The sequence below is a fragment of the Drosophila miranda genome (assembly GCF_003369915.1).
Source record: "Drosophila miranda strain MSH22 chromosome Y unlocalized genomic scaffold, D.miranda_PacBio2.1 Contig_Y1_pilon, whole genome shotgun sequence".
Classification (NCBI taxonomy): Eukaryota; Metazoa; Arthropoda; class Insecta; order Diptera; family Drosophilidae; genus Drosophila; species Drosophila miranda.
Window position 1 is genome coordinate 6,101,486 of NW_022881603.1, and position 71,481 is coordinate 6,172,966.

Here is a 71,481-nt window from a genome sequence, read left to right on the forward strand (position 1 = left end):
ATCATGTATTGACGTATACTCGAAGTTTGCCACTCTTGTAGAAGTAAAAAGTCGTGACTGGTTAGAAGCAAAAAGAGCCATCATGAAAGTTTTTAACGAGATGGGCAAACCAATTGAAATCAAAGCCGATAAAGATTCAGCTTTTATGTGCACAGCATTGCAAGCATGGCTGAATGCGGAAAACGTCAAAATAGAGATCACTTCCAGCAAAAATGGAATATCTGACGTAGAAAGATTTCATAAAACAGTAAATGAAAAATTAAGAATAATATCTAGCGAGGATAGCCCAGAAGATAGATTCACGAAGTTTGAATTAATTCTTTATACTTATAATCATAAAACCAAACATAATACCACAAATAGGACACCAGCTGATATATTCATTTATGCAGGCTCACCTGATTATGACACCCAACTAAATAAAGTGAATAAAATCACTCAATTAAATAAAAACCGCATAGAGTATGAAGTAGATACCCGCTATAAACTATCACCTCTAGTTAAGTCTAAGGTAACAAATCCTTGCAAAAGGACGGGCGAAATTAGACAGGTAGACGAAAAACATTATGAAGAAAAGAATAGGGGTAGGAAAATAACTCATTATAAATCAAAATTCAAGAAAAAGAAGAAATCTAATAGAAGCAAATATAATAATTCCAGAGAAACCGAGGAAGTTAATGGAATCGGCGAACTTCAACACAATTAAAATCCTCATCTTCCTCATAATTACCATCGTAATGGCACAGGGCCAAAACATAGAAATAAATCCTATAAAATCCCAAAACGGATATATGATATTCAAAACTGGATCGATTAACATTCCTATCAATTACGAATACCATTATCTAACTGTTAATGTAACTAAAACCGAAGAACTATACCAAAATTTATTAATGCAAGCCACTAAATTCCAGGACATAATCCAAATAAAATATCTAGTAGACAAATTGCAAAGAGAAATGAACGGGCTAAAAATAACCAAAAGAAATAAAAGAGGCCTAATCAATATAGTAGGAACAGCCTACAAATATCTCTTTGGAATACTAGATCAGGAAGATAAAGTCGATTTGGAACTAAAAATAGAAAATTTAGCCAGCCATAGCATTCAAATGAATGAACTAAATTTGGTAATAGATGCAGTTAATAGCGGAATAAACGTTATAAACAAACTAAATGAAGAAATCAACAAATAGAAATTTTGATATTCAATCTACAACATTTCACAGAATATATCGAAGATATAGAACTAGGTATGCAATTAACTAGGCTCGGTATATTTAATCCAAAATTATTAAAACAAGACTACCTGGAGCAAATAAATTCTGAGAAAATACTAAATATAAAAACCTCCACATGGCTAAAAACCGATACCAACGAAATTCTAATAATTTCCAACATTCCCAAAGACATTACAAAAGTACCAATCTATAAAATCGTTCCGTATCCAGACGAATTAAATAACATGTTAACAGATATGACATACGACAAGAACTACATAAAAAATGAAGAAGTATTTGTTAAAGAAACTAGATTGAAAACCAATGACAATTGTATAAAAGGAATTTTAATGCAAATTCCCACTAAATGTTCATATTCCAAAACTTTTCAAAACTTTCAAATAAACTTTAGTGAACCCAATATACTAATCACATGGAATCTTCCAAAAACAACGCTAAACCAGAATTGTGTAAACCAAGAAATCATAGCGGAAGGAAATACCATTATAAAAATCTACAACTGTTCAATCCAATTAAATAAATTTACAATATCAAACCCAATGTTAGATTTTGCCCAGAATGTTTATGTCAACAACAACATAACTAAAATAAAACCACTGTCGTATGTCCAAACTAATGAAATAATTATGCAATACACCAAATATAGTAACCTATTACAAATAAGTCTACTAATTTCATTTGTCATAATTATATTAGTACTACTAAGTTATGTAGCTGTTAAATTTAAGAAAACTTCTAAAAGAGTCACGGTTAAATGTATTAACCCTATAATAGAAGCAGAAGAGGAACCAACCTCAGCCACCGCACTTGACACCCCGTCACTATACCCGAGGGTAATCGCCTAGGGACAGGCTAATAACAAACGTTGGGGGAGTGACAAATCCATAATTCCCCACATCCCATACACATTATGTTTATGTACAATTCATCCACCCCATCCACACAAGTAACAGGACCCCACTCAAGAATCAATAACTGTTTCTTCCCATACTCTAAGCTAGGGCCCCCCATAATATAAACAATGGACCACATTGTTTCATCAACATTAGAATCACGCTACTCTCGAGAAATCGATTCATTGGAATCACGCCACTCATGAGGACCAATCAAAGCTCGACATAAAACCAAGGAGTATCACATTCCTAGCTCCGTCATGTAATGCAACACCGATCGCCAGCAGTGGATGCCTTTCATCAAAGCCGACGCATCCCCAAATATCGATCCAGGCACGTACGCCACCGACACGAAGATGCAGCCGAGGAAAGCAACGCCCGAAGCCAGAGTCGGGAGTTCCAAGAGAAGGGCTCATGGAAACTAGCCAGCAGCAGAGAGATCAGTTCCGTTTGAGACAAGCAGACCCAAAGTCAAGTCGGGGAATTCATTTAAATCTTGTGACATAAAGATATTTAAGTTGTAAAATAAGTCTTTTTTAAAAAACTTAAAATCGAGTTGCGGATATTTAACTATATGTATGTATGTACATATATACAGTACGGTATGCGAGGGAAGGGTGGTGTTGCAATATACATGCATATGCACATATGTATATTAATACATAGTAGCGTGTGACAGCTATAAACTTTTAGAACGTGTGTTTGTATTTAAGTAGATGAGAATCTAAGCACATACATATGTAGCTATGCATGCGAGGTGCATGTGCATTATTTTTAAATTCTGAAACGATTTTTTCGAGGAGAGCTTTTGTTGTGATCAGCAAATATCGATCAGTCGTATAGTTGTCGGGATGCAGTTAAAATCATTGGTATCTGCACGCGGCGGCTGGCTTTTCTTTCGCGACTACAGTCTATAGGGAAATCTAATATAATACGCTGCATGCCCATGCCCGCATCCGAACCGATCGAATATTGCGAACATATTATGACAAACGAATTCCGGTGCACACAGCCGAATATAAACAACCAACCGATCATCGATTTACGGGGCTAGAGCATGTCCAAAAACTCTCTGCAAATAAATAGAAACGAATTTTTGAGCTGCCTGCAGTAATAAGTTATGCAATACACATCCACATCCCCATCCACAGAAGTGCATACATTTATGTATGTAGAGTATGAAGTGAATCGAGTGATAACCAGTCAATCAGATCCAAAACCATGGATAACGTAAGTCATGCGTGCCCGTAAACATACAACATAAGTTCGTGCGAGATATGAACATGTGCCAAAAATTACTTATTAATACATTTGTGCAACGCAACCTACATACACACATATACATATACTGAGAGTATATACACATACATATGTGTATAGAGCACTATTACTGTGAGACTTTCGAATTATCATAGACAATCGATATGATTTGAATTCGAACGCGTTCTTTTGATTCAACTTGAGTTCTTTTCGAAAAGATCATATGAAAATAAATCCCTATCAGTGCTAAAATCCCTTTACCTGATCGCTGAGAAAAGTTTCTTTTTCCAATGGTCAATATTTCAGTGATACATACACATTTAATCAATAAACTGTTCCAAAAGGTGCATCCAGACTAGCAAAATTCACAAGTGTAATATTCGACTCCGGGAAACTCCGAGTTTATGTGCGAAAGGGTATCGAATCGATCGGAAACCCTACTAACGAGATGACACTGTGCTGCCGTGCAATCAGCTGATGTCGATCGTATCAAGCTTTGCACTCAGTAAAATTGAAAAGCGGAATAAATAGACGTGCCATGCTCGCCTGTCTATGTCAACGCAAAATAGACTTTCAGCTAACGAGCTAATTTTTGCACAGAGGCACTTCTTTTCCCGTACACGCAGTAGTACATGTTATGAGGCCAGATTCGATAAATCTGAACGAACGGAAAGCTTTCCCGCTCTTCAATACAAAGATATACGCTGCGCGCAGTACTTATCGTAATCGTACATCGAAGCATTGTTTAACTTTCCGTTGTGGTTCTTCTTCTTGTACTTGAAGAATACTACACATAGTGTTTTTTGCATATTTATTGTACAAAATGTAATGAACTCAACAGGTTCCAGACATTGTATTCGTGAGTCGGGATTATCAGGCTCAAACGTTGGCCGCTGACGAGATCAGTGTTTCCCGTGGAGACCTCGTCGAACTATTGAGTACAAAAGCCGCTGAAAAATCAAGGTACGTTGCACTAACCAAAGATTGATTAAAGATTGAAATGACAATCTCATTCAGAAGATTTAAAAGCGAAGGCGATTTGTTGTTGAGGCTTTTGTTTCCCCTTTCAGATGCTTTGTGAGAATGTTCGATAGTGGCGATGCCCCCAAGGAAGGTTGGGTACCAATTGAAATACTAGAATTTAATCCCAACATGAAAAACTCGAATGGTAAAGAAAACGGCGATGCGGATTTTAAAAAGCAGTAAGCGTCAAGAGCTAAAGATCTACTGCTCTCTGGATCATTATTCTGGCTATTTGCAGGACTATCCTAAGGAAGATGGTAGAGACCGAGGAAGAATTTTCCAGAGATCTGCTCCACGTAGTGGAAAAATACATTAAAGGCATTGATAAACCGGTAGTCCCCAGAATAGTGAGAGACAACAAGGATGTCATATTCTGCAACTTTCTGCACATTGCGGAATTTCATAATAAGTAAGTTTATCCAGGGTCGATTCGATCAAAGTATCGTACATTTACCATTTCAGTGTACTCAAGGAAGGACTTAAGTGCTACAGTAATCAGCCGAATATGGTGGCCAAAACCTTTCCACGCCTGGAGAGGGACTTTGACAAGCATGTGGAGTACTGCCAGAACGAGCCATTGGCCCAGGAGTACCTGAGCTCCGACCCTGAAGCAAGCAAATACTTTCAAGTAAGAATCCTTAACACAAGCGATTCGAAATCGGCATCTACAGAGGCCCGGGTCTGATTTGGGGGTGTGCGCGGGTATAGGTTCCGTGCCCCATAGATCATTTTCGGTGTCGATAATGCTTTCGTTTCATCTGTTCTGTTCCTGGCAAGCTTCTGGCCAAAACGAATATCTTTGACTTTTATTTGTGTAATTATTGGTTGAATTCAAGCTGCGCTGCCCCAAACGTGGGATCGTCTACACATATTATTCGTGTGGGTATGGTGTATGGTATGTGCGAGAATATCAGTTCAGTTTATTTTTAAAGGCAGACGCTTTCTATTTCAAGGAAAAATATTTAAAATCTACTCTTAATGTGAACAACTACCGCGTATGCTGTTTCAAATAAAAATGTTAAAAGAATACAACCCGAGCATTGATCTGATTGAGGTTTGATTGGTGGGTGGTCAGGGCGTTAGGGCACTTTGCCCAAGCCAAAGGAACTTTCTGGGGCTTCAGCTACCGCCTCTCCATCATGAGCCAACCATCCCTCTAGTGGCTCCTCGTCCAATCGGTTGGTCCAAGGGATGTGCTCCTCGCTGAACTGTGGCAGCCACTGGCTGTCCTGCTGCTGTCCATAGCCATGATGCCGCTGCTGTGTCGAAAATGTGCCGTCCCGTCCGTTGCAACAGAGAGCAGGATATAATTTCGGCCGCCCCTGAATTCATACTCCGCCGAATCAAACGCTGGGCTTCAGCTTCGAGACTCGTAAGTGAATCAGTATATAATTGTGGACATATTTTAAAATACATCTACCTTCGCATCCGATTTCCTCCGCCAGACGGAGTCCTATTCAAGCATTATTTATTTATTAAATTAACAAATTATCTGTTAATAATGGTACTTAGTTACTAAAGGCGGAAAAAGATAAGTTAAAAGTTAGCTAAATTTAAATGATTATAAATATTGCATGCAATTAGTTTAAGAGACAGTTCAGGGGATAGGGTTTGACAGAGGGAGTTATAATTATGGCATAAAACCCTAGAAGGTTCATGATCAGCATAATTAGACCTACATATGGGTAGACGGATAGGCCTAAAAGTACGGGTAGGTCTGGATGGAACGGCCAAGTCAATCTGAGCCAAGAGAGTTTGGGAGTCAACAGTCCCAAGAAGGAGCTTGTGCACGAACATTACGCCATTGCATATTCTGCGATGGTGCAACGACGGCAGGTCAATAAGATTTAGCCTAGACCGGTAGGGTGGCAAGATTCTACCCGAGTCCCAGTTAAAGTTCCGAAGGGCAAAAATTAAAAATTGCTTTTGCACGGATTCAATAACAGCCTGCTGCTCTTTATACTGCGGGCTCCACACACAAGAACAATACTCCAATATAGGACGTACTAACGAGATGTACAGTTGTTTCGTAACGTACGGGTCGTCAAACTCCTTGGACCAACGCTTGATGAACGCTAAAACACCCTTAGCTTTATTTACAGTTGCAGCTATATGGGTGTTGAAACACATCTTATGATCAAAAAGGACTTCGAGGTCATTTGAACTCGAAATTCGCTCAAGGACATGATTTCCTAGAACATATGAGACAAAATGAGGAGCGCGACGGTAAAATGTCATAAGTTTGCATTTGGAAAGGTTCAGAAAAAGAAGATTAGTTGAACACCACAATAGTAGTTCACTTAGATCAAGTTGAAGGCGTGTGTGCAAATACCAATCAGAGTAAGAAAGACAGATTTTGACATCATCAGCATACATTAGTGTAGTAGAGTATGCTATAACTTGAGGAAGGTCGTTCACAAATAAAATAAACAGAAGCGGGCCCAGATGACTTCCCTGTGGCACACCTGAAGTAACATTAACAGTATTTGACAACACGTTAGAAAACAAAACACGTTGAGTACGGTTAGAGAGATAGGACAAAATCCAATCTAGAAGATTCGTTGGGAACCCTAATAAAGAGAGCTTTTGAATAAGCAGAGCATGGTTCACAGAATCGAATGCCTTGCTGAAGTCCGTAAAAACTACATCCGTCTGCAAACCAATTTGAAAACCACGGTGGATTAGGTTAGAAAACTCAAGAAGGTTAGTCGATGTTGAACGATGTCTGAAAAAACCGTGTTGCGACGGAGATATCAAGCTGCAACAAAGATGTTGCAGTTGCCGGGTGACCAGGAACTCAAGAAGCTTCGGGATGGCGGAAAGCTTTGCGATACCACGATAGTTTTCAATGTTTGATCTTGAACCTTTTTTGTGAAGCGGAATGATGTAGGACTCATTCCAAATTACTGGGAGACAAGACTGTTCCAAGGAGAGGTTGAAGAGAAAGGTCAAGGGTTTGCAAAGGGACTGGGCACAGTGTTTTAAGATGCAACTTGGTACTTTATCTGGACCCGCAGAAAACGATATGTCCATAGATGACAAACCTTCCAGAACAACGCTTTCCTCGAAAAAGGGCAGAAAAATGCTGTTAGCTTGAGGTAGCTGGTACGGATACGGAGTGGATGCGTTGTAAATATGAGACGAGTACGTTGTTTGGAAAAAGTTAGCGAATAAATTTGCAATACCAACAGCAGAAGCTTCTGTTTTGTTCTGGTAATGAAGGGACGGAGGAAAACGTTTGACTTGCGCTTAGAATTAACGAACGAATAGAATTTTTTAGGATCACTACGAAAGTTACTACTACATTGTGAAAGGTAATGATTATAACACTGACTATTGACGGCAAGGAACAGAGAGCGAGCGGAGGAGTATAGAGCTAAGGCCAACGTGGAGCCCGACTTCTGGTACTTTTTATAGAGCCGGGATTTATTATTTTTTAAGTATGACAAATACTTGGAGAACCAGGGAGGCTTGGACGATACAGGTACAGTGATATCTGGAACAAACGTATTAAGGGCGGAGTAAATAGAACTATAAAACGAGTTAACAGTTGCATCTATGTTCGGTAATGAATAAAGAAACGACCAATCAACACGCGAGAGATGTAGATCTAAATCAATAAAGTTTGTTTTGCGAAAACACTTTATGTGACAAGGAGCCATGGAACTGTCAGCACCTCCAGATTGTGTACACTCCAGTGATATCAACAAAGTTGGATGGTAAGGATCTTCAGGGAGAGATATTGGGCTTGCTCTAGATACAGTAGCAAGAGAACCATCGTTAACAAAAACGAGGTCAAGAAGTCTGTCCCTAATGTTTTTAACGGCATTAATTTGGACAAGGGAAATATCCGTTAACCCATTGATAAAGTCATTATGGCAATCGGGAAACAACAGGTTAGCGTCATTACAAGGCAGCCAAGAAAGAAATGGGAGGTTAAAGTCCCCCATGACAATAATTCGATCATTGCACCCTAATGTAGAAACAACATTATTAATTGCTGAAAGGTGGTGTAAGTAAAGCTCAGCATCAGACCTGGGAGGAATGTAAGAGCAGGTTAAATAGAAAAATGCGGAGCCAACACGAACTTTGACTGCAACAAATTCAATTCCATGAATGTAATTGAATGGGAATAACTCAGATGAGAAAACAGATTTAACTGCAATCAGAACCCCACCTGCAAAAGATGGGCGGTCCATTCTATAAATAGTGTAACTATCAATGAAAATTTCGTGATCATTGACAGAGGAGTTAAGCCAGGTTTCGGTAAACGCGATGGCATCGAAATCAAAGGACGCGCTATTAGTATGAATTTGACGCAACTTTCCCAGCAAACTGCGAACGTTCTGATAGTGCATGGAAAAATAGTACATCAGTTTTTTGGAGCATGTTCGGTAATTCTGGGATTCGAGTTCGAATCTTTGAGAAGGAACTCATGCACAATTGTATGCTCAGGCCATATTGACGGTTCTAGAGAACAGGATAGTAAAGAATCAGGGAGAAGAATTTTAAAGGATGATATGTTGCGCTTATGTTTAAATGTAAATTTAGTCACAACTATATCAACAGGCGAAGTGTTAAGTTTAGCGGCAAGATGTTGTTTAACATCCTCCGTTGTAGCCTCAGGAATAAGACGAGAAACAAATATTGCTTTCCGAGGGACCACTGCTTTAAGTTGAAGTCCCGAGCGAGATCGAGATGGTGGAGCCACTCCTAAAAGAGATCTCGGTACAAGGGCAGAGGAATTGGCAGCAATGGCTGTAGCAGGAATTGGAGTAGGAATTGCAGCAGGAATTGGAGCAGGAATTGGAGCAGGAATTGGCAAGACGTCGTCAGCAACCAGCACACCCGCACTAGGAGCACTCACCGCGTCAGAAGTGACGGCCACAGAAACTGCAGGGATGGGATCGATGCTGTTGGGGAGTTGGGTGCTCGAAGGAAGCACATTGCTCGGTGTAAAGAACTCCGGAGCCACCGTTGGCGGATTTACAGACAACGGGGTGGCATGCCTACACGGAAATGCTTCCGATGGATGAAGGTGGGAGGCAGGCGTACCAATCGGATTAGGTTGCAAGAGATTGGTATCATTATGCGGAATTTTCCGTCTAGGCGATTCGCTCAAGAGTTTGAGCCCAAGAAACTGTGATTCAAGGGCAAGAAATTTCTCGTTGAGAGCCACAAATTGTTTCCGGACATCCAGAAACCCAGTTCGAGTCTGTCTCATAAATGTGCGCATTTCGGCCTCAATCTCCCGACAAGCCAGACATGACCAAGACAGGCCCATGCGTTTCGAGATCAGATCATTCAGCCGGCCAAAATTTCCACCACCAGCACATTTTATGTGGGCAAAATTGTCGCACAGCCAGCAGCTAAGAAATGAAACACCAATGATAACACCACCGAATTCACATTTCTTTGCACTACAAACGATTGCCATTATTGACAGCAGTAGAATCACTGTGCACGAATAATAAGAGAACGGAGTGAGATCGCAGGTAAAGTAGGAGAGCAGACAGCAGAGCGAGCCAGACAATCAGCTGCAGCGGCAATAATTCAAAGCAGATGATCCAACGAAGTGCAGAAAACGAGCAGTAAACTCACCAAAGCAGAGACACAAAAGAAAAGTCCACAGAGAGGGAGAGTATAGGCAATCCAGAGAGAGTGAGAGCAACAATGCGAGAAGCCCGCGTATACTCACGAGAGAGTGTGGGCGATGCAAACGCTGATGCGCGAGAACAGTGCACACCGAAGAAGCGATAACGAAAAGCAGACTGGGCAAAAAACAATAACAAATTGCCTGCACGAGTCCGATGTGTTACGTTGCAATATTGAATTTATATTTAACACTTGTTTACAAACAAAACACTGTTGGTTAACACAAAGTAGAATCAAATTAAAGAGATGCGATAATAAATCAAAACAAAGACACAACAATGTTGTATGATATTTAGGCAAAGGGCGGAGAATGCGGGAGCAAGAAAAAAAACACAACCGGCTTAAGCAAGAGCTAGAAGCTATCCTAGCTAGAAACTAGAAGAGCTATCCTAAAGCTTTCGCAGTTTTCAGTTTATTCCGAGTGCTGTTGGCGGTCGTGTCGTGCTAATTATTCCTATACGTAATCGTTTCGCTTTAGGTACTTGAAGTTATACTATTGTCATAAATGAGATCCACAAAGTTATTGCTATCGGCCTATATATCTTCAATTGAAACTCTTTAAATACATGTTGAAAAAATTTTGACCAACAAAAATCGATTTGAAATCGGCCTGCTTTCGATACAAGTGTGAAAAGTGGAATGAATGAAGGAAAAAAAATATTTGAAATCAATTTGTTAATATTTGTGACGTTTTCCCGTTATGCTACATTATTTCCCCAACATTTTACTGTGCACGATAATACTTCTGTACATATATTTAAAGATACATTAATAAGTAATACGTCCCAGCACACATATTTGACCTCACATCTAAAAGTATTCAAATATATACGGGACGAGCAAATATATTGTAACATTGACTTTAAAGAGATCGTGTCTACTCGTAATTGGTTCAGCAGTGAATATTCGAGGTCTTGTGAATATGAAGAGTGAATAAAAAACACCCAAGTCTTTCTAAACATCATTCACATCTTTCGCGACTAGTATTCAGATATTGAGTATACATTCATATTCATATTCGTATGGTACATACATCTGACTATATGTTTCCAAACCGAAAATCATTCACGCACTCATATTCATTTTTGCAAAAAGTGATAAATTTTTAAACATCGTTCCAAAAATAACCCATGGCGAGAGAGATAGAGACCATTTTGTTTTAAATGTATAAGAGAATATTCAATGCTCACGGGGACGGAGACGGGGTGGAAGACGGGGACTGGGACTGGCGCAATTCCAAACGGATGCAGAAAACTATCAAATCCGCAAATATCAACAAATATTATTATTCCATTTTTCCATTTTTCAATACACTCGATTTTTCATAGAGTACATATTGTACGAGTATCTAGGGATCTTTTAAGATTTGAAGATTATCGCTAGAGAGTTTCATTTCATTTATGTATAACCTTTTCATGTCTTGCAGGAACTTTCAAAACAACTTGGGGACGATAAATCTCTTTCGGAACATCTTAAGCTCCCCATCCAACGGATAAACGACTATCAACTTCTGTTCAAGGTTTGGACATGCCCTTACATATAGTACCTATAACTATACCCGATACTCAAAATGAGTATTGGGGTATATTAGATTTGTGGTAAAAGTGGATGTGTGTAACGTCCAGAAGGAATCGTTTCCTATCAACTTCTGTTCAAGGTTTGGACATGCCCTTACATATAGTACCTATAATTATACCCGATACTCAAAATGAGTATTGGGGTATATTAGATTTGTGGTAAAAGTGGATGTGTGTAACGTCCAGAAGGAATCGTTTCCGACCCCATAAAGTATATATATTCTTGATCAGCATCAATAGCCGAGTCGATTGAGCCATGTCTGTCTGTCCGTCCATCCGTCTGTCCGTCTGTCCGTCCGTCCGTCCGTCCGTCTGTCCGTCCCCTTCAGCGCCTAGTGCTCAAAGACTATAAAAGCTAGAGCAACGATGTCTTGGATCCAGACTTCTGTGATATGTCACTGCTACAAAAATATTTCAAAACTTCGCCCCGCCCACTTCCGCCCCCACAAAGGACGAAAATCTGTGGCATCCACATTTTTAAAGATACGATAAAACCAAAAACGCAGAATCGTAGAGGATGACTATATGTTCTAGGGTGTAAAATCTCAACCAGATCGTATAATTATTATAGCCAGAATCAAGAAAACAATTTCATTCTTTCTCGCTCTGTCTCTCTCTAACACACAGGTTTCATGGTCTGTTTTGCCAATTGCAAAATATGAGTTCAAGGATCTCAGAACCTATAAGAGCCATAGCAACCAAATTTGGTATCCACACTCCTGTGATATCGGACCTTGACCGCTTCGTGTCCAAATTTCGCCACACCCCCTTCCGCCCCCGCAAAGGACGAAAATCTGGGCCATCCACAAATCTCAGAGACTATTAAGGCTAGAGTAACCAAATTTGGTATCCGCACTTCTGTTAGATCTCACTATAAAACGTATATCTCAGAATTTCGCCCCACCCCCTTCCGCCCCCACAAAGAACGAAAATCTGTTGCATCCACAATATTGCACATTCGAGAAAACTAAAAACGCGGATCATAGATAACGACCATATCTATCAGATTGCTGAATCTGGATCAGATCAGATCATTTTTATAGCCAAAAGGAACAAATCAATTTGCAGTGGCTACGCAGCGCCCGACTTCACGCTCAGACTTATTTCTGTCTCTCCCGCACGCATTCTTTGTCGTGTCGTTCAATATTAGCGGCGGATACTGACTAAGTATCGGGTATAAATGTAGAGTTGCGGTCTCCGCAGCAACTCACAACGTTCCCCCTCGTTTTTTTGTGGTACTCTGCAATCTTTTACTTTACTTTACTTTAAAATAATATGCAAGCAAATCTTAACTATTACCATTAATCATCATGCTTCATGCTAAGACTACTATAAATGTTTGTTTTCGCAGGACTTCATTAAATACTCACAAAGCTTAAAAGAGAATGTTAAAGATTTGGAGCGGGCCCTAGAGTTAATGCTTAGTGTGCCGGGTAGAGCATATGACAACAGATTTCTTTCTAGCATCGAGGGCTGTCGCGGCAACATCTACAAATTGGGGCGCCTGTTGCTGCATGAGTGGTGTACTTTGATTGATAAGGACGGCAAGGCGCACGAGCGCTACTGCTTTCTGTTCAAGTCCAGAATATTAGTAACCAAGGTGCGCAAAATATCAGAGAGCAGATCCGTATTTATTTTGCAAAACATCGTCAGGCTTCCTCTCTGTAATATCGAGCACAAAGCCGACGAGAAACAGATTCTTATAAGCCTGAAAGCCCCGGATGCAAACTCAATCTTTCCGATTAACATTAGGCCCCACGGCGAAGAGGCTCCCCTGACTTGGTTCAAAGAGATTTCCTCGTACGTCAACCAAGACGTTACACTGCAAGAGCACAACGCAGATGATCTGAAAGTAGACTCCTCCCAAGTAGTTGCCGAAAGTGAGCTGCTCCTGCACCTGCCTCAACGCGCAGAGGCGCATGATCCGAGTTCCAGTATTCGTCCCTCCGATGTTGCTGAGAACTACTTCCTGAGCAAGGAGACCAAAGAGCGGCTGCAGCTCGAGCAACAGGAACTGCTGAAGCTTGAGCAGGAGTCCATCGAGCTGTACAAGAAACAGCACGACCGGCAATATTCTTCAAAGACAACTGCCGAAAAGCAAACCAAGGTCGAGTCCAAGGCAGTTCAAATTTCTAGCTCGCAGTCGTACTCTACTTCGGAAGTTCATACCAAGACTGGAGCCATCAGAGAACAGTCCATTTCTAGGGCCGCAGAGACTACTCCACCGGCTCCGCCAGTCAAAAAGGTTGCACCGTCACCGCAGCCCAAACCGGAGGCAGTCTTAGCTCCAGAATCGGCTTCACATTCCAAGGAAGACGAAGCATCGCCACAAGTCGAACCAGTTATCGACCCTGTGGCTGTCACCAGCTCAATTGCAAGGCAAGAAATACACGAGATCGTATCTGTATCTGAGAAAACTGAGTCAACTGCAATCGAATCAGTTGTTCTGAAAGACGAATCTACCACCGAAACCAGTCAGATTGATATATTAGCTGGTAAGAGCCCCGAAGAGGCAAAGCCTAATACTTCACAATATTCGATTCCAAAAATCCAAGTATACAATCCAGTAGAAAACGATAACACTGTTGTAACTAAGCACAGACCCATAGAGCTCAAAGATATCGTTGGCTACAGCGAATCCCTTCAGGATAGCGACACTGCGCCGAGGGGTTCGCAGGGCCGACAGGGATACACTGCTAATATAACCGATAATGCTTCATTAACCATTTGGAATAACAGACTTACCAATATCGCCAACGACAGGAGCGGCGCTAATCAATTCCTGCAGCAGACAGGGCCGCCTCCGCCTCCTATTCCGCCTCATTTCACGCGAATGCCCGGCTTCTTCCAACCGCTTCCGCTCATTTCGTACGAAATTACCATTGAGATACTAATTGTCAAAGCCCGCCCACCTTCACCGCCTCCGCCGCCGCCGCCAACCATTAAGCAGTTCTAGTCCATACTGAGTCTAGAGCAGAAGACACAGAACTTCTTTGAAGGCATCTACGACGTATCCTCGTCGGACACCTCGCTTCGCAATGCCAAGCAGAAAATGCGGAGCATTAAGAATACGGTTCTCAAATCGAAGGACTCCACTAATTACGCTCAGGATACTGTACAAAAGGCCAAAGCACGCGACTTCTTGCATATATTTACCCCACCCGTTAAAAAAAGACCCATTTATGAGATTGTCGAGGAGCCCGTTAACATTTATGAGCTTGAACGCGATTATACTGAGTCTATTGCTGACGATTTCAGAGAGCCAAGTGCAGATTTTGAAGCCAGAGGCCAAAGCGTCGGTGGCATGGATGATTATTATTCTGGCTACTCAGTGGCTTCCAAACGGCGCTATGAAAGTAAGTTCCAGAAAGTTCCGTTCCAGCTAAAATATATTTATTTACGAATACTCGTGCCTAAAAGTAATTTGTGTGACTATCGATCGTTGGGATGCCTTTGTTAAATGTTAATAAAAGTAATAAAATATAAACTATAGGTTGCGTTTGAAACGTTTTACGTTCTATCTTCCAGCAATACAATTTAGAAAGTTTCATGTATCTTTACGTGAGTTTCCTGCGTTGTTTTAATCAAAGTCTTAATTTTATAGGGACATCATTTGTGGCACGTCTTTCATTCAAATCTCTGTAGAGTTACAAACGTTCCGTTCCACGTAAATAACTGTGTTTAAAAACAACCATTTCAATGTTCAGATCAAATACACAGACTCTGCTTGTTTAATTAACAATTTATTCGTGTCTACCTTCATAATCCTCCATTGAATCCCACATACTCGTATATCCAATCCTTGTCAGTTTTCCAATTGGTTGCATGTCAATTCAGATTTTAAAGAAAAACGATGCAAAAATATATGTATTAATTTTTTACGAGTGTGCATATATTTTTCATTGTCTAAAATTGATAATTGAAATCGTATTAAAATATACTTTGCCATACTTTCCATTCTTCGATCGCGAAAGCAGCATCCTCCAGAACTCGGGACTACGATAGAGGCACTTCGTATGACAGCAATGCAGAGAAGCACTATGGAGTAAGTTCCAGACGCGATCGTAGCTCCGTTGACAAGGTTGAGGCACGCTCATCCCTCCTGGCCACAGGCCGCACAGAGAGCCGCGCCGAGAGCCGAGCTGAGAGCCGGGCTTCCTATTCAGTGGCTGAATCTCCATCTGGCATCCGGTCTGCTTCCCGTCAATTGGAGGATCGACCACTACGCTCTGTCGACAAGCCTGTTGTCGTAAAGATGCTAAAGAGCGTCCAGGTGGACAGTAAGTACTCTCACACATAAGTTCCTCCGGCTGCAATGCAATGTATGATTTTCAGTTGGAGAGACCGCGCATTTTGAAATCCAGTTCAAGGACCAGCCTGGACTGGTGACCTGGCTAAAGGATAACAAGCCCCTAGAAGATCGTTTGGCTGATCGAGTTATTCAGACTAGTGCTCCAATGAATTCATACCGGTTGGACATCAAGAACTGCAGTAAGGGCGATGCGGGAACCTACACCATTTGCGCTCAATCCGCGTCCGAAACGACCACTTTATCGGCGCAACTGGCTGTGGGCCAAGGTACGCGTTTGGCACATTCAAATGAAGGTTTCTTCATTAACCTTACACTTGTTTTCCGCCCACAGCACCTGGCCATGATGAGACTAAAACCAATGTGGCACCAGCATTTTTGGTTAGCTTGAAGGATGCTGAAATGATTGAGAACACTCTATTCCGCTTCATGATCAAAATCAAAGGCGATCCCAAGCCCAGGGTTAAGTTGTAAGTAGGAAAAGAAAGCCTTAGAACAAAAAGGGCATTTATTTTATATTTGATTTCAATTCCCTTCAGCTACAAGGATCAGGTGGAAATCCTGAAAGTCAACGATCGCATTCAAATAATCAGAGACAAGGAATATTTGGGATTCTATGAGCTGGTCATTGCCGACGTCCAGAAAACTGATAGTGGAACCTACACTTGCAAGGCCTCGAATAAGTATGGCGATGCTAGCTGTGAAGCTGTAGCAACCACAGTGGGTAAGTACTACTATTCGATGAGAAATTCTAATGTGCCTAACTTTATAAAAATATTTGACATATAGAGGACAGGAATCCGTTCGGTGCGCTCAGTGGACAAATTCTGCCAGCCGGGGAGAGGCCCGTGTTCGCTTGGAAGCGAAACGGAGAGGAGTTCGATCCCGAGGAACGGTTCAAAGTACTCTTCGGCGAGGACGAGGACTCGCTGGCTCTGGTCTTCCAGCACGTAAAGCCTGAGGATGCCGGAATCTACACTTGTGTGGCTCAAACATCAACTGGAAGTATCTCCTGCAGCGAAGAGCTGTCGGTTCAGGGCGCTATTCAGACCCTGAACAGGGAGCCTGATAAGCCCACACTAGTGATCGAGCACCGCGAGGCCAACACGAGCATCGGTGGAACGGCCATCCTGGAACTGCAGTGCAAGGGCTTCCCCAAGCCAGCCGTGCTGTTCAAGCACGAGGGCGAGGTCGTCGAGGTGGATGACCGCCATAAGTTCATGTACGAGGACGAGGAGAGCATGTCGCTCATTATAAAGAACGTCAACAACGCTGATGCCGGAGAGTACACTATTGAGGCTGTGAATGAACTGGGCCATGATGAGTCGACGATTAATCTAGTCGTAAAAGGTAATACTGCAACACTATTATTTATGATCTGAATCAGGATATAACCTCTTACTTTGCGCTCGTAGCTCCACCGAAGATAAAGAAGATTAAGGACATTACTTGCTCGGCTGGAGAGACAATCAAAATGGAAATCGAAGTGGAAGGCTTCCCTCAGCCCGCCGTGATTGTGACAAACAATGCGAAGGATGTGAGCAGTGAGAAAAACGTGAAGATCACATCGAGCTCCGTTGGAAAGAGCGTGGAGAAGGTTGTTGTCGAAATTTCGGACATAAAGCTAGCCCAAGCGGGCAACTACTCGATTAGTGCCACCAACGATATCAGCCAGACGTCCGAGTACTGGAGTTGCACCGTCAAATCCAAGCCAGAGATAGTCAAGCCCTTCGAGAGCGAGTACATCCACGGGGAAAAGGAGACCGTGCAGATGACAGTCCGGATAGATGCCTACCCCGAAGCCAAGCTTATCTGGTACCACGTTGAAACCGAGATCAAGCTAACAGACTCGAAGTATAGCGTGAGCACCGATGGCAACGCCTACACTCTGAAGATTATTGGCGCCACCCGCGTGGATGCTGGCAAATATACGGTGAAGGCCACAAATGAGCACGGGTCGGCGACCAGCTCCACGCAGCTGTTGATCAAGTGCTCCCCGGAATTCACCAAGAAGATGAAAAACATTACCGTAGCGGAAGGCGACTCTAATGTGGAGCTTGTTGTGGGTGTCGATGCCTATCCCCGTCCACACGTCAAGTGGTACATTGACGGCATCGAGATCGACGAGAAGAGGAACGAGTTCCGCCATATGGAGGAGGGCAACGATTTCAAATTGGTTTTGAATAAGGCGGCAACCAATATGCAAGGAACATACTGCTGCAAAATAATGAACGACTACGGAAAGCTGGAAGACAATTGCGTTGTGACCGTCAACTGTAAGTGTCAATCAAAACTGCTTGATTTCCCTGCCTAATCTTTATCTTTTCCAACTTAAGGCAAGCCGAAGGTGAAGCTGGGTCTTAAGAACATTGAAGTACAGGAAGGAAAATCCTTTACATTAGAGGTCGAAGTGTTCAGCGAGCCAGAGGCGAATATTAAATGGTATGCATTTGGTATATTTTGTGGGTGCGAATACTCAACACTTGTCTTGTGTTTAGGTTCAAAGACGGCCATGAAATCTATGAAGATGCACGCATTAAGATTTCCCACGATTCGCAGCGCATTGAAAACTATTACCTTACTCTGAATCTGGCTAAAACTGAAGACTCGGGTACTTACGAGGTCAAGGCAGCCAACTTTATTGGCGAGACGACATCCACCTGCAAGGTCGTTGTTTTAAGTAAGTTTACCAAGACACAATAGATGCAAGGCCTATTATTTCTCTCTATATTATTCCATTGGGGAAACGACTCGTAAGTTTAGGGCGTAGAGCTGGTGAAAATTGTCTCATAGCGGTTTCTTTTTTGAAATTACATTTAAAATATCCTAATCTTCAATATGCAATTTCGATACAGCAAGCGACACTATGTCTCTGGAACAAACAGTGACTAAAACTATGATTGCGACGACTGAACAGCCTGAAGAAGGGGGTAAATCACAAACATTTTCAATACATCAACTAAAGACCATAATCTAATTCTACTTGCACTTTTACATATTTCGAAAATGCATATGGATGTGAATGAATAATTGGTCTAGTCGTAATCTCAGTGCCAACAAATTAACATCTTCTAAGCATACAACATTAACATAATTTCATCATTACAACTGTACAAAGAGAAATACTAATTCAGAAGACTATTAACTCTAATCTGTATAAAACGCAAATTTCTGTGTGCATCGTGCTAAGGAAATGATTGGAGTACTTACAAAAATGCACGAACATCAAATGAGAACGCACGACTGAATCGAAATCGAATCATATACTGAACTTTTTATTCAGTGTTCGAGTAATAGAACGAGTAAAACCTAAAAATAGATTGTAAGAACTAGTCTATAAGGCTGATGAATTTTTTGAATGTCTCTTTATATGTACATATGCACTGCTTTAGGGGTGATATCATTTTGATCACTTGTATATGTATCTCTTCAAAATCTTCAAATGTGGATCTTCTGGATTTTTTTGCAAACAATTCAGAGCTCCAGCACAGGAAAATCTCTATCATCATCGTTCTGAACCTGAAACAAACACTTTTTAATATATTTATTTCTCTATTTTATTGGATATGTGGGGTCTTTCATTACTTTCAGTGATATAATGCTGAAAGATTACAATCCAACTTTATAAATAAACGCTGCACTGCAAACACTAACCATACAATTCGATATTCTCGAATCTCTGTACAGATATCAAATAGTAGCATTTAAGTTCAGCATCCAGCAAATCCACGTGTACTGATGGCTCCTTACTTTGTAGCTGTTCCTGAGATCCTCCACGTGGACGTCTTCCAGACGCACAGTTTCGAGAGTGTTCCACTCAAATATGAGGTCATCGCCACGGGCATACCCAAGCCGGAAGCGATATGGTATCACGATGGGAAACCGATTACATCGGATAAGCATACGGCGATTACGGTGGATGGGGTTTGTTTCAAATGAATGCCAATCTGTGTTGATATATGGGTGTAAAACGGTTTATATATTCCAGGATCATTATAAGCTGGAGGTGCAGTCCCTAGATCTTGTCGATGCTGGAGAGTACAAGGTGGTTGTGCAAAACAAATGTGGCGAGAAGTCGCATCAAGGAGATCTCAGGTAGGATAATCTATTCGAAAATCTGTCGTTTTCATAATAATTATTCTTTTATTCGTGCGTTTAAAGGTGTGGCTGAATATCGCAAGCCGATACTTACCCAGGGATCGGGCCTGAAAGACATAAAGGTGAACAAGGGAGATAAGGTTTCTGAGCCGGTCATATTCACAGCCGATCCCGCACCCGAAATCGTGTGGCTCAAGGACGGCCAGCCAGTGAAGGAGAGCAATAACCTCAAGCTAAAGGTGGAAAAGAAAGAACTTGAGAATGGTCTGCAGCAATATACTTGCACGCTGAATATTTTGGAAGGTATTGCGGTACAAATTATTATTTGAAGTTAGAAAACTATATATCTATTTGTTTGAGTACAGCTGATATAAAAGACTCGGGACGATATGAGTTGAAGGTAAAGAACAAGTACGTAGAGCTGGCCACAAGCGGATGGATCGATGTTCTGGCCAAGCCAGAGATTTCCGGATTGGAAGACCGCAAGTGCATGCCCGGTGACACAATCTGCTTCGAGGCCGTGGTGCTCGCCAACCCGAAGCCGAAGGTATCCTGGACCAGGGGGAATGAGAACCTTTGCAACAACGAGAACTTTGAGGTGATCGCCGACGTGGATGCCGATAAGTACCGACTCGTCTTCCAGGCGGTGACCCCAAGTGAATCATCGAAATACACCATTACGGCGGTCAACAGCGAGGGAAGGTCCAGTGTTGAATTCAACTTGTCTGTGCTTGGTAGGTATCTTGTCCTTGATGCGACTCCTTACTGCTACAACTAATTATTCAAACATTTTTCAGTGGAGAAGCCCACATTCGTTGTCCAGCCTGAGAGCCAGAGCATTCACGACTACAGACCTGTTTCCACTAAGGTTTTGGTGCACGGTGTCCCCCTGCCAACCCTTGAGTGGTTAAAGGACGACAAGCCGATTAATTACGAAGCCATTAACAAGCCCCATAAGGACAAGCTCTACAAAAAAGAGGACACCAAGAAAGGATCCGATCAAATCGAAGGTGTATTCGATATAAAAACCTTCAGGGAAAACGAAGTTGGAACGGTAAAACATCTATAAGAAATCAGTATAAAATGTATAGTAACTAGGGTGTTTTTCTATTAGTATACCTGTGTGGCCACCAATGAATTCGGAGTGACAAAAGCACCCTTCAAGCTGGCTCTGCTCTCCCTGGCACCAAGCTTTGTCAAGAAGCTGGACAATGCCCTAGACGTGCTGCAGGGAGAACCCCTAGTGCTGGAGTGCACCGTGGATGGCAGTCCCCTGCCCACTGTTCTGGAAGCTGAAGTGTACGGTTTCCCAGCTCCTGAGGTTAAATGGTACAAGGACGGCATGTTGCTTCGTCCTAGTCCGGAGATTAACTTTATCAACAATCCCAATGGAAAAATTGGACTGATGTAAGACTTGATATATTACTGGAAAAACGAATTACATGTATTACCTAATGTTTAGCATTGATGCCGCACAACCGCAAGATGCCGGAGTCTATAAATGTCTGATAATGAACAAGGGCGGAGAGATGGAGGGCGTTTCCAAGGTGGAAATCGTGCCCAAGGAGTCCAAGCCTGCATTTGTGGCCGAGCTTCAGGACTCATCGAGCATCCAAGGTTTCCCTGTCAAAATGGACATCAAGGTGATTGGAAACCCAAAACCAAAACTTAAATGGTTCCACAACGGCCACGAATTCCTGCCAGACCCCAAGCACATCGCGATTGTGGAGAATCCAGACAACAGCACGAGCCTAATTATAGAGAAAACCGTTCCCGGCGACTCTGGACTATACGAGGTAATAGCTCAAAACTGTGAGGGCTCCACTGCGTCCAAGGCCAAGCTCTATGTGGCTCCAAAAGCAGACGAAACGGCCACAGAAGAAGCGCCCCAGTTTGTTTCGGCTCTCCGGGATGTCAATGCCGACGAGGGTCAAGAGCTGGTTTTATCTGCGCCGTTCATTGCAAACCCAATGCCCGAGGTGATCTGGACCAAGGATGGAGTCACGCTCACTCTCAGCGAGCGTCTGCTGATGACCTGCGATGGCAAACACATCGGACTGAGCATAAAGCCAGCCGAGGCTGCCGATTCGGGCAACTACACGTGCCTGCTGGCCAATCCCCTGGGCGAGGACTCATCCGCCTGCAACGCGAATGTCAGGAAAGTGTACAAGCCGCCAGTGTTCACCCAAAAGATCTCCGATCAACAGCAGGTGTTTGGCAATAACGCCAAGATCCCGGTGACTGTATCCGGAGTTCCCTATCCAGATCTGGTGTGGTACTTCCAGGACAAGCCCATTCCCAAGTCGGACAAGTATAGCATCAAGAACGATGGCGATCATCACATGCTAATTGTCAACAACTGCGAAAAGGGTGACCAAGGCGTCTACAAATGCATCGCCAGCAACAGGGAGGGCAAAGACATAACCCAAGGACGTCTGGATATTGTCAATGAAATGTGAGTATCCGTATATATCCTTAAGATCTTTTCTGATACGATTCGATACACTTATCGCAGCAAGAAGCATTCGCGTTCAGAGCCCCCAGTATTTCTCAAGAAAATTGGCGACTGTGACATCTACGAGGGCATGATAGCCAAGTTCACAGCCTGTGCCACGGGATATCCAGAGCCAGAGGTCGAGTGGTTTAAAAACGATCAGAGGCTCTTCCCTTCAGATAGATTCCTGATTGACGTCGAGCCGAACGGACTCCTGCGGCTGACAATAAAAAATGTCACCGAGTCCGATGTTGGACGTTATTCTTGCCGAATTTTCAATCCATATGGAGATGATATTTGCCACGCGGAACTGTTCTACGACTGTACGTGTAGGTTCTCTCGCTTGGGTGCAGTTTATTCTAAGATTATTGATGTTGCAGCCTTGGATAGCCAGCAGAAGCCACTGGAAGATCAATACACCGATTTCAAGAAGTACAAAAAGTCCGGAGCTCCTCCACCATTGTCGGAAGGTCCAATCATATCTCGTATGACAGACCGGGGATTGCTCCTGTCGTGGAACCCATCGGTCCCTCTGACGCCACTTTATCCCATCACATATCAAGTAAATGATCATAAAACTCTAACTTAACCTCAATTAATAGTGACGTCACTTGCAACGAAATAGATTGAAATGATGGACCTACCTGAAGGAGACTGGCGTACCCTTCGAACTGGAGTACGCAGCTGTGCCTGTGACATCCGTAATCTGGAGCCATTTAGAGACTATAGATTTAGGATACGAGTGGAAAATAAGATCGGCGTGAGCGATCCTAGTCCTTACACTCAAATCTACAGGTGAGCAGAAGACGCCTTTAAAGCATACTCTTTTATAAATTAAATTGTTCTCTTCTAGGCAAAAACTGGTGCCAGAGCCACAAAAAACGTACACCTACCTGCCACCAGGCACGGACTTCAGACCGGAGACTTCTCCCTACTTCCCCAAGGACTTTGATATTGAAAGGCCGCCACATGACGGATTAGCCCAGTCTCCTCAGTAATTTAATAACATGGCTAAATCTTACAGAATAGCCCATAAACATGGTTTTTTTTTGCCATACAGATTCCTGCTTCGCGAGAAAGACATTAGTTACGGAGTGAAAGGCCACAACACGGAGCTTATGTGGTTCGTTTATGGTTATCCGAAACCAAAGATGACCTACTACTTCGATGACATGATTATCGAGTCGGGTGGCAGATTCGATCAGAGCTACACACGAAATGGACAGGCCACGCTTTTCATAAACAAGTGAGTCGTAACCCACTATACTTCCAATATATTTATTACCGAATATATTTGTGATTTTATACCCATAGTATGCTGGACCGCGATGTGGGTTGTTATGAGGCGGTCGCCACGAACGAGCACGGTGAGGCTAGACAGCGAGTGAGATTGGAAATTTCCGAGCATCCACGGTTCTTGAAGCGGCCGGATGAAACCTTCATAATGTCCCGCAAAAACGGAAGAATCGAGGCCAAACTGGTGGGCATTCCCTTGCCAGAGGTTCATTGGTATAAGGACTGGAAGCCAATTGCAGAATCATCTCGCATCAAGGTAAATATTTTTATCGGATTGGATTTTCCTACGGCAGGTCATTGACAGTTTTGCTTATTGTTCTTCTGAGACCAGATTAGCTCGTATGACCCCGACATCTACGTTCTGTCCATACACGATTCGATCATCAAGGATGGCGGACTATATTCGATTAGTGCCAGGAACATTGCTGGCTCCATTAGCACCTCGGTAACCGTGCACTTTGAGGAGAACGAGGATCAGTACATCTACAAGACGTACGGCAGACATCCGTATGTGCGATCCAAGCAGCTGCGCTACCAGGACAAGTACGATATTGGCGATGAGCTTGGACGTGGCACTCAGGGCATTACTTATCATGCTGTCGAGCGTGCTACCGGTGATAACTATGCTGCAAAAATCATGTACGGTAGGCCAGAGCTGCGGCCCTTCATGCTGAACGAGCTGGAGATGATGAACACGTTCAATCACAAGCACTTGATTCGTCCCTACGATGCCTATGACACTGACCGCAGCGTGACTCTTATTATGGAACTGGCGGCGGGAGGCGAGCTGGTCAAGGACAATTTACTCAGACGCGATTACTACACAGAGCGAGATATAGCCAACTATGTCAGACAAACCCTTTGGGGTCTCGAGCATATGCATGAAATGGGAGTGGGCCACATGGGTCTCACGGTAAGCGAGTGAAAATGTGACGACGCCTGGAAGCAAACTCTAATCTATAATCTTTCTAAATATTCTTAATTACAGATCAAGGATCTGCTCATTTCGGTGGTCGGCAGTGATTACATTAAGGTATCGGACTTTGGTTTGTCGAGGAAAATCAACAAGCACAATCTATCGACACTGGATTATGGCATCCCAGAGTTTGTTTCGCCCGAAGTTGTTAATAAGGAAGGCGTGAACTACTCCCACGATATGTGGACCGTGGGCTTGATCACCTACGTACTGCTTAGTGGCCATAATCCGTTCCTGGGCATAGATGATAGGGAGACATTGACCAAGATTCGAGAAGGGCGCTGGGACTTTAAGGACGAGCTGTGGACTCACATCTCTGATGATGGCCGTGACTTTATCAGTCGTCTGCTCCTCTACAGCCCAGAGGAGCGAATGGATGTGAAGACAGCTCTGAAGCATCCATGGTTCTTTATGCTCGATCGCCAGGCCTCCGACCATGACTATCAAATCCGAACCGATCGTTTGAGGAACTACTACGATCACTTCAGGGACTGGTATGCCAATGCAACTTGCAAGAACTACTTCCGCAGACGTTGTCTGAGTGGCTGCTTCCAACATCCATCGAAAATGGTATATCCCCCGGTCACGTTTATACCCCGGAGGCGACACCAGAGCCTTTGCCAGAGCCACGCAAGAGAGCGAAGCGCGAGGAAGTTGTTTCGAAATACTTGCATCCCGAATACGAGCTAGGTCTGATTCAATCGGAAAGTATAAGCCAATATAAAATCCAATAAATCGTTTCAATTCTCTTACTGTGTACGTTCCCAGTTACCAGTATGGTCCCGATACATATTTACTGCAACTGCGTGATGTAAACTTCCCCGTAAGATTGCGTGAATACATGAAGGTGGCCCATAGGCGATCCCCATCGTTTGAATTAAACGATTCTGTGGATTGGACGGTAAGTACAGTAGCCTACTAAATTACTCGTGGTATCTAAGTTAACTCCTATACATCCTTTCCAGCTGCCTGTGATCCGCGAACGACGTCGGTTCACTGATATTATGGATGAGGAAATCGACGACGAACGCACGCGTAGTCGCATCAGCATGTATGCGGCCAATGATTCCTACTCCATCAGGCGCCTGCGCACGGAGCTGGGCCCACGTCTGGATGAGTACACTGAAGCCGAGGCCATGATAGAGACCCAGCGCGAGGGCTATCCACCCTTCTTCCGGGAGAAGCCGCAGACGATTGCAATAACCGAGAACCAGCTCAGTCATATCCATTGCTTTGCAGTCGGCGATCCCAAGCCGTGCGTCCAGTGGTTTAAGAACGACATGGTTCTGTCCGAAAGCAAGCGCATCAAAATCTCAGTCGATGAGGATGGTCGCTCCATTCTGCGATTTGAGCCAGCCACCCACTTCGATGTTGGTGTCTACAAGGTGGTGGCTAGGAACAAGGTGGGCCAAACTGTGGCCAGATGCCGCATCGTGGTGGCAACTCTCCCAGATGCACCAGACTCACCCGAAATCTCTGCCAACAGTGGCACGGAGATTCTCTTCAGATGGAAACAGCCCCGTGACGATGGCCACTTTACGGTCCTCTGCTACAGTCTGCAGTACAAGCTCAGCAACTGCGATGCCTGGACCACGGTGGCCGACAATATCGATCATGAATTCTACCTACTGCACGATTTGAAGCCAAACACAAGCTACCAGTTCAGGCTGGCCTCTAAAAATCGCATTGGCTGGAGTGAAATGGGAATCCCTGTGGCCGCAACCACCGTGGGCCAGGACGCCCCCAAGATCCACATCACCAAGGCAATGAAGCATTTACAACAGCTCCCCGAGAATGGTCATCAGGTGATACCCGAAGAAGAGCGCGTCCACACCGACTATCACTGCGAGCGAGAGCCCCCCAATTGGGTGACAGATTCGTCCGTTAGCGACAAGTACAGTTTCATCTCGGAGATAGCGCGCGGGGAGTTCAGCACCATCGTAAAGGGGATTCAAAAGTCCACCGACACAGTGGTGGTGGCCAAGATTCTCGATGTGACCGATGAAAACGAGGACTCGGTTGTGGCCGAGTTTGACAACTTCAAGACGTTGCGGCATGAACGCATACCCGCACTGTTCAGTGCCTACAAGCCATTGAACGTGCCCATAGCCATATTCGTGATGGAGAAGCTCCAGGGAGCCGACGTCCTCACCTACTTCAGCAGCCGTCATGAGTACTCCGAGCAAATGGTGGCCAGCGTTGTCACCCAGCTGCTGGACGCCCTGCAATACCTGCACTGGCGTGGATATTGCCATCTTAATATACAGCCCGACAACGTGGTAATGGCCTCGGTTCGCTCGTTTCAAGTCAAATTTGTGGACTTCGGTTCGGCCAAGAAGGTGAACAAGTTGGGCGTCAAGGTTACACCATGCGGCTAGCTGGACTTCCAGCCGCCAGAGATGATCAACGACGAGTCAATATTCCCTCAGAGTGACATTTGGTCTGTTGGTGCACTGACATACTTGCTCTTATCCGGATGCACCCCATTCCGCGGAAACGACGAATACGAAACGAAGCAGAATATTTCCTTTGTGCGATATAGATTCGAAAATCTGTTCAGGGAAGTTACCCCAGAGGCAACACGATTTATTATGCTCTTGTTTAAGCGTCATCCTACGTAAGTACACCAGAAAGACACGATTATATTTATTGAGCATTTATAAAATGCAATTCATTTAATTTTACACATTTCGTTAATCATTTCAGCAAACGGCCATACACAGAAGATTGCTTGGAGCATAGGTGGCTCATGTCCTCTGATTATATGGTTAGAAAACGAGAGCGCGCTATATTCTTGGGTAATCGTCTGAAGGTAATGCTCGATCGATCCTATGCCAATAAATAGTTTAAATTGATTATTCATTTCTCTTTTAAAATCAGTCTTTCTGTGATGAATACCATGACCACAAAAACGCCACAGCTACATCATCCAAAGTCCTCAATACGGTTTCCGGTAGACCAACTCAACTGCTTCGATCGAATAGCATTCAAGAGGAACTGCTCACAACATTTTAGTCAATTAGTTCCGACGTACGCATAAGAGAATGTTGTTTTTATTTCTTGTATATATGGAATATAAATAATTATACAACATCCAAAGTTCTATATATGTATATAAATATATTATCTAGTTAATTAAAAAAAATTCTGATTTGAATTGCTTGAATTTTTGTTTACAATGTTGGACTTCTAAATGCCCACACGGCTGCCGACTCATCGTGGCACTCCCACGTTCTCCCCTCCACAAACCCATAAACGCGAAAAACGGCCATAAATTAATAGATATATCTTTTTCCCCGAGTCAAAAATAGATAAAGGTCATCAGGTGTTTCACAGAGCAAAGAATGTGTAAACATTTATGACCGCCATGCATTTTGGTCAAGAATTAAAGCTTTCCGCTCCGCCGTAAATAAAATCAGAATAAAGGGCATTTTACTGTCGAGTCAAAACACTCGGCTGCCACAGCTATATTAATTGATTGATAAAGGCCAATTTGTGTGCGTACACACATATGTATGCATGTATTTTTAGGTGAGTGTATATGTATTTATAGTTAATAAAAATCGGTACACTTGAACTCATGAATCGATTCAATAAAATCATCTCTGAAGAAAAGCTCCAGTTTTCAAAGCTGTTAAAAGCTTTCTTATCACTCTATTGATTAAATTTTTTCAAGAAGCTGAAACTCAGAAGTAAGTGGCAGATACAACACGAAAATTTAAGAATGTATATTAAATTAATAGTTGGAAGCAGTTGGATCTTCCAACAGGACAACGATCCAAAGCACACCGCACATGTTGTGCGTGATTGGTTGCTGTATTATGTCCCAAGACAGCTTCGTTCACCACCCCAATCTCCAGACCTTAACCCAATCGAACATCTTTGGGACATTTTAGAAAGATTGGTACGGAAAAGCCTCAAAACCGCCCTCATTCGAGCTTGGGCCGAAGTTCCGCCCACAACAACCGAAAATTTGGTGGCATCGATGCCCCGACGACTACAGGCTGTAATAGATGCCAATGGTGGACCAACCAAATATTAAAAGTATAAAAAGTATTAATATTAAGATGACTATAATCAAAGACTATACAATACCAAGACGTCGCATGAGGAACAAATACTTTTTCAATTTTCGTTTGACGCTTCATGGTAGGGGCGCGCGGGGCTAGTACTTAAATTCTCTTTTACGCTACCTTCGCCTCCGAAGTGCTACTCGGCTTCGGTCAGCACGAGCTCGAGCCAACCCAGAAATATGCTTGTAGTTGTGTATATGTGTGTATGTCCTAGGTCGGCACGGCCATAAGCCGGTTTCGCCCGCAGCATGTACGGCTTTTAGCTTCACACACAAGCGCACTGAAAGCATGTCAGTGACTGCGTGCCGAAACCGTAGGGCAGCGTGGTCGCTGATGTCTTTGGCGCAGCACAGTGGGGACTCAGCCGAAATAGTCAAAAAATTGTATGGGTGCTTTAGATAAATTTAATGTACGCATCTGTTAGAGAATTTGCCAATCGAATTTTCAAGATAGTTTTAGTTTAGGAGATATAAGCACTCAAAGTTTAACATTTTTTCAGTGTGCAAATATTTATTGACTAACTAACTAATTTAGCAAGCTGAGACGGCCAAAGGTCCCACTGTGCCGCTCCAAAGACATCGGCGATCCGCGACCACCGCTTCGACGGTGAAGGCATTTCCGAACAGACGAAACCGATGGGCAGCGGGGTCGCGGTAGAGACGAAGTACAGGCGAAAAAGGAATTGAAACCCCGCGCGCTCCCTCGTGCCTTTTGGGTCCTAATGTTAGGACCCGCCATAGAACAGCTTTTTGGTCGCTCATGCAACATCTTGGTATTGTATAGTCTTTGCTATAATACAAAAGCATAGAGGCTGTATGTACACTTTTTTCCGTGAACATTTTATGTTTTTTCGTTGTAACTTTAGTATACATACATAATTTTTGTTTAAGTTTTTTTTCTGAAATAATAATAACTTTAAGTGTCCTAAATAATGGCATACCAACTTTTTTAATTTTCATTGCGAAAACCCGAAATATTGAAAAATCGGTGCTGTATGTTGACTTTTTTCCTTGACTGTACATCAGAGCATTTATTTGCACTTGGAATATAAATGAACGACATTTTTTGGTCACAAGATTTACAGTCCAACAATTAACAGCTAGGTTCAAAAGCAGATAGACATTTCTGGTGACACGCATACGTACATATGTATGTATATAGTATGTATAGATGTGTGAATCTGTAATCAAGTAGCTAACTAATCTAATGCCTTACCTACTTTACTTAACCCTTTTCAGAGTTTGGACTCATTCTCCCACATGTCTTTTCCCAACGCTACCACATAAGTCTTTGTAGAAGCAGATTCAACTGTTTACGTGTTCAAACCAACAGCACAAAAGTCAATCAATAGTATACGTTCAATTAAACTCAAAAATGGCAGAGGAAGATTTTATCGAACGTGTCGAAAGGTAAGTTCCGTTCCTTCAAACTATAAGAATACAAAATTAAAATATTACTTTCGGTTGTAATAATAACATTTCGCCTTCGCAGAACCAATGATATCACGGAGGGAAGTAAGTATCTGGGCTATCCTCAAGAACTGCATTGGAAAGGATTTGAGTAAAATTACCATGCCGGTAATGCCAAACGAACCCCTGAGCTTCCTGCAGAGGCTATTCGAATATATGGAGTATGCACAACTTTTGACACAAGCAGCTCGCCAGGACACTCCAGAAGATCGAATGAAATATGTTGCAGGCAAGTATTTAAATTGAGTGGTTCGTAGATTTTCATTTAATTACACAGCAAGCAGACCATGTAAGTACATATATACAGTATTTATGTACGCTTGTACGCATGACATATTTATAGACAGCCGAATAAATCGGTATTCACTTCTTTCACGGCTAGCCAGGTAGTAATGATTCACGTATACTAGTTATTTTAAAGCAATAAACAGTATGCATTTGTTGAACAATAACAGGGTGTTCACGGCAAAAATTTTGTATTTTCAACAAGTGTTAAGTGGAAAAGTGTGACCAAGTATATTATTTTAATTTTAATAAAATTTCTATTGATAAATTAAATACATTTAAATACTTTTAGCTTTTGCCGTTTCTGCTTTGGCATGCAACTGGGAGAGACTAGGAAAACCATTTAACCCTCTCTTGGGCGAAACTTACGAATTGCAGAGAGACGATTATCGAATAGTTTTTGAGCAGGTCTCTCACCATCCACCAGTTTCTGCATTTCACGCAGAGTCCAATGATTTTAAATTCCATGGCTCCATTAACCCAAAGATTAAGTTCTGGGGAAAAAGTGTGGAAGTTAATCCCAAAGGCACGGTCACCATTGAGTTTCCAAAGTGGGTATGCACATATAAATTAATTAAATCATGCTAACGGTATCCGCTTTTTGTCAGATGGAAGGAAACTTACACCTGGACTAATGTAAACTGTTGCGTGCACAACATTATAGTCGGAACACTGTGGATTGAGCAGTATGGAAAGATGGTGATAACAAATCATTCCACCGGTCACATTGCGAACCTAACTTTTAAATCAGCTGGTTCTGGGGCCAAACACTTGCATCGAGTTGAGGGCTTAGTACGGGATTCAAGGTAGGTTAGGTTAGGTTAAGGCGGTAGCCGGGAGGGGGGGGGGGGGATAAGAGCCTCCCGCCCCCAAGCTCACTTGGACCTATAAAAGGTCCGTTGTGTTTCCGCATGGGCATGTGCCCCTTCGCGTTGCCCGAACCGGGAGAGCATACTACTGCAGGTTAAGGGCAGTCCCATCCGGTGGCTTGGATGTATTTGGACAAGGTCCCTGGTTTGATTACGGACAGGTTCGAAATGTCCGTGAGGAAAGCGGCCCCGAGAATACGAAGACGACGATTTCCAAGGGCTGGGCAGTGGCAGAAAAAGTGGGGGACCGATTCCTCCTCCTCCTCGTCGCGACAACTCCTGCAGAAGTCGTTATGAGGGATTGACAGTCTAGAGGCGTGAGTGCCGATCTGCCAGTGTCCCGTAATGGCTCTAGTAACTGCAGAGCACTGTGCTCTGCTGAGTTTATACAGCTCTGCTGAGCGCTTCTTCGATCGATATGGCCATATCAATCTTGAGACTTTACAGGAAACGGTTTGCTGCCATCTCCTATTGGCATTTTGCTCGAACAATTCGTGCGTTAGGAGCCTGCACGTAGCCAAGGGCATCGCTACTTGCTCCCTCTCCGGTAGGAGAGGAATCGTAGTACCCTGCCTGGCTAGCTCGTCGGCGGCGTCATTCCCCTCGATGTCCCTGTGGCCGGGGACCCATATAAGGAAGAGATCTAACTGCTCTGCGATCTCGTGCAGAGACCTGCGGCAGTCATTTACAGTCGCTGAGTTCGACGATATTGAGCCTAGAGCTTTGATAGCTGCTTGGCTGTCCGAGAAGACGCACACTAAGTGCGTATCTAGAAGTAATTTGGAGACGATCGAAATGGCCTCCTTGATGGCTTCAACCTCCGCTTGGAACACACTACAGTGATCCGGGAGCCTGAAGCAATGACTGATGTTCAGCTCGCTGCAGTAGACTCCGCCTCCCACGCGGCCGTCTAGCTTTGAGCCATCAGTGTAGAAGTGGACCGCATTTGCAGGTCCTGGTTCGCCCATCTCCCAGTCCTCCCTAGATGGGATTGATACCTGGAAGGGCGTCGAGAGGTGATCACTGGGGATACAGTAATCTGTCCTCTCTGGTAATTGCGGGAGTCTCATCAGGATTCCCGAGTGCCCAACCGCGGATGCTTTCCACAGTCTGGCTTCTCTCATTCTGAGGGCGGAAAGTGTTGCCACCTTCTTTCCCATGAGATCCACAGGGAGGAGGTCCAGCACAGTATCCAGGGCTTCCCCTGGAGTAGTGCGTAGCCCGCCAGTTATGCATAGCTCTGCCATGCGTTGAACTCTGCTGAGTTTATTGAGGCATGTCCTTCTGTCCAAGGCTGGCCACCATACCACCACTCCATAGAGCATGATTGGTCGTATGATGGCGGTGTAGAGCCACCGAACTATATAGGGGGTCATTCCCCATTTTAGTCCGATGGCTTTCCTGCAAGTATAGAGGGCCACTGTGGCCTTCTTTACTCTATCCTCTATCCAATCGAGCTTTCTATCGAGGATTAGGCCAAGATACTTGGCGTTGTTGCTGAAGACTAGCGTTTCCCCACATAGTCTTGGGGAATCAGTACCTGAACTTTGTACTTCCGAGTGAAAAGCACCAGTTCCGTTTTAGACGGGTTGACGCCTAACCCGCATTTGTCTGCCCATTTCGACATTTTCGTGAGAGTACTTGTCATGCACTCACACAATGTCTGCGGAAATTTTCCGGAGAATGCTATGGCAACATCGTCCGCGTATAAAGGATTCAAGGTAAAGGATGCGAAAAACTCGGATGAATGAATCTTAATTTTTAAATCACATATTTTTAGCGAAAAGAATATATTCTTTCTGTATGGTAAATGGACAGACTTTATCAAATGTTGCTCTGCGGAATCCTATGCGCAATATATGAAACTGGGAACCAGAAAAAATGACGGTGGTGATTCGGGTGATTCACCTGATGGAACCCCAAAGAGAATGTTTTCTAAATTGAACAGCTTTAAGCTAAGCTCTTTTCGCAGCATGTCCATACAAGATGTAAGTTCGAGAATCCCAAAAACATACGTTTTTTTTAACATCCAAATATTTCGTAGAGCGACAACATTCCACCTCTTGATCAAGAGACAAATGACATACCAAAGAGCGACTCTGCATATTTGCTTGATGTACCAGACTCCACCGTATTATGGAGTTGCAAGCCACGACCTTCCAACTGCAACGAGGTACAATATGATTGTATACATTTATTGGCAATCTAATATGATTTTATTTTCAACAACCTTATCTTTGCAGTACTACCAATTTACAAACTTTGCGCTGCAGCTTAATGCTATGGATAAAAATATGAAACCACCGCTAACACTTTGCCCTACCGACTCGCGTCTGCGACCTGATATATTATACCTCGAAGAAGGAAATTTAGATGGTGCATCTAAGGAGAAGACTCGCCTAGAAGAAAAGCAAAGACACACTCGCAAGCATCGAAAAACCACTAATGGCAATACTTGGACACCAAGGTAACAATCTTACCCATAAATTACACGATCTACAGCTAAAATATGACGAAATATTCTTATTTTTAAATGGTTTAAGCATATAACCAACCCCCACACCAAAACCGAAGATTGGAACTATACTGAAGGATATTGGGACCGTAAATACGACATCGCCAATACAATATTTTAGAAACATTTTAGAGTATACATGTGATTACGTATTATATATTGTATTTGTATAAAGTTTGTGAGGTGTATTCACTAAGCAATCGTTGGTAACTGGCTCAATGTACTACGAATTGGCCAAAGTTATAATATGTCAAACCATGGCTTTGAACAAAAAATGGAAATACCACGCAATTTCATATGAGCTTTTTGCATACAGTAAACACAATCCAATCCAGTCGCACAAGCATACATTGTTTTAAAACAGATATTAAGTTACAGCTTACTTTTCGTAGTCAAATATATCTATGTGTGTAGGTGTTAATTATCTGACAATTCCATATGATGCAATTAAAATGTTATTCAGTTATTTGTTGCGCTATAATATGTTGGACATTTTTTACAACTACGGTACCAGTATAGTATCGTTACCGCCGCTGAATGAAATTAACAAGCAACAGGATGATTTTAACTGGGATCTCCCAAGTAAGACATTAGCTATTGGCATTTAACCTATATCTCCCCCGATCTACGAGTGACGTGTATTTGGTGGATGGTGGATTCCCCGATTCGAACATAAAGACTGTGATAGTAGCAGTAATATACATATTCGATTTATTTTGTTAATTTTAAAAGATTCCAGGACCTTTGTTTAATTGTCTTCTTCACATATACCGCTATTTACATTGGTGACACTCATAATAATTTACACACATAATAAAACCAAAATCATATTACTTCAAATTTAGGGTTCTAGGTTTTGTGTTAACGTCGTGCAAGCTAACTACGTTATAGGTAGAGACGCATGGTTCAAGTTTGTGTTTAAATATGTCGTTTTCCGATTTTGAAGAGCATATTTGTTTTCCTGTCTCAGTGTGGCTCGCAGCAGGAAGCGATAATCTCAGTTCATGATTACTGATTGAGGAATTAAATTGAAATTGCTTCGCATAAAGTGTTTCCATCTTATTGTGCTTATCTGTGGCATGGACAGAACCAAAATTACTTGTCAATAAAATAAAAAAATTAATAGGGATTGCATCGCTTACCTTCATTATTTTTCCATAGTTTTATGCCTGTTTTTTGTGTTGCCGTCAGCTTTGTGTCCTCGTCTGGCCCGCCTATGGAGCAGTCTTCAATATGGGAGAAGCTCTCCTGCGGCGAAATGGTTGACAACACTGATGTGCTGGAGTAGTAGCCCATGAAATGAGTGTCCGGTTCTTCCTCATGCGCCTTGCACGGAACAATCCATGAAAAATTAAAGAGCGAAGAATTGACTTCTTGCGTGAGCCAGGGATCGTTTACTAGCTGCAGCATTGTGCAGCGGTATTTGGGGTCTTTGTTCAGCATGGAGGTCAAAAGACGACTCAGCTGCTCCGATACCATCTTTGGTATTTGGACTTCTGCCTTTACAGTATCTTCGACGCCGATAAATGGGTTCTCGAAAAACATTAAGACGTACAGAGTGACGCCGAGGGCCCACATTTCAAGCTCGGGACCGACATATCTATTGCCAGCCAGGACTTCGGGACTGCAGTACTCGGTCGTTCCATAAAACGTTGAAAAGTATTTACCTTCTTCCATGAATGTCGCTGAACCGAAATCTATTAGCTTTATGTTAAAATGATGATCAATGATTATATTCTCGTCCTTTATATCACGATGGAGTATTTTCTGCTCATGCAAATAATAGACGGCATCCGCAATTTGCCGGAAAATATAGCTTCCCAACTTCTCCTCCATTAAAGGCCGTCGTTCAATGAACGTCCATAGGTCCATTCCCGAACCGTGTTTCTCCATCACCAGCTGGTAGAATAAATCATTCTCAAAAACATCTAACACCGATACTATATTCTTGTGATCTAAGGTCTGCAGGAGGTGGATCTCGATAGGAACTTCCTTACCATCCCGGTTCTTAATCATAAATTGAGGGCAAAGTTTCTCCTTCAAAATAAACTTTGTTATAACCAATAGCCGATCAGTGTTCCGAAAAGCCATATTAACATAGCCGTAAGCTCCCTTGCCAATTTGCCGGATCGAAGTGTAGTGCTTGCTATAGTCCCCCGAGTACAGCTCGTCTTCGTATTTGGACATCAATGAGAGAGAATTTGGTCTGCTGGAATTCTGAGCTGCTGTTGTCTTAATTACTTGTCCCAGGGACTGCTCGATAGTGCTTGCCATGCTGTTGAATGTTGATGTGAGATTGGCATAGTTGTACTTGTCGCTCTCTAAGCGATTGGAGGGGTCTCGACACACCCAAATGCAATACACTCGGCGGGAGCAGGGCAACACATGGAGCAATACCGAATACACAACGTCTATGACAGTACCATCAGCGTGAATCGCCTCTCCCAGAAAGTTTCCATTAATCGAACTGAGTAGCCTCGTGGCTGGATTACTGCTTGAAGCATCACAAGCCTCTATAGATTGGGACTTCACCTTGTCCCAGCTCATTTCATTTAGGTGGGATAGCGACTCATCATACTCGTCAGAGGGGAACTTTTTCGAGGGATTCACTAGTGTCAAAATGTCATCTATTGTAATGTCTTCGGGTGGTCGAATATCGGAAATCATGTCGCTGTTACCCTCCTGGTTACAGCTTAAGTGGGTTCCGCCATTCAGTCCCGCGTCGTTGAGAGAATGTTCACTTGCAGGTGGGATTGCGGACAGTTTTTTACAAGATTGAAGTGAGGACTCGTTATCAACGATAAACGGATCTGTATCGGCCTCCCAATCATTGCTGGTAATGGATGTATTCGAGACGTTTGGGCTTTTATCTTCGCGGAAATCTTTGCCGAAGTTAGGTAAAATTGAAGATATATGCATTTTTGTTATTTTTTCCTGGCCGTATCCGAACATCAACATAGAGAACGGCTGATTGCAAGTCTGAATGTTGCCTATTTCATCTACCACAATAAGCCCACTCAGATTTTGGAAAACCCACACGGTTATGTTGAAGCACGTATTGCAAGAATGCGTTGTTGAAGAACCAATCACTTCCGGTGTAGTTATAAGCAAGCAGAGCGGAAATTTAACATTGTCTGTGGTGCGTCCTGTGGCTCTCTGCTTGCGCAGGTTCTTTGATATCTCTCTACTGTCCGGATCTGGGAGTTTTATGAAGGGTATTAGTGTTGTAATGTTCACTCCAACGACGTCTTCGGTGGAGTAATAAAGGAATATTGTCGCAGTGGCAGCGTCAGCCATTGTTATCGCACCTAAGCGGTCAATGCCTATTTGGCAAATGTGTCTCTGAACCGGCTCGGCGACAGCTATGTTCCGTCCTTCGTTGTCTATTTGTCGAATCCAGAGCGAGACCAATATCTTAGTGCTCTGTTTTGTCTTCATTTCTATCACTTTGCCACTGAGCAGGAGAACTCTTCCCTCATCGACATCAATCTGCATTTCCGCCAATGACGAAATGTGACTTTCCGTTTTACAATTTAGTAAATCAAAAAAACTTTTGTTCCGTAACTCCTGCGACGTATATCCCAACAAGTGGCATGCTTTGTTGTTCACAATTAAGATCTGTCCGTTATTTGAGTCTATAGTAAATATCGCCTTATTCGGGTTTATCCCCTTCGACGAATGTAAGTTGGGAGGCGGCATATTAAAGGCGTTTGGATCCATCATATTTAAAATACTCGATGTGTCTTGATAGGAGCGGGAACAACTGCTTTCGCCTGAAATACATATAATTTGCCACTAATTAAAAGAAATCCGCATTTTTTGCAAATAATATATCATTCAGCTACTATTTGCTGTTACTTGATTAATTTTGTTGTCAAAAAACTGATTGACATTCCATTGAAGAATATATAGTAAACGCTTTTAACCTTTTTTTATATGTTTAATTCTTAATGGCAAAATCAAAACAAATCCATAGCTGCACCAGGGTCAATATATGGACTGGGTTTATGGGGGCATACCATTAGTAGGTTCCACCATGCCGCATTGATCCGCCATTTATAGTTAAAATATTTTCCAGCTCAGCTTGTGCAATCTTATAATTTGAAGCAGCCTACAATAATATCAAACGAGGTGGAACGTTGTGACTCTACAGTCACACTCTACAGTTATACCCGATACTAAGTCAGTATGGCTCTCCTCCGGCAGACGCCGCTAATATTAAACGACACGACAAAGAGTGCGTGCGAGAGAGACAGAAAATCAGTCTGAGCGTGCCGTCGGGCGCTGCGTAGCCACTGCAAATTGATTTGTTCCTTTTGGCTACAAAAATGATCCGATCTGATCCAGATTCAGCAATCTGATAGATATGGTAATTATCTATGATTCTGCGTTTTTAATTTTCTCGAATGTGCAATTGTGTGGATGCAACAGATTTTCGTCCTTTGTGGGGGCGGAAGGGGGTGGGGCGAAATTCTGAGATATACGTTTTATAGTGAGATCTAACAGAAGTGCGGATACCAAATTTGGTTACTCTAGCCTTAATAGTCTCTGAGATTTGTGGATGCCCCAGATTTTCGTCCTTTGCGTGGGCGGAAGGGGGTGTGGCGAAATTTTGACACAAAACGGTCAAGGTCCGATATCACAGGAGTGTGGATACCAAATTTGGTTGCTCTGGCTCTTATAGGTTCTGAGATCCTTGAACTCATATTTTGCAATTGGCAAAACCGACCATGAAACCTGTGTGTTAGAGAGAGACAGAGCGAGAAAGAATGAAATTTTTTTCTTCATTCTGGCTATAATAATTATACGATCTGGTTCAGATTTTGTACTCTAGAAGATATAGTCATCTTCTACGATTCTGAGTTTTTAGTTTTATACTATCTTTAAAAATGTAGATGCCACAGATTTTCGTCCTTTGTGGGGGCGGAAGTAGGCGGGGCGAAGTTTTGAAATATTTTTGAAGCAGTGACATATCACAGAAATCTGGATCCAAAATATCGTTGCTCTAGCTCTTATAGTCTTTGAGCACTAGGCGCTGAAGGGGACGGACGGACGGACGGACGGACGGACGGACAGACGGACGGACGGACGGACGGACGGACGGACAGACGGACATACAGACAGGGCTCAATCGACTCGGCTATTGATGCTGATCAAGAATATATATACTTTATGGGGTCGGAAACGATTCCTTCTGGACGTTACACACATCCACTTTTACCACAAATCTAATATACTCATATACTCATTTTGAGTATCGGGTATAAAAATAAGACACTCAAAACATGGGAACGGAACCGTGTTTATCACAAAAATCAATTGGTTGGCGCATGCGAACAATCATTTTCATAATGTTACTGCCATTCAAATTGGATACGGTCTCACTTGCACATTTTTTAATGACATTTTATTTCTGTTAAGAATATTACGCATGAAATAACGGGAAAATTACGCTGTGGCATTTTTAAAAATAAATCATATGTTCAGGGCGGTTTGTGGATATTTCCATCACTGTTATCGATATGTGGGTTTTAAACATCGATAACAACTTTCACATATACTAAGCTGGGCCTACGTGTGCAAAATGTATCTCACAAATACACAGAACTAAAACCTAGGCAAACGAAACGAGCAGAACAGTTCTTCTACGTAGATTCTTTGTTTTAATTTCCTTAATTAATATTAAAATAGAATATAGACACATAAAAGGACGCAAAAATGGCTCGAAAGATTGGAATCTCAATGCCCTGTTGCTACGTTTTGCTAGTCAATTTAATAAGTGTGTACAGCCTGGTGGACCAGGTGATGTACCGAAGGAATAGTTATGAATCCGCAACAGGCTCCACAGGATCTTTCCCCTTCCTGATGCCCTTGGTTTCACCGAAAACTGTGAGTAGTACAGCGGAAATTATTTTTTTTTCAAGTGCCATATGGTTTGTGCCAAATACCAGTTTTCACAAAAGTTTGATTACATGTGCCTGTATGTATGTATAACAATCTACAGATGCTCCGCAAAAAATCCAATAGCAATAATATTATGTACAAATGAATAAGTTATGCAGAGACACTGTTCCATATGGTTGGTTACTCTTTTATTTCTGTGTAGATACACACAAATAGACTTTGCCATATGGGATGCATTGAAACCTGTAGATTGCGATTTGCCCTAGGACACGGCCTGCAAGTTGCGCGGTGCTCTGTAGATAGATACATAAATACATATGTACATACAAAAAAATATATGCGTGGGGGAAATACGTTTAATAATATACACTTTGCACTTGCAAGCACCCTCGAGTATGCATATTGTTTCAAAATAACTAATCTAAAATTATTTTTGTTTGTTTTTTTCTGTACGACTAATTACTAACATATAGCCGGATTTGTACTTGTGCACTCCAATAAAAGTCGATCCAACTACCACATACTATATTGGTACGTCAAAAAGTCATAGAAGCTTTCCATTAAACATTTTGAAATTTCATTATTTTTCTAAAGTTGGATTTAATCCGAATGCAACCATGAACACGGCTCATCACATGCTCCTGTACGGGTGTGGCGAGCCAGGAACAACCAAAAGCACTTGGTGAGTTTTTATACCCGATACTCAAAATGAGTATTGGGGTATATTAGATTTGTGGTAAAAGTGGATGTGTGTAACGTCCAGAAGGAATCGTTTCCGACCCCATAACGTATATATATTCTTGATCAGCATCAATAGCCGAGTCGATTGAGCCCTGTCTGTCTGTCCGTCCGTCCGTCCGTCCGTCCGTCTGTCCGTCCCTATTAGCGCCTAGTGCTCAAAGACTATAAGAGCTAGAGCAACGATGTTTTGGATCCAGACTTCTGTGATGTCACTGCTACAAAAATTTCAAAACTTCGCCCCGCCCACTTCCGCCCCCACAAAGGACGAAAATCTGTGGCATCCACAATTTTAAAGATATAAGAAAACCAAAAACGCAGAATCGTAGAGAATGACCATATCTTTTAGACTGCAGAATTTGAATAAGATCGTATTATTATTATAGCCAGCATCAAGAAAACAATTTCATTTTTTCTCGCCCTGTCTCTCTCTAACACACACGTAGCATAGCCGGCTTTGCTTAGAGTAAAACATTAGCGCCTAGATCTCAGAGACTATAAAAGCTAGAGCAACCAAATTTGGTATCCACACTCCTAATATATCGGACCGAGACGAGTTTGTTTCAAAATTTCGCCACACCCCCTTCCGCCCCGCAAAGGATGAAAATCTGGGGATATTCACAAATCTCAGAGACTATTAAGGCTAGAGTAACCAAATTTGGTATCCGGTTAGATCTCACTTTAAAACGTATATCTCAAAATTTCGCCCCACCCCCTTCCGCCCCCACAAAGGACGAAAATCTGTTGCATCCACAATATTGCAGATTCAAGAAAACTAAAAACGCAGAATCATAGATAATGACCATATCTATCAGATTGCTGCATCTGGATCAGATCAGATAATTTTTATAGCCAAAAGGAACAAATCAATTTGCAGTGGCTACGCAGCGCCCGACGTCACGCTCAGACTGATTTTCTGTCTCTCTCGCACGCAATCTTTGTCGTGTCGTTTAATATTAGCAGCGTCTGCCGGAGGAGAGCCATACTGACTTAGTATCGGGTATAACTGTAGCGTTGCGGTGTCCGCAGCAACTCACAACGTTCCCCCTCGTTTTTCAATAAACTTGTACAACCAATAACATAACGTATATATTTTCTCTGAAACAGGAACTGCGGAGAAATGGCACAAGCAACGGCTGAGGAAAAGGCCAGCCCCTGCGGACCTCGTTCTCACTCTCAGGTAAATGTGAAAATCCTTCGATTGGGAACCTGTAGTCTGATAGAAGCTAACAAAATCCTTTTTAACAGTTTAAATTTGAGAAAAATTTAATTTGTAATTTGATTTCGGGTGGGTTCTCTACTGCACTTTAGGCAGAACGGGTTTCCGTTCTCGATATTGAAGTTATCAGTGGCAATACGCTCTCCGCAGTTAAAGCACTCGAAGCAACGAGGGTGCCATTTCGTGTTCAAGGCGACTATGGCTTTCTTGTCGATGGGCTTTCCACAGCCGGCGCAACGGGACGAAAAGGCTTCCCGGAAGTCATCCTTACAGAACAGATACCCGTTGACTTCGAAGAACGTCGAAGTCAACAGGTTTTGACAGCACCCGACGCACTTGAAACACTCTTCGTGCCACTTGCGTCCAACCGCAGCAATGGCACGCTCCAGAATAAGAGAGCCGCAGGCATAGCACCTGGGGGCATGCTTTTCCAGAAAGCACTCGCTGCAAACCAGCTCGTTTTTCAGAAGCTTAAACTCCGACATTCCTATGGGCTTCTCACACTCTGTACATGTGAAGTGCTCCGGATGGTACGACATGCCAGAGCTGCATATTGCCTGGTCGTCGATTTCTTTATCGCACTTGCAGCAGATCGTAGGGGCCATATTTCAAATACCTATGGGGTAGCCTCTAAACTACATATAACATATATAACAATATATGTATGTATAGCTAAGTTCTTGGTGAAAAACTTACAGATTCAAAATTTGCAATGTCCAAAGGGGATTTTAGAATCAAAACAATACTAATTCCTTACTATAAAAATACGTAAATAAAACTAAATATAACTCATTCTGATAGATACTACTACGATAGTGATTCCATTACATTTTTAATACGTAAATGGTTTACTGTGTTCAAGGCAAAAGCTGTAATGTAACCAGTCCTTGACTTTAACCTCGTAAGCAAATGCCTACATATGTACATACATATGTACATACATATGCAGACATTTTGTTCTGGTTAACTGATTACACTGTGCGGAGTAGCTATATGTAGATTCGAGGTTGCTCGTGGCTTACTATTAATTGTGCACATTTCTAAAGTGCCTACCAAATTAATGTGTGTATGGTATATATTTGCTCTCAACTTAGATCCTATATGCATGGGCGAGAGATGCCCAAAAGGTAAGTTTGCCTGCGGGTGTTGGCTTTAAGGTTGGCAAGGACTCGCCAACCAAGTATTTGGTACTGCAAGTGCACTACGCTCACGTTGACAGATTCAAGGGTGAGTAAACAACAAGTTTTCTCAGTGGGAGGGTGGTACTCATACGAGTAAAACGAGTTTTTGTTTTGGTTTCCAGATGGTTCCACCGATGACTCTGGCGTGTTCCTAGACTACACAGAAAAGCCGTAAGTCTGCTCTTCCGTTTTAAGCGATTGCATTAGGGTCTTACACACTTTCTCAACAGCCTTCAAAAGTTAGCTGGCACACTATTATTGGGCACAGACGGAATGATTCCCGCAATGAAAACAGAGCACATGGAATCAGCTTGCGAAATAACTGAGAATAAAGTACTATTTCCATTTGCCTATCGTGTGCACACTCATGAAATGGGAAAGGTTGTGGCTGGATATAGAGTGCGATCGAATAGCGAGGGAATTCAAGAATGGTTTCAACTTGGAAAGCGGGATCCGCTTACGCCTCAGATGTTTTACAATGTCACGAACACCGAACCCATTTTGAGCGGCGATCAGCTCGCCATGAGGTGTACCATCAAAAATACCCGTCATCGGATAACTAAAATTGGGTATGTAAATCATATCTATCATGCACGCACTCGTGTACCGTTTCTACCGCCAGGAACTACATTTTCATGTCCTTTGCAGCCCCACCAACGAAGATGAAATGTGCAATTTTTACCTTATGTATTATGTGGACCATGGGGAGACTCTGGACATGAAATATTGCTTCAGCCAAGGTCCCCCCTACTATTACTGGTCCAATCCAGACACCGGCCTACACAATATCCCACATATCGAAGCGAGCACCTTGTAATTTGGATAAACTCTCATGCTGTGGAATGTGCAAAATTGAAATTAAAGTATACTAATTATACCCGAAACTCAAAATGAGTATTGGGGTATATTAGATTTGTGGTAAAAGTGGATGTGTGTAACGTCCAGAAGGAATCGTTTCCGACCCCATAAAGTATATATATTCTTGACCAGCATCAATAGCCGAGTCGATTGAGCCCTGTCTGTCTGTCCGTCTGTCCGTCCCCTTCAGCGCCTAGTGCTCAAAGACTATAAGAGCTAGAGCAACGATGTTTTGGATCCAGACTTCTGTGATATGTCACTGCTACAAAAATATTTCAAAACTTCGCCCCGCCCACTTCCGCCCCCACAAAGGACGAAAATCTGTGGCATCCACAATTTTAAAGATATGAGAAAACCAAAAACGTAGAGTTGTAGAGAATGACCATATCTTTAAGACTGCGGAATCTGAATTGGATCGTATTATTATTATAGCCAGTATCAAGAAAACAATTTCATTTTTTCTCGCCCTGTCTCTCTCTAACACACACGTAGCATAGGCGGCTTTGCTTAGAGTAAAACATTAGCGCCTAGATCTCAGAGACTACAAAAGCTAGAGCAACGAAATTTGGTATCCACACTCCTAATATATCGGACCGAGACAAGTTTGTTTCAAAATTTCGCCACACCCCCTTCCGCCCCCGCAAAGGATGAAAATCTGGGGATATTCAAAAATCTCAGAGACTATTAAGGCTAGAGTAACCAAATTTGGTATCCGCACTCCTGTTAGATCTTACTATAAAACCTGTATCTCAAAATTTCGCCCCACCCCCTTCCGCCCACACAAAGGACGAAAATCTGTTGCATCCACAATATTGCACATTCGAGAAAACTAAAAACGCAGAATCATAGATAATGACCATATCTATCAGATTGCTGAATCTGGATCAGATCAGATAATTTTTATAGCCAATAGGAACAAATCAATTTGCAGTGGCTACGCAGCGCCCGACGTCAGGCTCAGACTGATTTTCTGTCTCTCTCGCACGCACTCTTTGTCGTGTCGTTTAATATTAGCGGCGTCTGACGGAGGAGAGCCATACTGACTTAGTATCGGGTATAACCGTAGAGTTGCGGTGTCCGCAGCAACTCACAACGTTCCCCCTCGTTTATTATCGAAATTATTTCTATCGTGTAACCCCCCAAATGATAATAGTTTAATGTCATAGTGTACTCTATTATGTTGGATGTTTCTTGTAGATTGATCTGTGCCGTGCCACCAATGATTGATGTAAAATATATATACGTGTAAATAAACATATGTAGATACTTCGCAAAACAAAACGATTCTTTTCTTTATTAGTTCTTTGAGAGCTAGCTATTATACGGTTCTTCGGTTACCTCCAGTGTTTAGATCCCGAACATACGGTCACTAAGCAAAACTTCAAGGAAAGGAAAGAGCGCTCCGGTATAAATATTTTCAATGCAAAGCATTTTATTTTTTTTTTTTATGTATATAATCGTATATATAGAATTTATGGAATATATATATATATATTTTATATATATATATATATATATATGTATAATTTGGTGTAAAATTACAAACGTATAATTATATTAGTTATAAATTACACAAAACTTAAAGGTATTTCTCACATATTCTCATATTTGTTAGTGTTAAACTCTAAATGACTACCAGTAGGCTGAAGGGGTAAATCCTCAGATGTGTAAGCTAGGAGAGCTCCGTTGTTATCATGTGCGGTGTAGTTGAGATCATTGTTTGTTTCAATTACATTTCCGGTGTAGTCTTGGGTTATATATGTACATGGGTGTGAACCCATAGCATCTGATTCAACGAAACTATTACTTATGCTGCTGAAGACGAATTGGGGCGAATGTGAGGCTGTCAGTATGCTGCACTCGCTGTCTTCAGCCGCCGTCGGAATCGGATTGAAATCGTCATTTTGGAATGTATGCCCGCCATCTCCCCCTCCCCCATATAGACGAGTGCTGTTGTGTATCTAGATGTTCGTCGTAACAGTTTGCGGTTGAACTTGATGGGAGGACGAGTTGTCGCCACCAGCGCAAAACACAAAACACTCGGGAGTGTCAGGCACATACGGAGGTATTTGATGGCTGGCCGAATGTAAGTTGGCATCATTTAAAATGTTGTCTTCAATAATATTGTGGCAGTCCGAGAAGTTCGTATGGGAACTGTTGTTGGTTCCATTGTTATTGACAGAGTTCACATCTAACAAGGATTCGTCACAGAATGGCAAATACTTCTGGACATCTTCGGAGAACTCCTCCGTGGCATTCAGCGGACCTATATCGGATAGATTCTCCATCAGCCCTGCGGCTGGATCCGATTGATTGTGGTGGCTATTGGACGAAGAGTTCACCTCCAACTGGGAGTCCTCGTTGTCGGTGGAGTTTACGAAAAATGAGTAATACTTGTAAACATCTTCGGTTAAATTCTCTCGTGGATTGGGGGAAAGATTTTCCATTTGACCTGTATTTGGGTCTGAGTGTAGTTTTAGATCGCAATCAGCACTGCTATTCGTGTTCAGAGGTAAATATTCAGATGATTGATAGCTTAAAAGATTATCGGTTGATGGTAACATAATATCAACGGCATTATTGTGCTGTTGCTCTATCGGAGCTTTTACATTTACATTGTATTTAGGTTTCGAAGTATCACCCGTGTCATTATTTCTTATACGTTTCGAAACTGAACCAGTTTGACATGTAGAGGTAGATCTTTTGCTTTTCCGGCCGGCAGTGGGGGTTCCATTAATTGCAATAGTGGACAAAGTGCTATTCTGTGTGTCATTTTTAACTTCGCTTCCATCCGCATCCTGATTCTGCTTTAGCGCTCCCGGACATCTCAACTGCTTCTTTTGTGGCTTGTACTTGTAGTTAGGATACTCGATTAAGTGCAGCTTCCTGAGCTTCTCTGCCTCGGCTATGTAGGGCTGCTTGTCTTCTTTGCTCAAGAGCTGCCATCGTTTACCCAATTCTTTGGATATCTCGGCGTTATGCAAGTCTGGCGTTCGCTCACAAATCTTCCGACGCTCCATTTGACTCCACACCATGAATGCATTCATGGGTCTCTTGATATGGCCGGGAGAATGTTTCTTCGTCTGGAATAAAAGAACAGGTGAAACAATAATCAGCGAGGGTTAAAAAATTAATCTTTCAATTAAAACAGATTTACTTATACGCAGTAAGAGTGAAGGGGAAACTGAACAATCATCAGTGTTTTAAATGTGAAACCAGAGAGTATTAGGATCATCATAGAACTTAATCGCTCATGTTGATTCCGGAATGATTCCCCGAATAAGTTTTAAGTGTATGCAATCGCGGAATTGAAAGCACACCTCGAATGGATATATGTATCTATAATATATGTAAAACACTCTGTTCGTATTGTTTTTATACGAAAACACATTTCCCTATTATAAATTCATTTATATACTTATGGACGTGCATACATACATATATACATATGAGTGTTCATTCCATATTAACGTTCCACAGATAAAGAGTTAGGAAATACAAATTCACACCAAGCGAAATCACTGACTGCACGCACACTTTCACGGATATATGGTACGTACCGTATATCTGTGTAACCTACATATATGCATTTTTTGTATCGCCTTGTCTATGTTCGTTTGTATGCATTTGTATCTGTACGAAAAATACGTATTCGCAGCGTTTGGAGTTCAATGTCCCTCGCCAAGGTTAATAAAACGCTCCTAAAAACGAAATATGTACATATGTATCTGTATCTGTTCGAGTATACTTGTGTATATTCACATTCGATTATTAAGATACACAGACAAGTGCACGAATGTACTCGCATGCATTCAATTAATAAGCAATTCCACCGCTGCTTCCTGGTTATGCTTTTGTGCACTTAATCCTTTAAATCAGCAGACAGATCGAACGAAATCACAAACAGAACAGTGTCGTGTCTGGGGAACACAGGAACGCAGGAACGCAGGAACTCGACAACCATTTGGAATAGGTCATCGCTGTGACGCGCCGCCCTCAACGTATGGCCGGCCAACGCCAGAGGAGAGAACATAGCCAATGTGAATAACCGTTTTTTTTAATTCATTTTATTGACACAAAAGAGAGACGGCAAAAACTACCTATTAATAGCGTTAACTTCGACCTTGCAGCAGTTCGTGTAACTCGTAAAGTTCATCCACACGATACCCTTGGTAGTAACGACGCCTGAGCAGGGAGCAGCAAGCAGTCAGCGGTGAGCAGTGAGCAGACTTTCCGCCGAAACGAGTGATGGAAGCCGAAGAGAGCTGGGCACCGACGGTGGGCTGGATGTGATGCGATGCTCCAACGGCCATTGCCATCGCCGTGGCTGTTGCTTTTGCTTTTGGTGTTGCTATTGCTGATGCCTTTGCTTTTGCCCTCGCCACAAGTCTGCTCCAATACTCACTCTCAATGTCGCGTCAGACAGTTCAAGTCTAATAAGCAGCCGACTCTCGTAGATCTACACACACACACGCACACCACATAACACAGACAGTGCACACAGACAGTGAACACATGCGTGCACACAGAGGTACACGCGGCAGTCCCGCGGGAGCGGATGTGCGGATTACATGTGTCCTTATGTGCGTCTTGTGTGTGTACAATATACATATGTATGTACATATATCTACGTATAGTAAGCAATTGAGTTTGGCGTTCGTGACGCTGCTTCTGCTGCTGCGGCTGGCGGAGCCATTGCCTCCACTCCTTCGAGACCGCACTAATAACCGTAAAAACAAACTGCTAAGCAAGGTCAATGCACCAAATGTTCTATGAATTTGTACGCGTACGTCTGTGTGTATATGTGCACACAATCGGACATTCCATTTCATTGCTAATATTATATATTCTTCACATGTACATATGCACATGTATATTTCATACCATATCAAGTTTTTGATCAGCATTGAAGTGACGCTGCTATCATATGACACGAGTTTCGGTATCGGTCAGAGTGCAATATCATGATTGGTACTCTTAATCACCTACTATTCGTGTGTACTGCACACAAATGCATATAAAGAAAGACATACACTCTCGCATGTACATACGTACGTATTTCCTACACGACAAATGCAAGTGAGTCATCATTAAGGGAAGCGAATCGCGGGTACAACCGCCCCGTAAAAATATGCATGGGTGCAAAAAACAAATAAAAGAAACTGCATTTCCACTGAATCCATGGATGGTAGCACTACCCATGTCTAGGGATACATCAGAAGGGTATTCGCTCATGAGATTGAAATCAATCAGTTCGATGATACATACAAACTAGTATTTCATCATAAGAGCACACAGCTGCATCCAGCCATACATCAAAAGTTGAATAAATACCATGATATTGGTACGCATTCGTATACATATTCGGTTACTAATCTTGCTTAATTGTTCTGCCATATTTGTGTTTGTAATAAAAGAAATAATCACAAGAGAAATAGAATCTAATCTACAGGAAATCTTATCAGTCAAACTTTTTGTTGACCTGTCCAGTCTGGAAAAATAATAAGCACACACAAGTATAATACGAGTATAAATGTAGGCCTTTTGCCCAAAAATATCTGCAACATTTTGTTAGGGCTTATCTATGTAAGTGTTCAGTTTCCCCATAAGAGCCGATAAGGAGTGCATCATTAACTTACTTGAGTTGCATCTGAATACGGGGTACTGGAATTGACAGGCACCCGTGCTGAACCAAATACCACATCGGCGTCGAGGACTATGACTGTCATTTTGGGAGTGCCCTGTGCTGGAGATCTTTCGTTGTCCATGCTGGATCTGGATCTGGATCTGGATGTGGGTGTGGGGCGGTTCGGTGCAGCTGCAGCTGCAGCAACAGGCGAGGGCACAGGCACAGGCAGAGTCCCAGCCACAGCCGTCGTCGAATGAGTAATAGCTTGCTCGCTTTGTGTTTTACTTGTTGGTGTCCGTATCCGTATCCGTATCGGTTGAGTTGGGGCTGGGTTTATTGGGGTGGTTGCAATACTAACAGCAGGCCCGTTGGTAAGCGAATCGGTATCCGTATCGGTGTTGGTGTTGGTATCAAGAGTTCCCTGAGTTGGCTCAGCTATCATCTTTCCACTTGTATCTCAAATTTGCAGCGTGTGGGGCGCTGTGTTAGTGGGGTGCATAGCACAGTTAGTTTTCCAAGTGCGTTCGTCTAGATCTGCAGCAGCATTCGCAGTAGTAGATACACATTTGTGGGTATGGCTGGCAGAGGTATTGGTATTGGTTTTGGTTTTGGATTGGTTTGTTTGTGTGCACTCGTCGTAGCTGTAGATGTAGATGTTGATGTAGCTGGAACTGTATAGCTGGTGATAAGGCTCGGCTCTTCCAATTTTATCGGGTATTATTAAATAGAGCGGTTAGCATTTTAACCGCACATTACCCTGTGCTGTGCATGTTTATACATGTAACTTATGTACGATTATGTATTCGTAGTCGCCTGCCCGATCGTGCTGTTTCATTTAACAATATACTCGCGCACACACAGATACTTTGCTCTGTCTTCTTTGATTGTGAATGTGAATGTGTGTGCTCAAGGTGAAACTGGTTCCTCGTTATTTATTTATTTTTTGTTTTGTGTTTGCAATATTCCAAGACTCACGTTCGCTTCGCGTTGCGTCTGTGCAACGGATTTATACTTATGTACATATATATGCTTATACGTATATGTATATGTATATCTTTAGTTTTTTATGCACACTCTCAGCTGAGCATTATATTAATTTATACATAAATGCACTGGTTTTAATAGATTGGATTGAATTGGTTACCAAACACACACACACACCCGATAGAGAGTGTGTTAAAGTATCAAGGTGCGGACGCGTTTTTCCCGGTGCTCCCGTGTGGACGGCAAATAGCAGGAAAGCCTGCAGGAAAAAAGCTCGGTCAGGAAACAGGCGGACACAGGGTAGGACTACGTACCAAATGGTCACCTATAGCGCGCACAAACTCAGCCCAGCGTAATAATCCAGACACTGCAAACGGAAAATCCCGGTCGTTGGCCAGGGGCGAGGGGTGAGATTTTGCCCTCTTTGTCTCTCATTCCAAGCATGCCACTAGTGTTGTAATCAAATGTCACTCTATGTTACGTGCCGTCTGCTTTGTTGCAAATTGTAACAAGTCATGCCAGCTGATCGAGCCGCCAGCTGCTGATCGGTGCTTCGCAGCCCTGCAGCAGCCCTGACGCGTTGCCGAAAAACGACAACAGAGGGCGCTGATGGCGATCCAACAAGGTCGATTAGAGCTACCTACAGGGGGCGCAGTGCGCAGATCTACCGGAGCCGCCAGGCGACTACCCTCCGCCAGAGGGCGCTTTATAACGGACGCAAAAGACGGGCAAAAGGCTGCCGACGGGCATCCTGCGAAAAGCTCACGCGAGCGGACAGCAAAAGGGAAATGGCAGGCTAACAACCTGCCCGTAGCACCGAACCCAGTAAGGTGCTCCGTATGGTATACTGGAAGCCACTTAAGAATTTTTCTGCTATAGGGCTGACGGCAACGGCATTCCATGACCTCAATAGGCAGCTTGATACGCTGCTGAAATGGCTCATGGGCTAATGTCCTTGCCGCCCCCGTCCCGCTAAAACCATGGCAGGCCTCTTCTAACGCTCGGCAGCTGCACCATTAAGTTGGCTGCATAGGTTTGGTTGATTCCATCCCAATCAATACCGATCTGGCACTGAACTCTGCAGCCCATAAGGCCCAGAGTCAACCCTCGCATGGACCTCACTCTCGGAAAGGTACCCATGGGATCATGAAGGTGACTACGCAATACAGCTGTCGACAACGGACTAGAGTTGGGACCCACTAAAGGAAATGACTTCAACTATCAATAAATTGACGGATGTGCTGAATTCTCAGCAAATCGAGATTTCAGAGGACGTGGTATTCGGGAGACGGAATATCATAGGAAGATCGCCACCTAAATCTGCCCCGGCGGCCGAAAGAGTCGCACGAATCGCACAGAGGACTGGGAGCAAGACCCAGGAGTCCCTGCCCAATATGAGGGAATCACTCATCAGCCTAGGCGAGAGAGTAAAAGAATTGACAACCATGATGAACGAGCAGCGGCACGTTAACACTGCCATGAGGGATCTCGCGGCAGGATTAGCAGACCTGCAAACAACGGTGGTTAAATGCTGGGAGAGCTCGACCAAGGAGAAACCCTCCAATGAAGGGAAAACGCTGAAGGGAAACCCACTTATGGTAGAGAGTGCCTCACAGACCTCACCAGAGAGGGAGGCAGATAAGAGAGGAAGCGTGTACAAGAGGGTACGAGAGGAGTCACACAAGAGCAGGCGTTTCTCACCAAAGCGGCACAAGGGACCGCCGCAGATCCGAGTCCCCCACAAAAACTGATGCTGCCAGACCCAGGTCAAGGACATGCGTCAGCGGGCGGCGAGAGCACTCCCACAACCGCACCAGTAACCAGAGGGGATACCCCCAGTAGTAAGCTGCAGAAGTGGCAACTCGTCGACAGAAAATCAAAGCGGGAGCGGACCGAAAGGAGACACAGGCCGGATGTCATAATCATCCAACCTCAGGGCAACCTAACATCCAGCGATATGCTGCGGATGGTCACCAGGCGGCAGGACGACAAGCTGAAGGCCGTCAGCGAAAACGTCAACCGGGTCAGGCGAACAGCGAAAGGAGATCTACTGCTTGAACTGAAGGGCGTGTGCAGCAGCAGCAACGAGAGGATGAAAGAAGACATCCAGCTGGAGTTGGGAAACCAAGTGGGCATCAGAGCCGTGTCAGAGGAATCCTGCGTGGAGATAAGGGATCTCGACACCCTGGTCACAAAAGAGGATGTTGTTGCTGCAATTGCAAAACAGGCAAAACAAGAGGTGGTTACCAGTGCGGTCAAAAGCCTTAGACAGGCCTTCGCCGGCACGCAAATGGCAATAGTTTGCCTCCCACCGTCGGTCGCCAAGGAACTGCTCAAAGAGGGCAGGCTGAGGATTGGTTGGACCAGATGCCGGGTCAGTGAACGGCAAGCACAAAGGAGATGCTACAAATGTCTACAGTTCGGCCATATAGCGGCGAACTGCACAAGCGCTGTTGACCGCTCGGGCTGCTGCCTCAAGTGTGGCGAGAGCGGCCACAAAGCAGCAACGTGCCAAAAGAAGCCAAAGTGCTCTGTATGTACAGAGGGAAACCGGCAGGACACCAAGCACTATGTTGGCAGCAGGAGATGCCCAATGGTGCAGGGAGGCGCTCGTACCCAGCGTATAAAGTGAAGTTCCTGCAACTGAACCTAAACCATTGCGCGGCAGCTCAAGATCTGTTGAGCCAAACGACCAGGGAGGAAAAGGTGGACGTAGCTATCCTTAGTGAGCCGTACAGGACGAGGAGTGACGCAAACTTTGCAGTGGATGCTTCAGGAAAGGCGGCGATCTGGGTCTGCGGAAGACGGCCGAGCCGGATGGAATCAGTGGAGTCCGCAAATCACTACGTCAGAGCTAAGATCGAGGAACTCTGGGTCTACAGTTGCTACCTACCGCCGAGCCTGCAGGCTAACGAGTTCTCGGCCGTCCTAGACGAGCTAGCCGAGGACGCAAGAGGTCGTTCTGGAGTGGTGATAGCGGGGGATTTCAACGCCTGGGCTGAAGACTGGGGCTGCCCGTCAACAAACGCCAGAGGAAGAATTTTACTGGAGAGCCTGGCCTCACTTGATATTGCCCTGCTGAACGCAGGAAACGAGCACACCTTAAACAGGGGCGGCATCGGATCGTGCATAGACCTGACTTTCGTCAGCAGCTCCCTTTATACGCGGGCTGAGTGGAAGCTGAGCGATACCTACACGGCAAGCGATCACTCTGCAATATGTTGCGAAATAACCACTGGCAGCAGAGCCCGCCAGGCAAGGAACCCCCTGGTAGCAAGGATGGGCTTCAAAGCCGGATCACTCAACACAGCGGACTTTTCCGCGAACCTGGTCACCCCACCGCCAGCGGCCGATGCCTCTAGCGAGGCGGACAGAGTGATGGAGGCAGTGCTGCACGCCTGCAGGGCGAGCATGGAGAGACGCTACGAGTACAGGAGTCACCACCAGCCGGTTTACTGGTGCAACCAGCAGATTAAGGATTCGCGACGGAAATGCCTGCAGGCCCGCAGGCAGTACCAGAGAGCGCGTGGCCGGGCAAATTATACGCAACTCCAGGGCGAATACACAGCTGCCCGCAGGGACCTGAAGCTAGCCATCCGGGATAGCAAGCGGAAGTGCTTTCTGGAACTCTGCGACTCAGCGGAGCATGGCATCTGGGGAAAGGCCTACAAGGTGATAATAAAAAAAATGAATGCCCTGAAACCGAAGGCACCGGTTGAAGCAGAGAAAATGAAGAATATCGTGGAGACTCTATTCCCCCGTATGCCTCAGGAGAGCATCCCACCAAGGCAGGAGTATGCGGAGAACCAAAGTGAGCTAGAGCAAATTAGCGAGGCTAGAGCGAGCCATCCAGCGAGGGGGCGACCTGTCTCCAATGCAATTTGGCTTCCGCAGGGGCCACTCCACACTAGACGCGCTATCAACGGTGGCAGACATTGCAGCAAAGGCAATCGAAGGCACCCGTTGGAAGGGCGGTGCCAAAAAATACTGTATAGTGGTGACACTAGACGTACGAAACGCGTTCAACACTGCCAACTGGGATTGCATCCTGAGGGCGCTAACGGGCTTTGGAGTTGAAGGCCATCTTATGCGCATGGTCCAAGACTACTTCCGGGACCGGGTGCTAATGTACGAGACTGAAGAAGGTACTAAGAGACACGAGATAACTGGTGGCGTCCCACAAGGATCGGTCATTGGGCCACTACTTTGGAACGCTATGTATGATGGCATCCTGCGTCTGCAAGTACCCGAGGACACGAAAATGATAGGGTTCGCCGACGACGTGGCACTAGTGGCCGTAGCAAAAAATCTCAAGGATGCGGAAGGCAAATGTGACGCCTCAATAAGGAGAATCAGAGAGTGGCTGGGCTCCGCTGGGCTACAACTGGCCGACAACAAAACGGAAGTAGTCCTGATCAGCAGCCGAAAAAAAACCGAAACAGCGCTGGTGAACGTGGGATCTTGCAGGATAGAGTCCGTGAGAGCAATACGGTACCTGGGAGTGATGCTTGACACACGGCTATGCTTCCGTGAGCACCTCAGCCAGGTGAGCATAAGAGCTGCGGCACTGGGCAGGGCACTAAACAAAATAATGCTCAACACGAGGGGCCCGAAGCAAGGACGGCGGCTCCTACTACACAACGTGCTAAAGGCTACAATACTATACGGTGCAGAGGTCTGGGCGAAGGCGGCCAACACAAAAGCCTATATGAGGAAGATAGGCAACATATCGGCTGGGAGCCCTGCGAGTATGCAGTGCTTTCCGCACGGTATCCGACGACGCGGCTCTGATCATTGCTGGGACGGCACCAATCGACCTTTTAGCAAGGGAGGCGGCCAAAATATACTCGCAGCGAAGAGATATAGAGCCGGCGGAGCCAAATATGGACGCAATCGGACAACGGGAGCGGCAGCAAACAATGGCCGAGTGGCAGCGCAGATGGACGGAGTCGACGAAGGGGCGATGGACGCACGCCCTAATCCCAAGAGTCGAAGAGTGGTGCAAGCGAAGTCACGGGAGTGTAAACTTCTACCTGACGCAACTTTTAAGCGGCCACGGTTGCTTTAAAGCATACCTGCATAGGTTTGGCCACGAAACAGACGGAGAGTGTCCTGCCTGCGACGCCAGAGGACGCGGAGCACATACTCTTCAACTGCGCGAGATTCGCAGCGGAGAGAGAGAGTATAGAGGACTGCTGTGGAGAAAGGCTGACATAGGAAACACTGGTGAGAGCGATGCTGGAAGACACGCGCAAATGGGAGGCTGTATGCAACTTTGCGTGCGTAGTAATGCGTAAGCTACGCGAGGCCGAGCGCGCCAGAAGACGGCAGACAGGAGGGGCATAGAGTGCCCGCCCGGGCCCTGCGACGCAATACTTGACGGTCGTCCCGCAGGAGCACCTGGCAAACCAAACCTACCTACTTAAACACCTAATACTTCTTTCTATACTACTAATTCTATCCTGCTGTATATACATATCATGTAAAAGCTTTTCCCTTCCGTTTTTCACTACCTAATAAAATATAAAATTAAAAAAAAAACGAGGGGAACGTTGTGAGTTGCTGCGGAGACCGCAACTCTACATTTATACCCGATACTTAGTCAGTAAGGCTCTCCTCCGGCAGACGCCGCTAATATTGAACGACACGACAAAGAGTGCGTGCGAGAGAGACAGAAAATCAGTCTGAGCGTGACGTCGGGCGCTGCGTAGCCACTGCAAATTGATTTGTTCCTTTTGGCTATAAAAATTATCTGATCTGATCCAGATGCAGCAATCTGATAGATATGGTCATTATCTATGATTCTGCGTTTTTAGTTTTCTTGAATCTGCAATATTGTGGATGCAACAGATTTTCGTCCTTTGTGGGGGCGGAAGGGGGTGGGGCGAAATTTTGAGATATACGTTTTAAAGTGAGATCTAACCGGATACCAAATTTGGTTACTCTAGCCTTAATAGTCTCTGAGATTTGTGAATATCCCCAGATTTTCATCCTTTGCGGGGGCGGAAGGGGGTGTGGCGAAATTTTGAAACAAACTCGTCTCGGTCCGATATATTAGGAGTGTGGATACCAAATTTGGTTGCTCTAGCTTTTATAGTCTCTGAGATCTAGGCGCTAATGTTTTACTCTAAGCAAAGCCGGCTATGCTACGTGTGTGTTAGAGAGAGACAGGGCGAGAAAAAATGAAATTGTTTTCTTGATGCTGGCTATAATAATAATACGATCCAATTCAGATTCCTCAGTCTTAAAGATATGGTCATTCTCTACAATTCTACGTTTTTGGTTTTCTCATATCTTTAAAATTGTGGATGCCACAGTGTTCGGAGCAGAACCCAGCCGATTAGCTGCTTGCCAAATAGCACCTAATTCTTGGCCCTCAGCCGCTTATTTTGTTTGTTACTTATGTCTATGTCACTCATTTGTTTGTTAAAGCTCTGCGCTTGCTTGCCCTGCTAAACGCTCTCTGCCAGCTCGCTCTTCGCTATCTCCGCTTTGCGTCTGCCTACCGACGTCGGCCGAGCGAAGCTGCGCTTAGCGATCGGAGCGGCAATGTAAAGGGCAGGCAAGCCACACTTGCAATTTGGATGTCACGCATTAAAGAACATATCGTAATTTTATTTCTGCGCCGAGTTTTATTTAATTCGAAATAATTAGTCGGCCGATTGGGGATAAAAAACATTATCTCCACATAAAATTTTCGTCCTTTGTGGGAGCGGAAGTGGGCGGGGCGAAGTTTTGAAATATTTTTGTAGCAGTGACATATCACAGAAGTCTGGGTCCAAAACATCGTTGCTCTAGCTCTTATAGTCTTTGAGCACTAGGCGCTGAAGGGGACGGACAGACGGACGGACGGACAGACGGACAGACGGACAGACAGACAGGGCTCAATCGACTCGGCTATTGATGCTGATCAAGAATATATATACTTTATGGGGTCGGAAACGATTCCTTCTGGACGTTACACACATCCACTTTTACCACAAATCTAATATACCCCAATACTCATTTTGAGTATCGGGTATAACGAGGGGGAACGTTGTGAGTTGCTGCGGACACCGCAACTCTAGAGTTATACCCGATACTAAGTCAGTATGGCTCTCCTCAGGCAGACGCCGCTAATATTAAACGACACGACAAAGAGTGCGTGCGAGAGAGACAGAAAATCAGTCTGAGCGTGACGTCGGGCGCTGCGTAGCCACTGCAAATTGTCTCGAATGTGCAATATTGTGGATGCAACAGATTTTCGTCCTTTGTGTGGGCGAAAGGGGGTGGGGTGAAATTTTGAGATACACGTTTTATAGTAAGATCTAACAGGAGTGCGGATACCAAATTTGGTTACTCTAGCCTTAATAGTCTCTGAGATTTTTGAATATCCCCAGATTTTCGTCCTTTGCGGGGCGGAAGGGGGTGTGGCGAAATTTTGAAACAAACTCGTCTCGGTCCGATATATTAGGAGTGTGAATACCAAATTTGGTTGCTCTAGCTTTTGTAGTCTCTGAGATCTAGGCGCTAATGTTTTACTCTAAGCAAAGCCGCCTATGCTACGTGTGTGTTAGAGAGAGACAGGGCGAGAAAAAATGAAATTGTTTTCTTGATGCTGGCTATAATAATAATACGATCCAATTCAGATTCCTCAGTCTTAAAGATATGGTCATTCTCTACAATTCTACGTTTTTGGTTTTCTCATATCTTTTAAAATGTGGAAGCCACAGATTTTCGTCTTTTGTGGGGGCGGAAGTGGGCGGGGCGAAGTTTTGAAATATTTTTGTAGCAGTGACATATCACAGAAGTCTGGGTCCAAAACATCGTTGCTCTAGCTCTTATAGTCTTTGAGCACTAGGCGCTGAAGGGGACGGACAGACGGACGGACGGACAGACGGACAGACGGACAGACAGACAGGGCTCAATCGACTCGGCTATTGATGCTGATCAAGAATATATATACTTTATGGGGTCGGAAACGATTCCTTCTGGACGTTACACACATCCACTTTTACCACAAATCTAATATACCCAAATACTCATTTTGAGTATCGGGTATAACGAGGGGGAACGTTGTGAGTTGCTGCGGACACCGCTACTCTACAGTTATACCCGATACTAAGTCAGTATGGCTCTCCTCCGGCAGACGCCGCTAATATTAAACGACACGACAAAGAGTGCGTGCGAGAGAGACAGAAAATCAGTCTGAGCGTGACGTCGGGCGCTGCGTAGCCACTGCAAATTGATTTGTTCCTATTGGCTATAAAAATGATCTGATCTGATCCAGATTCAGCAATCTGATAGATATGGTCATTATCTATGATTCTGAGTTTTTAGTTGTCTCGAATGTGCAATATTGTGGATGCAACAGATTTTCGTCCTTTGTGTGGGCGGAAGGGGGTGGGGTGAAATTTTGAGATACACGTTTTATAGTAAGATCTAACAGGAGTGCGGATACCAAATTTGGTTACTCTAGCCTTAATAGTCTCTGAGATTTTTGAATATCCCCAGATTTTCGTCCTTTGCGGGGGCGGAAGGGGGTGTGGCGAAATTTTGAAACAAACTCGTCTCGGTCCGATATATTAGGAGTGTGAATACCAAATTTGGTTGCTCTAGCTTTTGTAGTCTCTGAGATCTAGGCGCTAATGTTTTACTCTAAGCAAAGCCGCCTATGCTACGTGTGTGTTAGAGAGAGACAGGGCGAGAAAAAATGAAATTGTTTTCTTGATGCTGGCTATAATAATAATACGATCCAATTCAGATTCCTCAGTCTTAAAGATATGGTCATTCTCTACAATTCTACGTTTTTGGTTTTCTCATATCTTTAAAATTGTGGATGCCACAGATTTTCGTCCTTTGTGGGGGCGGAAGTGGGCGGGGCGAAGTTTTGAAATATTTTTGTAGCAGTGACATATCACAGAAGTCTGGGTCCAAAACATCGTTGCTCTAGCTCTTATAGTCTTTGAGCACTAGGCGCTGAAGGGGACGGACAGACGGACGGACGGACAGACGGACAGACGGACAGACAGACAGGGCTCAATCGACTCGGCTATTGATGCTGATCAAGAATATATATACTTTATGGGGTCGGAAACGATTCCTTCTGGACGTTACACACATCCACTTTTACCACAAATCTAATATACCCCAATACTCATTTTGAGTATCGGGTATAACGAGGGGGAACGTTGTGAGGTTCTGCGGGGACCGCAACTCTACATTTATACCCGATACTTAGTCAGTAAGGCTCTCCTCCGGCAGACGCCGCTAATATTGAACGACACGACAAAGAGGGCGTGCGAGAGAGACAGAAAATCAGTCTGAGCGTGACGTTGGGCGCTGCGTAGCCAGTGCAAATTGATTTGTTCCTTTTGGCTATAAAAATTATCTGATCTGATCCAGATTCAGCAACCTGAAAGATATGATCATTATCTATGATTCTGCGTTTTTAGTTTTCTCGTATCTCCAAAATTGTGGATGCCACAGATTTTCGTCTTTTGGGGGGCGGAAGGGGGTGGGGCGAAATTAAGAGATATAAGTTTTATAGTAAGATCTAACAGGAGTGCGGATACCAAATTTGGTTACTCTAGCCTTAATAGTCTCTGAGATTTTTGAATATCCCCAGATTTTCGTCCTTTGCGGGGGCGGAAGGGGTGTGGCGAAATTTTGAAACAAACTCGTCTCGGCCCGATATATTAGGAGTGTGGATACCAAATTTGGTTGCTCTAGCTTTTATAGTCTCTGAGATCTAGGCGCTAATGTTTTACTCTAAGCAAAGACGGCTATGCTACGTGTGTGTTAGAGAGAGACAGGGCGAGAAAAAATGAAATTGTTTTCTTGCTGCTGGCTATAATAATAATACGATCTTATTCAAATTCTGCAGTCTAAAAGATATGGTCATTCTCTACGATTCTGCGCTTTTGGTTTTCTCGTATCTTTAAAATTGTGGATGCCACAGATTTTTGTCTTTTGTGGGGGTGGAAGTGGGCGGGCCGAAGTTTTGAAGTATTTTTGTAGCAGTGACATATCACAGAAGTCTGGATCAAAAACATCGTTGCTCTAGCTTTTATAGTCTTTGAGCACTAGGCGCTAATAGGGACGGACAGACGGACAGACGGACGGACGGACAGACGGACAGACGGACAGACAGACATGGCTCAATCGACTCGGCTATTGATGCTGATCAAGAATATACATACTTTATGGGGTCGGAAACGATTCCTTCTGGACGTTACACACATCCACTTTTACCACAAATCTAATATACCCCAATACTCATTTTGAGTATCGGGTATAAAAATGCGGAGCGCAAAACAAAAACGCGTCTGATCACTACGAAAGAGAACGAACGAACCTGTATATGAATCTGTATCTGCTTGAGTCAACACAAAGCCGCAAAAGTGGATAGCTAGCTGGTACGCCACACAACACCACACATTAATTGCAGTACACCGAAAGCTTGAAATTGAGCCACATTCCAGATTCCAGCACTGCTTGAGTTGGCCAACAAGGTTGCCAAGGATGATTATACCAATTATACAATAGAACGAGGGGGAACGTTGTGAGTTGCTGCGGACACCGCAACACTACAGTTATACCCGATACTTAGTCAGTATGGCTCTCCTCCGGCAGACGCCGCTAATATTGAACGACACGACAAAGAGTGCGTGCGAGAGAGACTGAAAATCAGTCTGAGCGTGACGTCGGGCGCTGCGTAGCCACTGCAAATAGATTTGTTCCTTTTGGCTACAAAAATGATCCGATCTGATCCAGATTCAGCAACCGGATAGACATGATCATTATCTATGATTCCGCGTTTTTTAGTTTTCTCGTATCCTCAATATTGTGGATGCAACAGACTTTCGACTTTTGTGGGGGCGGAATGGGGTGGGGCAAAGTTTTGAAATATACTTGTAGCAGTGACATATCACAGAAGTCCGGATATAAAACGTCGTTGCTCTAGCTCTTATAGTCTTTGAGCACTAGGCGCTGAAGGGGACGGACAGACGGACGGACGGACAGACGGACAGACAGACAGACAGACAGGGCTCAATCGACTCGGCTATTGATGCTGATCAAGAATATATATACTTTATGGGGTCGGAAACGATTCCTTCTGGACGTTACACACGTCCATTTTCACCACAAATCTAATATACCCCAATACTCATTTTGAGTATCGGGTATAACGAGGGGGAACGTTTTGAGTTGCTGCGGACACCGCAACTCTACAGTTATACCCGATACTAAGTCAGTATGGCTCTCCTCCGGCAGACGCCGCTAATATTAAACGACACGACAAAGAGTGCGTGCGAGAGAGACAGAAAATCAGTCTGAGCGTGACGTCGGGCGCTGCGTAGCCACTGCAAATTGTCTCGAATGTGCAATATTGTGGATGCAACAGATTTTCGTCCTTTGTGTGGGCGGAAGGGGGTGGGGTGAAATTTTGAGATACACGTTTTATAGTAAGATCTAACAGGAGTGCGGATACCAAATTTGGTTACTCTAGCCTTAATAGTCTCTGAGATTTTTGAATATCCCCAGATTTTCGTCCTTTGCGGGGGCGGAAGGGGGTGTGGCGAAATTTTGAAACAAACTCGTCTCGGTCCGATATATTAGGAGTGTGAATACCAAATTTGGTTGCTCTAGCTTTTGTAGTCTCTGAGATCTAGGCGCTAATGTTTTACTCTAAGCAAAGCCGCCTATGCTACGTGTGTGTTAGAGAGAGCCAGGGCGAGAAAAAATGAAATTGTTTTCTTGATGCTGGCTATAATAATAATACGATCCAATTCAGATTCCTGAGTCTTAAAGATATGGTCATTCTCTACAATTCTACGTTTTTGGTTTTCTCATATCTTTAAAATTGTGGATGCCACAGATTTTCGTCCTTTGTGGGAGCGGAAGTGGGCGGGGCGAAGTTTTGAAATATTTTTGTAGCAGTGACATATCACAGAAGTCTGGGTCCAAAACATCGTTGCTCTAGCTTTTATAGTCTTTGAGCACTAGGCGCTGAAGGGGACGGACAGACGGACGGACGGACAGACGGACAGACGGACAGACAGACAGGGCTCAATCGACTCGGCTATTGATGCTGATCAAGAATATATATACTTTATGGGGTCGGAAACGATTCCTTCTGGACGTTACACACATCCACTTTTACCACAAATCTAATATACCCCAATACTCATTTTGAGTATCGGGTATAACGAGGGGGAACGTTGTGAGTTGCTGCGGACACCGCAACTCTACAGTTATACCCGATACTAAGTCAGTATGGCTCTCCTCCGGCAGACGCCGCTAATATTAAACGACACGACAAAGAGTGCGCGCGAGAGAGACAGAAAATCAGTCTGAGCGTGACGTCGGGCGCTGCGTAGCCACTGCAAATTGATTTGTTCCTATTGGCTATAAAAATGATCTGATCTGATCCAGATTCAGCAATCTGATAGATATGGTCATTATCTATGATTCTGAGTTTTTAGTTGTCTCGAATGTGTAATATTGTGGATGCAACAGATTTTGTCCTTTGTGTGGGCGGAAAGGGGTGGGGTGAAATTTTGAGATACACGTTTTATAGTAAGATCTAACAGGAGTGCGGATACCAAATTTGGTTACTCTAGCCTTAATAGTCTCTGAGATTTTTGAATATCCCCAGATTTTCGTCCTTTGCGGGGGCGGAAGGGGGTGTGGCGAAATTTTGAAACAAACTCGTCTCGGTCCGATATATTAGGAGTGTGAATACCAAATTTGGTTGCTCTAGCTTTTGTAGTCTCTGAGATCTAGGCGCTAATGTTTTACTCTAAGCAAAGCCGCCTATGCTACGTGTGTGTTAGAGAGAGACAGGGCGAGAAAAAATGAAATTGTTTTCTTGATGCTGGCTATAATAATAATACGATCCAATTCAGATTCCTGAGTCTTAAAGATATGGTCATTCTCTACAATTCTACGTTTTTGGTTTTCTCATATCCTTAAAATTGTGGATGCCACAGATTTTCGTCCTTTGTGGGGGCGGAAGTGGGCGGGGCGAAGTTTTGAAATATTTTTGTAGCAGTGACATATCACAGAAGTCTGGGTCCAAAACATCGTTGCTCTAGCTCTTATAGTCTTTGAGCACTAGGCGCTGAAGGGGACGGACAGACGGACGGACGGACAGACGGACAGACGGACAGACAGACAGGGCTCAATCGACTCGGCTATTGATGCTGATCAAGAATATATATACTTTATGGGGTCGGAAACGATTCCTTCTGGACGTTACACACATCCACTTTTACCACAAATCTAATATACCCCAATACTCATTTTGAGTATCGGGTATAACGAGGGGGAACGTTGTGAGTTGCTGCGGAGACCGCAACTCTACATTTATACCCGATACTTAGTCAGTAAGGCTCTCCTCCGGCAGACGCCGCTAATATTGAACGACACGACAAAGAGTGCGTGCGAGAGAGACAGAAAATCAGTCTGAGCGTGACGTCGGGCGCTGCGTTTAGCCAGTGCAAATTGATTTGTTCCTTTTGGCTATAAAAATTATCTGATCTGATCCAGATTCAGCAACCTGAAAGATATGATCATTATCTATGATTCTGCGTTTTTAGTTTTCTCGTATCTCCAAAATTGTGGATGCCACAGATTTTCGTCTTTTGGGGGGCGGAAGGGGGTGGGGCGAAATAAAGAGATATAAGTTTTATAGTAAGATCTAACAGGAGTGCGGATACCAAATTTGGTTACTCTAGCCTTAATAGTCTCTGAGATTTTTGAATATCCCCAGATTTTCGTCCTTTGCGGGGGCGGAAGGGGGTGTGGCGAAATTTTGAAACAAACTCGTCTCGGTCCGATATATTAGGAGTGTGGATACCAAATTTGGTTGCTCTAGCTTTTATAGTCTCTGAGATCTAGGCGCTAATGTTTAACTCTAAGCAAAGCCGGCTATGCTACGTGTGTGTTAGAGAGAGACAGGGCGAGAAAAAATGAAATTGTTTTCTTGATGCTGGCTATAATAATAATACGATCTTATTCAAATTCTGCAGTCTAAAAGATATGGTCATTCTCTACGATTCTGCGCTTTTGGTTTTCTCGTATCTTTAAAATTGTGGATGCCACAGATTTTTGTCTTTTGTGGGGGCGGAAGTGGGCGGGCCGAAGTTTTGAAGTATTTTTGTAGCAGTGACATATCACAGAAGTCTGGATCAAAAACATCGTTGCTCTAGCTTTTATAGTCTTTGAGCACTAGGCGCTAATAGGGACGGACAGACGGACAGACGGACGGACGGACAGACGGACAGACGGACAGACAGACATGGCTCAATCGACTCGGCTATTGATGCTGATCAAGAATATATATATACTTTATGGGGTCGGAAACGATTCCTTCTGGACGTTACACACATCCACTTTTACCACAAATCTAATATACCCCAATACTCATTTTGAGTATCGGGTATAAAAATGCGGAGCGCAAAACAAAAACGCGTCTGATCACTACGAAAGAGAACGAACGAACCTGTATATGAATCTGTATCTGCTTGAGTCAACACAAAGCCGCAAAAGTGGATAGCTAGCTGGTACGCCACACAACACCACACATTAATTGCAGTACACCGAAAGCTTGAAATTGAGCCACATTCCAGATTCCAGCACTGCTTGAGTTGGCCAACAAGGTTGCCAAGGATGATTATACCAATTATACAATAGAACGAGGGGGAACGTTGTGAGTTGCTGCGGACACCGCAACTCTACAGTTATACCCGATACTAAGTCAGTATGGCTCTCCTCCGGCAGACGCCGCTAATATTAAACGACACGACAAAGAGTGCGTGCGAGAGAGACAGAAAATCAGTCTGAGCGTGACGTCGGGCGCTGCGTAGCCACTTCAAATTGTCTCGAATGTGCAATATTGTGGATGCAACAGATTTTCGTCCTTTGTGTGGGCGGAAGGGGGTGGGGGGAAATTTTGAGATACACGTTTTATAGTAAGATCTAACAGGAGTGCGGATACCAAATTTGGTTACTCTAGCCTTAATAGTCTCTGAGATTTTTGAATATCCCCAGATTTTCGTCTTTTGCGGGGGCGGAAGGGGGTGTGGCGAAATTTTGAAACAAACTCGTCTCGGTCCGATATATTAGGAGTGTGAATACCAAATTTGGTTGCTCTAGCTTTTGTAGTCTCTGAGATCTAGGCGCTAATGTTTTACTCTAAGCAAGGCCGCCTATGCTACGTGTGTGTTAGAGAGAGACAGGGCGAGAAAAAATGAAATTGTTTTCTTGATGCTGGCTATAATAATAATACGATCCAATTCAGATTCCTGAGTCTTAAAGATATGGTCATTCTCTACAATTCTACGTTTTTGGTTTTCTCATATCTTTAAAATTGTGGATGCCACAGATTTTCGTCCTTTGTGGGAGCGGAAGGGGGCGGGGCGAAGTTTTGAAATATTTTTGTAGCAGTGACATATCACAGAAGTCTGGGTCCAAAACATCGTTGCTCTAGCTTTTATAGTCTTTGAGCACTAGGCGCTGAAGGGGACCGACAGACGGACGGACCGACAGACGGACAGACGGACAGACGGACAGACAGACAGGGCTCAATCGACTCGGCTATTGATGCTGATCAAGAATATATATACTTTATGGGGTCGGAAACGATTCCTTCTGGACGTTACACACATCCACTTTTACCACAAATCTAATATACCCCAATACTCATTTTGAGTATCGGGTATAAAAAAAAACGAGGTAGAACGTTGTGAGTTGCTGCGGACACCGCAACTCTACAGTTATACCCGATACTAAGTCAGTATGGCTCTCCTCCGGCAGACGCCGCTAATATTAAACGACACGACAAAGAGTGCGTGCGAGAGAGACAGAAAATCAGTCTGAGCGTGACGTCGGGCGCTGCGTAGCCACTGCAAATTGATTTGTTCCTATTGGCTATAAAAATGATCTGATCTGATCCAGATTCAGCAATCTGATAGATATGGTCATTATCTATGATTCTGAGTTTTTAGTTGTCTCGAATGTGTAATATTGTGGATGCAACAGATTTTCGTCCTTTGTGTGGGCGGAAGGGGGTGGGGTGAAATTTTGAGATACACGTTTTATAGTAAGATCTAACAGGAGTGCGGATACCAAATTTGGTTACTCTAGCCTTAATAGTCTCTGAGATTTTTGAATATCCCCAGATTTTCGTCCTTTGCGGGGGCGGAAGGGGGTGTGGCGAAATTTTGAAACAAACTCGTCTCGGTCCGATATATTAGGAGTGTGAATACCAAATTTGGTTGCTCTAGCTTTTGTAGTCTCTGAGATCTAGGCGCTAATGTTTTACTCTAAGCAAGGCCGCCTATGCTACGTGTGTGTTAGAGAGAGACAGGGCGAGAAAAAATGAAATTGTTTTCTTGATGCTGGCTATAATAATAATACGATCCAATTCAGATTCCTCAGTCTTAAAGATATGGTCATTCTCTACAATTCTACGTTTTTGGTTTTCTCATATCTTTAAAATTGTGGATGCCACAGATTTTCGTCCTTTGTGGGGGCGGAAGTGGGCGGGGCGAAGGTTTGAAATATTTTTGTAGCAGCGACATATCACAGAAGTCTGGGTCCAAAACATCGTTGCTCTAGCTCTTATAGTCTTTGAGCACTAGGCGCTGAAGGGACGGACAGGCGGACGGTCGGACAGACGGACAGACGGCAAGACAGACAGGGCTCAATCGCCTCGGCTATTGATGCTGATCAAGAATATATATACTTTATGGGGTCGGAAACGATTCCTTCTGGACGTTACACACATCCACTTTTACCACAAATCTAATATACCCCAATACTCATTTTGAGTATCGGGTATAACGAGGGGGAACGTTGTGAGTTGATGAGGAGACCGCAACTCTACATTTATACCCGATACTTAGTCAGTAAGGCTCTCCTCCGGCAGACGCCGCTAATATTGAACGACACGACAAAGAGTGCGTGCGAGAGAGACAGAAAATCAGTCTGAGCGTGACGTCGGGCGCTGCGTAGCCAGTGCAAATTGATTTGTTCCTTTTGGCTATAAAAATTATCTGATCTGATCCAGATTCAGCAACCTGAAAGATATGATCATTATCTATGATTCTGCGTTTTTAGTTTTCTCGTATCTCCAAAATTGTGGATGCCACAGATTTTCGTCATTTGGGTGGCGGAAGGGGGTGGGGCGAAATTAAGAGATATAAGTTTTATAGTAAGATCTAACAGGAGTGCGGATACCAAATTTGGTTACTCTAGCCTTAATAGTCTCTGAGATTTTTGAATATCCCCAGATTTTCGTCCTTCGAACCGGGGGCAGGGGGTGTGGCGAAATTTTGAAACAAATTCGTCTCGGTCCGATATATTAGGAGTGTGGATACCAAATTTGGTTGCTCTAGCTTTTATAGTCTCTGAGATCTAGGCGCTAATGTTTTACTCTAAGCAAAGCCGGCTATGCTACGTGTGTGTTAGAGAGAGACAGGGCGAGAAAAAATGAAATTGTTTTCTTGATGCTGGCTATAATAATAATACGATCTTATTCAAATTCTGCAGTCTAAAAGATATGGTCATTCTCTACGATTCTGCGCTTTTGGTTTTCTTGTATCTTTAAAATTGTGGATGCCACAGTTTTTTGTCTTTTGTGGGGGCGGAAGTGGGCGGGGCGAAGTTTTGAAGTATTTTTGTAGCAGTGACATATCACAGAAGTCTGGATCCAAAACATCGTTGCTCTAGCTCTTATAGTCTTTGAGCACTAGGCGCTAATAGGGACGGACAGACGGACAGACGGACGGACGGACAGACGGACAGAAGGATAGACGGACAGACAGACATGGCTCAATCGACTCGGCTATTGATGCTGATCAAGAATATATATACTTTATGGGGTCGGAAACGATTCCTTCTGGACGTTACACACATCCACTTTTACCACAAATCTAATATACCCCAATACTCATTTTGAGTATCGGGTATAACGAGGGGGAACGTTGTGAGTTGCTGCGGAGACCGCAACTCTACATTTATACCCGATACTTAGTCAGTAAGGCTCTCCTCCGGCAGACGCCGCTAATATTGAACGACACGACAAAGAGTGCGTGCGAGAGAGACAGAAAATCAGTCTGAGCGTGACGTCGGGCGCTGCGTAGCCACTGCAAATTGATTTGTTCCAATTGGCTATAAAAATGATCTGATCTGATCCAGATTCAGCAATCTGATAGATATGGTCATTATCTATGATTCTGCGTTTTTAGTTTTCTCGAATGTGCAATATTGTGGATGCAACAGATTTTCGTCTTTTGTGGGGGCGGAAGGGGGCGGGGCGAAATTTTGAGATATACGTTTTATAGTGAGATCTAACAAAAGTGCGGATACCAAATTTGGTTACTCTAGCTTTAATAGTCTCTGATATTTGTGGATGCCCCAGATTTTCGTCCTTTGCGGGGGCGGAAGGGGGTGTGGCGAAATTTGGACACGATATCACAGGAGTGTGGATAACAAATTTGGTTGCTCTGGCTCTTATAGGTTCTGAGATCCTTGAACTCATATTTTGCAATTGACAAAACCGACCATGAAACCTGTGTGTTAGAGAGAGACAGAGCGAGAAAGAATGAAATTGTTTTCTTGATTCTGGCTATAATCATTATACGATCTGGTTAAGATTTTGCACTGTAGAAGATATGGTCATCCTCACCTGCGGACACCGCAACTCTACGGTTATACCCGATACTAAGTCAGTATGGCTCTCCTCCGGCAGACGTCGCTAATATTAAACGACACGACAAGGAGTGCGTGCGAGAGAGACAGAAAATCAGTCTGAGCGTGACGTCGGGCGCTGCGTAGCCACTGCAAATTGATTTGTTCCTATTGGCTATAAAAATGATCTGATCTGATCCAGATTCAGCAATCTGATAGATATGGTCATTATCTATGATTCTGCGTTTTTAGTTTTCTCGAATGTGCAATATTGTGGATGCAACAGATTTTCGTCCTTTGTGGGGGCGGAAGTGGGCGGGGCGAAGTTTTGAAATATTTTTGTAGCAGTGACATCACAGAAGTCTGGGTCCAAAACATCGTTGCTCTAGCTCTTATAGTCTTTGAGCACTAGGCGCTGAAGGGGACGGACAGACGGACGGACGGACAGACGGACAGACGGACAGACAGACAGACAGACAGGGCCCAATCGACTCGGCTATTGATGCTGATCAAGAATATATATACTTTATGGGGTCGGAAACGATTCCTTCTGGACGTTACACACATCCACTTTTACCACAAATCTAATATACCCCAATACTCATTTTGAGTATCGGGTATAAAAAAAAATGAGGGGGAACGTTGTGAGTTGCTGCGGACACCGCAACTCTACGGTTATACCCGATACTAAGTCAGTACGGCTCTCCTCCGGCAGACGCCGCTAATATTAAACGACACGACAAAGAGTGCGTGCGAGAGAGACAGAAAATCAGTCTGAGCGTGACGTCGACAAATTGATTTGTTCCTATTGGCTATAAAAATGATCTGATCTGATCCAGATTCAGCAATCTGATAGATATGGTCCTTATCTATGATTCTGCGTTTTTAGTTTTCTCGAATGTGCAATATGTGGATGCAACAGATTTGCGTCCTTTGTGTGGGCGGAAGGGGGTGGGGCGAAATTTTGAGATACACGTTATATAGTAAGATTTAACAGGAGTGCGGATACCAAATTTGGTTACTCTAGCCATAATAGTCTCTGAGATTTGTGGATGCCCCAGATTTTCGTCCTTTGCGGGGGCGGAAGGGGGTGTGGCGAAATTTGGACACGAAACGGTCAAGGTCCGATATCACAGGAGTGTGGATAACAAATTTGGTTGCTCTGGCTCTTATAGGTTCTGAGATCCTTGAACTCATATTTTGCAATTGACAAAACCGACCATGAAACCTGTGTGTTAGAGAGAGACAGAGCGAGAAAGAATGAAATTGTTTTCTTGATTCTGGCCAAAATCATTATACGATCTGGTTCAGATTTTGCACTGTAGAAGATATGGTCATCCTCACCGATTCTGCGTTTTTGGTTTTATCGTATCTTTAAAATTGTGGATGCCACAGATTTTCGTCTTTTGTGGGGGCGGAAGTGGGCGGGGCGAAGTTTTGAAATATTTTTGTAGCAGTGACATATCACAGAAGTCTGGATCCAAAACATCGTTGCTCTAGCTCTTATAGTCTTTGAGCACTAGGCGCTGAAGGGGACGGACGGACGGACGGACGGACGGACGGACGGACGGACAGACGGACAGACAGACAGGGCTCAATCGACTCGGCTATTGATGCTGATCAAGAATATATATACTTTATGGGGTCGGAAACGATTCCTTCTGGACGTTACACACATCCACTTTTACCACAAATCTAATATACCCCAATACTCATTTTGAGTATCGGGTATAACGAGGTGGAACGTTGTGAGTTGCTGCGGACACCGCAACTCTACAGTTATACCCGATACTAAGGTAGTATGGCTCTCCTGCGGCAGACGCCGCTAATATTGAACCACACGACAAAGAGTGCGTGCGAGAGAGACAGAAAATCAGTCTGAGCGTGACGTCGGGCGCTGCGTAGCCACTGCAAATTGATTTGTTCCTATTGGCTATAAAAATGATCTGATCTGATCCAGATTCAGCAATCTGATAGATATGGTCCTTATCTATGATTCTGCGTTTTTAGTTTTCTCGAATGTGCAATATGTGGATGCAACAGATTTGCGTCCTTTGTGTGGGCGGAAGGGGGTGGGGCGAAATTTTGAGATACACGTTATATAGTAAGATTTAACAGGAGTGCGGATACCAAATTTGGTTACTCTAGCTTTAATAGTCTCTGAGATTTGTGGATGCCCCAGATTTTCGTCCTTTGCGGGGGCGGAAGGGGGTGTGGCGAAATTTGGACACGAAACGGTCAAGGTCCGATATCACAGGAG

General features: G+C 43.8%; 5 protein-coding genes and 1 pseudogene across 7 annotated transcripts; 3 read left to right on the forward strand and 3 right to left on the reverse strand.

Annotated features, from left to right (window-relative positions):
• Nucleotides 1–2,945: 2,945 nt before the first annotated feature.
• On the forward strand, nucleotides 2,946–27,854 carry LOC117190475 (obscurin-like). Its single transcript, XM_033395548.1, is given in 36 exon segments — nucleotides 2,946–3,361; nucleotides 4,233–4,354; nucleotides 4,462–4,593; nucleotides 4,653–4,823; nucleotides 4,877–5,042; nucleotides 11,496–11,588; nucleotides 12,998–15,006; nucleotides 15,634–15,926; nucleotides 15,982–16,224; nucleotides 16,290–16,425; nucleotides 16,495–16,679; nucleotides 16,745–17,305; nucleotides 17,371–18,231; nucleotides 18,292–18,397; nucleotides 18,454–18,635; nucleotides 18,811–18,885; nucleotides 19,713–19,879; nucleotides 19,944–20,047; nucleotides 20,106–20,356; nucleotides 20,419–20,787; nucleotides 20,851–21,107; nucleotides 21,168–21,460; nucleotides 21,516–22,508; nucleotides 22,569–22,870; nucleotides 22,928–23,109; nucleotides 23,173–23,342; nucleotides 23,401–23,541; nucleotides 23,608–23,793; nucleotides 23,862–24,099; nucleotides 24,175–24,756; nucleotides 24,832–25,399; nucleotides 25,402–25,528; nucleotides 25,585–25,720; nucleotides 25,785–27,436; nucleotides 27,526–27,631; nucleotides 27,700–27,854. Coding segments are annotated over 36 exon segments (12,303 nt in total). The 5' UTR covers nucleotides 2,946–3,352; the 3' UTR covers nucleotides 27,835–27,854.
• A 2,276-nt stretch (nucleotides 27,855–30,130) lies between these two features.
• Nucleotides 30,131–34,511, forward strand: LOC117190476 (annotated as a pseudogene).
• Nucleotides 34,512–34,749: 238 nt separating this feature from the next.
• On the reverse strand, nucleotides 34,750–38,112 carry LOC117190474 (PAS domain-containing serine/threonine-protein kinase-like). The gene is made up of 3 exons (XM_033395547.1): nucleotides 38,050–38,112; nucleotides 35,173–37,803; nucleotides 34,750–35,102 (listed from the first exon to the last, which is right to left on the reverse strand). Exons 1-3 carry the CDS (start codon nucleotides 38,084–38,086, stop codon nucleotides 34,861–34,863), a joined length of 2,910 nt encoding a protein of 969 aa, XP_033251438.1. The 5' UTR covers nucleotides 38,087–38,112; the 3' UTR covers nucleotides 34,750–34,860.
• Nucleotides 38,113–39,630: 1,518 nt separating this feature from the next.
• LOC117191325 (peptidylglycine alpha-hydroxylating monooxygenase-like) lies at nucleotides 39,631–43,924 on the forward strand. The gene is made up of 8 exons (XM_033396225.1): nucleotides 39,631–39,919; nucleotides 40,408–40,465; nucleotides 40,529–40,616; nucleotides 41,780–41,852; nucleotides 42,986–43,118; nucleotides 43,195–43,243; nucleotides 43,303–43,641; nucleotides 43,721–43,924. The coding sequence occupies exons 1-8, from the start codon at nucleotides 39,749–39,751 to the stop codon at nucleotides 43,887–43,889; spliced, it is 1,080 nt and encodes a 359-aa protein (XP_033252116.1). The 5' UTR covers nucleotides 39,631–39,748; the 3' UTR covers nucleotides 43,890–43,924.
• On the reverse strand, nucleotides 41,918–42,732 carry LOC117191326 (paxillin homolog 1-like). Of its 3 annotated transcripts, none has more exons than XM_033396229.1 (2): nucleotides 42,588–42,732; nucleotides 41,918–42,507 (listed from the first exon to the last, which is right to left on the reverse strand). In XM_033396229.1, the coding sequence occupies exon 2, from the start codon at nucleotides 42,494–42,496 to the stop codon at nucleotides 41,939–41,941; it is 558 nt and encodes a 185-aa protein (XP_033252120.1). In that variant the 5' UTR covers nucleotides 42,497–42,507; nucleotides 42,588–42,732; the 3' UTR covers nucleotides 41,918–41,938. The 3 variants fall into 3 exon arrangements, with proteins under 3 accessions (XP_033252120.1, XP_033252119.1, XP_033252118.1); XM_033396228.1 differs by having other exon boundaries at nucleotides 41,918–42,521; XM_033396227.1 differs by having other exon boundaries at nucleotides 41,921–42,526; nucleotides 42,588–42,731.
• A 1,539-nt stretch (nucleotides 43,925–45,463) lies between the features above and the next one.
• LOC108160281 (putative transcription factor SOX-14) lies at nucleotides 45,464–51,032 on the reverse strand. The gene is made up of 3 exons (XM_017294163.2): nucleotides 50,858–51,032; nucleotides 49,570–50,802; nucleotides 45,464–47,013 (listed from the first exon to the last, which is right to left on the reverse strand). Exons 2-3 carry the CDS (start codon nucleotides 49,999–50,001, stop codon nucleotides 45,892–45,894), a joined length of 1,554 nt encoding a protein of 517 aa, XP_017149652.2. The 5' UTR covers nucleotides 50,002–50,802; nucleotides 50,858–51,032; the 3' UTR covers nucleotides 45,464–45,891.
• Between the last annotated feature and the right edge of the window lie 20,449 nt (nucleotides 51,033–71,481).

Bases quoted from the DNA above. Each gene is read 5' to 3' on its own strand.
- LOC117190474 (XM_033395547.1), bottom strand. From the start codon at position 38,086: ATGGCGGATCAATGCGGCATGGTGGAACCTACTAATG. The intron at 37,804-38,049 runs GTATGCCCCCAT...TATGTATTTCAG, and splicing joins CATGGTGGAACCTACTAATG to GCGAAAGCAGTTGTTCCCGC. The intron at 35,103-35,172 runs GTAAGCGATGCA...TCCATGCCACAG, and splicing joins ACTATGGAAAAATAATGAAG to ATAAGCACAATAAGATGGAA.
- LOC117191325 (XM_033396225.1), top strand. From the start codon at position 39,749: ATGGCTCGAAAGATTGGAATCTCAATGCCCTGTTGCTACGTTTTGCTA. The intron at 39,920-40,407 runs GTGAGTAGTACA...ACTAACATATAG, and splicing joins CCTTGGTTTCACCGAAAACT to CCGGATTTGTACTTGTGCAC. The intron at 40,617-41,779 runs GTGAGTTTTTAT...TCTCTGAAACAG, and splicing joins GGAACAACCAAAAGCACTTG to GAACTGCGGAGAAATGGCAC.
- LOC117191326 (XM_033396229.1), bottom strand. From the start codon at position 42,496: ATGGCCCCTACGATCTGCTGCAAGTGCGATAAAGAAATCGACGACCAG.
- LOC108160281 (XM_017294163.2), bottom strand. From the start codon at position 50,001: ATGATAGCTGAGCCAACTCAGGGAACTCTTGATACCAACACCAACACC. The intron at 47,014-49,569 runs GTAAGTTAATGA...CTTTTATTCCAG, and splicing joins CGTATTCAGATGCAACTCAA to ACGAAGAAACATTCTCCCGG.